The following is a 72089-nucleotide window of genomic DNA, read 5'->3' as shown; positions in this document are numbered from 1 at the left end:
TGTGTACTGTATATTTGTAAAAAATGATTACAGCAAAATACATAGGCTACTGTAAATTTAATTGTTTGCATAATTGTTTCAATATTAATTATTGTAATATGAAAGCGATGTTGGAACAGCTAGTACGAATATATGTATCCCAAATAAAATGTACATGTAGTTACAGACACATTACTGTATATAATACTGAAATAGTCCAGCACTCCCTAAATGGAAAAATGTAAATCACTAGTATGCAACCAATAAGTACATTTTAATGAAAAACACAAATGAATCAAAAAACATGCAGCGTCACAAATATAGAACATAAACATATAGGTAGGTAGGTACTGTATATAATTTGCTTAATAGTGACTAAGAAAACGTGTCCATGCATCAGCACTACTCCGTTCTAGCATACATGATGTACATATTAACGTTACATTAATAAGTGTATGAAATATAAACTTGTCACTGTTTAGATAATTGACATTATTAATGAGTACACTTAATTTGCTGATTTATGTTCTTACCTGCCAATGACGCATAGAGTTTAGGAAAAGACGCAATAACACCTTCCACAAGGATCTCATTCTCTGTGTGTAAAACGTGGGTTGCATATCCCTTCAACAAGATGCATGGAAGTTGTAGGCTCACATCGTCATCGTCATCGTCATCATTATCATCCTGCTCTGCCTCTGTGCTTGGATGCTGGACACTGTCCCTCTCTCCCTGTCCACTACTCCTCCTTCCCTCCCCCACCTGCACTCCCGCACATGCACTATTAGCACGGGACGTACCTGCACTACCAGCACGGACGTACCTGCACTACCAGCACGGACATACCTGCATTGCCAGCACGGACGTACCTGCACTGCCAGCACGGGACATACCTGCACTGCCAGCACGGACGTACCTGCACTGCCAGCACGGACGTACCTGCACTGCCAGCACGGACATACCTGCACTGCCAGCACGGGACATACCTGCACTGCCAGCACGGACGTACCTGCACTGCCAGCACGGACGTACCTGCACTACCAGCACGGACGTACCTGCATTGCCAGCACGGACGTACCTGCACTGCCAGCACGGGACATACCTGCACTGCCAGCACGGACGTACCTGCACTGCCAGCACGGACATACCTGCACTGTCAGCACGGGACATACCTGCACTGCCAGCACGGGACATACCTGCACTGCCAGCACGGACGTACCTGCACTGCCAGCACGGACGTACCTGCACTGCCAGCACGGACATACCTGCACTGCCAGCACGGGACATACCTGCACTGCCAGCACGGACGTACCTGCACTGCCAGCACGGACGTACCTGCACTGCAAGCACGGGACATACCTGCACTGCCAGCACGGGACATACCTGCACTGCCAGCACGGACGTACCTGCACTACCAGCACGGACGTACCTGCATTGCCAGCACGGACGTACCTGCACTGCCAGCACGGGACATACCTGCACTGCCAGCACGGACGTACCTGCACTGCCAGCACGGACGTACCTGCACTACCAGCACGGACGTACCTGCATTGCCAGCACGGACGTACCTGCACTGCCAGCACGGGACATACCTGCACTGCCAGCACGGACGTACCTGCACTGCCAGCACGGACGTACCTGCACAGCCAGCACGGACGTACCTGCACTGCCAGCACGGGACATACCTGCACTGCCAGCACGGACGTACCTGCACTGCAAGCACGGGACATACCTGCACTGCCAGCACGGGACATACCTGCACTGCCAGCACGGACGTACCTGCACTGCCAGCACGGACGTACCTGCACTGCCAGCACGGACGTACCTGCACTGCCAGCACGGACGTACCTGCACTGCAAGCACGGGACATACCTGCACTGCCAGCACGGGACATACCTGCACTGCCAGCACGGACGTACCTGCACTACCAGCACGGACGTACCTGCATTGCCAGCACGGACGTACCTGCACTGCCAGCACGGGACATACCTGCACTGCCAGCACGAACGTACCTGCACTGCCAGCACGGACGTACCTGCACTGCCAGCACGGACGTACCTGCACTGCCAGCACGGACGTACCTGCACTGCCAGCACGGACGTACCTGCACTGCCAGCATGGGACATACCTGCACTGCCAGCACGGATGTACCTGCACTGCAAGCACGGACATACCTGCACTGCAAGCACGGGACATACCTGCACTGCCAGCACGGGACATACCTGCACTGCCAGCACGGACGTACCTGCACTGCCAGCACGGGACATACCTGCACTGCCAGCACGGACGTACCTGCACTGCCAGCACGGGACATACCTGCACTGCCAGCACGGACATACCTGCACTGCCAGCACGGGACATACCTGCACTGCCAGCACGGACATACCTGCACTGCCAGCACGGACGTACCTGCACTGCCAGCACGGGACATACCTGCACTGCCAGCACGGGACATACCTGCACTGCCAGCACGGACGTACCTGCACTGCCAGCACGGGACATACCTGCACTGCCAGCACGGACATACCTGCACTGCCAGCGCGGGACATACCTGCACTGCCAGCACGGACATACCTGCACTGCAAGCACGGGACATACCTGCACTGCCAGCACGGGACATACCTGCACTGCCAGCATGGACGTACCTGCACTGCAAGCACGGGACATACCTGCACTGCAAGCACGGAACATACCTGCACTGCCAGCACGGGACATACCTGCACTGCCAGCACGGGACATACCTGCACTGCCAGCACGGACGTAACAGCACTGCCAGCACGGACGTAACAGCACTGCCAGCACGGGACATACCTGCACTGAAAGCATGGGACGTATCTGCACTGTCAGCACGGCATGAACCTGCACGTGCCACTCCTCTCACACGCTCCTCCACTCCTCCAGCCACGGCCACCACTCCTCCAGCCAACACCACCACTCCAGCCACTGCCACCACTCCTCCAGCCACTGCCACCACTCCTCCAGCCACTGCCACCACTCTTCCAGCCACTGCCACCACTCCTCCAGCCACCGCCACCACTCCTCCAGCAACAGCCAAAACTCCACCAGCTTCCTTCACTGCACCACTCCCGCGCTCCTCCACTCCACCACTCCCACGCTCCTCCACTCCACCACTCCCACGTCCACTCATCCTCTCCATGTCACACAGTCACACAGTCACACAGTCACACAGTCACACAGTAAACAAAATCACACAGTAAACAAAAACGACACACTAACAAAGTACTTTCACACTAACAAGACAATAAAGTATCAAAAAAATTAGAATAACAAAAGACAACTCACTCAGAAATCAGAAACAAGTAACTCACGATTCTCTCCCACTACCACAAAGTCCGGTCTATCTCACACTCACTCCCAACATCACCGACATAGAAGTAATAAAATAGGCGGTTTATATAGGGTGTATTAGAAATATTCCCGCCAAAGTGTGATTCTAATTTCTCACGTGCTTTCCTCATTTAATCAGTTCATCAGTTCATCATTTCACCAGGTCAACAGTTCAGCACTTAACCCATACAGTACCATAGCTATGCTGTTAACTAAAAGATATATAAATGAAGTATAAACAAAAATATAGTGAAGGGGTTGAGTCCTTCCATAGACTGTCACACAGATACCCCCAGGAAAAAAAAGGGACATACACGAACCTCTCGATACACTATTGTAAGAACTTATTTAGCTTTGTGTGACAGAGTGAAGTCAACTCCTATCAGTTACGCCTGGGAGACATATGTCTGAGTGCTTCATCAAGCACTCATAAGGGTTAACTCAGGTGGAAGTTAGGAAATCAGAACTCTTTAGCAGACACCTGAGAGCCAGCAAGGTAGAAAAAGGATCATGTGACTGGCAGTAGCTGCCTTATAGAGGAGCACACTGCTGCGTGAACCCTTAGCCAGAGGGATTTCACCAAAGACTACTTCAACCAAAGTAAGGATTATTCATTTGTTTACTGACTGCTTAAAGTACCCTTATGGTTTGGTTCTGGTTTAGCCAGCCAGCCTGCTAGATAGGTCTGCTGTGTTATTTGTCAGTTTTTCTCCTAAAGTGGAGCAGGATTTATTTTGTTAAAGGGACAGTGTACCCGCATGTTATGTTACTGTGGAGAAATAAAGCCACTTAACGTTTTCATTTATCCTGAAACTATACGTGTGGACTGTTCCCTGACTTCGGCTACAGGCCGTCCTGCCACAGGTGGTGTCAGAAGTGGGATGTCGGACGGCCCCTGTATCTGAAGGGCCACATAGAAAGAAAAAAAAAATGGAGAAATTTTTTTCTCAGTTCCTTGAGCAACAGCTCCAGCTAGCAGAGAAACAAGCTGAGCAACAGGCCCAGCAAATACAATGGCAGGCCAAGCAAGCAGAACATCAAGCCCAGCAAGCTGAGGGACAAGCCCAGCAAGCTGAGCGACAAGCCCAGCGAGATGAGCAACAGGCCCGGCGAGAGGAAAAACTTCTCCAACTGCTGGTCGAAGGCCCAACCACAGGCAGACCAGGGATTCCAAATAACCCACCGGTGATGCTGCCTAAGATGAAGCCAAACTAAGACCCAGAGGCATTTCTCCTCACTTTTGAAAGGGTAGCCACGGCCCACGGCTGGACAGTTGATCGCTGGGTAACGACTCTGGCTCCACTCCTCATAGGGGAAGCTCAGGCAGCCTACCAGGCTCTTCCAGCAGACGAGGCCATGGACTATCAGCAACTAAAGGCTGCTATTCTGGATCGCCTAGGCCTCACTCCAGAGACCTACCGACAGCGGTTCCGGACAGTCAAATATACAAACAGAGACAGACCCCGGGTCGTAGCCCACCGCTTAGTAGACTTATGTACCAGGTGGATACAACTGGAAAAACATGACAAGGCAGAGATCTTTGAACAGTTTGTGCTCGAGCAGTTCATACAGATACTGCCCCCCTCCTCCCGCTCCTGGGTAAAAAGACACGCGGAAGGACGAGGCGCTCCGAGTCGCGGCCACGAAGCGGGGATTCATGCCAAATCCAGCCTCCTCCTGCATCACCCCGGCATCCTCCCATGAGAGCGGACGGCACATTGTATGCTGCATGTAGGGACTGACGGCATGTGAGTGCACTGTTGTTTATAGTAATAAATGTTTGGTATCACACTATTGGTGCCCTATCTTTCCTTCACATACGGTCTGTGGTGTTGCGGACGTGAATCTGGAGAGAGGTTTTCGTCGCCTGCCACAACGCTTAATTGGAGCCAGCCGTGAAGCAAGCAAAGATACCTTTTGAGGCCCATCTTATCCACTTTTAAGTAAGTAGCTGGCAACGGTGGGGGAGAGCAGGACTGACCAGAGGGTACTGCGCAATGGTTGTTCTGTTTTTATGTTTCCAGATCTGTCTCTAATTCAAAGGAACTAAGTGCTTTGGACTGTGGACATAACATCTCCATCATCAAGGCTATGGGACTTCATCTATTTTGCCAGGTTTAATATCTGACAGTGCGCCAAGGAATAATTGTTTTGTCTATTATCTGTTTTTTTGTTATGTGTATTTTTTCTGCTATTGTCATACATGCCTTGTGGATAGGTTTGTTTATTCATTCCTGAGGCAGCCATCCCCCAGTCTGCCAAGCAAGCCTGTGGGGAATCACATATTGGGTTTTCCTTAAAAGGGGATTCTCTCTTATTTTTTAGAGCACTTATTCATTTTCAAAGTAGTTTATAAGTTAGGTTAATAGGTTGAGCGCTAAGTATATGTTTAGTTTAATTTTTTTCACTGTCACCTGACGTGTGAGCTTTACAAGTTCAGGGGATACCGGCACCCCATAACAGGGCCTGTAACTCCTGAAGTAGGGGGGCCCCGAGGCTGAAACCAATGTGGTTCAGCTCAGGAGACCCCCTGCTAATCTACACTATTATTAAAAACCATATTTGTACAGCACGATCGCCTGTAAGAGCCGTGCATTGAGACGTCTCCATGCAGTTGTTTCAGGTTGCTTTTTTTATATCAGTTATCGTGCTTACTAACTTTAGCACGATAGCAGTGGGAAAGAAGGTGCTCACGCAATATAGCACTTTTTGGAAAGGCAGGCCGAAAATGCGCCGAGCAGCCTTAGTGACGATCGCATTTGGCTTCACCCTTTTGTGCCCAAGCTAATTTTTCCCATTTCAGCGCAAATAATCGGAGCTTAGTGAATCACCCTCATAGTCTTTTAGATTTCTTTTTGGTCTTTCTGGGGTGAGGTACTATTTTTAGAGCTCCTTGTATGCATTCTCTTTTATATTAGTACTAGCTTATATACCCGGCGTTGCCCGGGATTTAATGTTCCCGCTCCCCCTCTGTCTCCTCTCCCCCCTCTCTCTCCGCTCCCCCTCTCTCTCTCTCCCACCCTCTCTCTCCCCGTTTCCCCTCTTCACATCAATCCAGTCCCCGCTTCACATGAATGCGCCTCCTCCCCCCGTTCACAGCTCCGATCCCCCCCTTCACAGTTCTGTACCCCCCCTTCACAGCTCCGATTCCCCCCGTTCACAGCTCCGTTCCCCCCGTTCACAGCTCCATTCCCTCCCTGTTAAAAGCTCTGTCCCCATCCCCCCCATTAACAGCTCCGATTGCCCCCCAGTTGACAGCTCCTGTCCCCCCTGAGTACCATGGAGCACCCCTCAGTCCCGCTCCGGTGTGACCGCTCACGGCTGTTTTGGTAACCAGATCCGTCGCTCCGGTGTGAGGCTCATGTGAGAAGCCACCCTGTGAAGCCCTGCCCGTGACGTAACCTGGACCCACCCTGGTGTTACCACTCACAGCTGTGTGGGTAGCCTGTTCCATCGCAGACGTTTCCGTAAGTAACACTCAGGCCCCGTGGCTGCGGGGTGCGGTGGCTGTGGGTGGGCCTATGGCTGCGGAGGGGGCGGTGGGCCGGTGGCTTAGGCTGAGTCCCCGCTGGCTGCTGACAGCGCTCATGCTTGGAGAGCGGTGACATCCCCAATTCTCCAAGCGTAAGCGCCAACCGGCCTTTTAATTTCGGGGGGCATTGCAGTGAAACTGAGCGCGGTTGAAAGTTAGATTTTACTGTTTACGCAAGCGCCAAGCGTGGGTGAGCATGCGTGTCCGCACACGTACCGTGTGAGCGGGGACTTGCCCATATACATTTATGTAACTAAAAGCAGCAAGCACCGCACGCTCAGCGCCAGTGTGAACTCAGCCTTAGGGAGGGCCGGTGGCTGTGAAGGGGGGTTGTTGCTACGGGGGTTGTGGCTGCTGGATGGGCGGTGGGCCGATAGCTTAGAGAGGGCCAGTAGGCCGGTGGCTGCTACTGGGGGCGCCGGTGACGGTGGCTGCGACAGGGGTGAGCAGTTGCTGCGGGAGGGCCGGTGGCTGCGAAGGGGGTGCCGTTGAAACGGGGACGGGAGTGTTAGGCCGGTGACTGCAGGATGCCTGGGGGGGGGGGGCTAGGGTTGTCAGGTGGCATGTCAAAATACTGGACACAATGCTAAAATATACCCCAACCTCCCCAATACATATATAAAATACCCCAACCCCCCAATATATATAAAATACGCCAACCCCCCCAAACATATATAAAATACCCCAACCCCAATACATATATAAAATACCCCAACCCCCAATACATATATAAAATACCCCATTCCCCCAATACATCTATAAAATACCCCAACCCCCCTAATATATCTATAAAATACCCCATCCCCCCAATACATATATAAAATACCCCAACCCCCCTATTACATATATAAAATACCCAAAACCCCTAATACATGTATAAAATACCTCACCCCCCCAATACATATATAAAATACCCCAACCCATATATAAAATACCCCACACCCCCAATACATATATAAAATACCCCAACCCATATATAAAATACCCCAACCTCCCAATACATATATAAAAAAAACCTTGGCAGGGCTGCAGGGGGCCCGGCGGCTGGTCACAGCATTTGCTGCCGGCTCCGCTGCAGGCACTTTTATCACCATGCTGCTCCCGTTCTCCCATGTGCACCGGGCCTCCTGTGCCGCTGCGCCAGGAACTTAGCCCAGATGATTTCTGCCGCTGCTAACAAGGAGACCTGGCGCCGGTTGCATCATTTTTTTTTAATTAACTGGCCGGCCAGGCCCACCTGACTCACAGGGCCTGGGGCGCCACTACCTTCCCGCAGTCAGCCAATGACAGCGAGAGGTGTGGCTGTCCGGAAACCAATGAGAGCGCCCACAAACCTACAGACAAACAGATTTTGCATTTTATATATATAGATTAATAGAGACAGAAGACAAAGTCCCCCAGATGTCCTCCAATTTAGATGGGCCTTGGTGTTTTCCCAAGTCTGCCACCCAATGTCTTATGTATTTCAGGTCATTTTCTGTGCATTCTGGTACAACATAGAGATCAGCCCCTTGCACAGCGGATCAGAGAGGCAGGTTTCCTCGTGTACTGTAGTAACAGCTGGCTTATTTTTAGTTAGCTGTTGGTAAAATGTCTTTGGATATATCTGAAAGTTAATGAGTGGGGAATCTGGAGAGATTCTTGGAGTTGCGCTTGGGTTTTAATTTTCCCCTCAATAATAGGTCTTTGATGCTGTGGATTCCTTGTTTTACCCACCAGTTATATTTTTGTGGATCACAATCTGGTTCACAGTGCGTTGGGAAACAGTGGTGTCATGATAGAGTCCGCTGTGCGTCAGGCCATGTTATATCCCTATTCTATCCCATAATTGCAATGAGTGTTTAATAGTAGGGAGAATGTTGTCTATAGGAATATCCTTCAGACAGAGGCATCCTCAATCTCGAGCCACCTTATTTGGGGTCTACATGCCATCTACGCTTTCAGATAATAGGAGTTAATATGGGGCACTGCCAGGCCTCCCTCAAGCTTTGGCCTGGATAGAACTTTGAAATTTATGCAGGTTTTTTTTGTTATTCCAGATAAACCTATTAATATTGTTTTGTAGATTTGTGATGTCCTGCACTCTAAAGGGGACTGGCAGAGTCCTATACAAGTACAAGATTCTAGGCAGTAGGGTCATTTTTACCGCCGTTATCTTTCCAAATCATGATATCAAGTATTTTTAAAACCCTTCTAGGTCTTTTTTAAACTTTGTGTACATATAAGGGATGTTAGCTTGATAAAAGTATTATATGACCTGGTTATTTTAATACAGAAAACACAAAAGAAAATGCTTTGGCGCTACAAACCCTTAAAAATAGAGATACAGCAAATAATAAAACTAAATAAAAATTATAACAGAACACAATGTATACAATGCAGCCAGGAACACTAGCAGAACAACACCAGAGAAAGCACAGAAAACATATACAGACCAGCGCCCAAAAGAGTCCAATAAGTCTCAAATAAAGTCCAACAAATGAAGGGGGAGAGAATCCAGATGGTCCAATTACTAGAAGATCTCCAATCCAGGGGTCCATAGCATAGGGACAAAGACAAAAAAGAAAATCATAGTGTAACTCGTAATATTAAAATTGGACAAACAACACAGAGCACATAACAAGAGACATAACACTTATCAAACAAGATGAAAATAAAATAACTATTTATTAAAACAAAGGAGCCTGCTGCAGCGGGTCATCAAGGGGTTAAAACCCAAAACCCTACTTACAGCAGGACTGGAGTATTAGCGCATGTGTAACCAAATATAAGCAGATGCCGGTAGCAGTGAGGGTCCTTGTGGGTTCACCGATGTGCAGTATGCGTCCTGTTTCCCTCTGGCTTCGGAGGACTCTCCAAGATGGATCCAGGGGAAGGGGAAAGCACACACAACTGCACACGTCCAATGCAGCCTCTCTCACGATAGCACGATGATGCTGTATCCTGCTTCACTGGTCTCACACATTCTCACAACAAGCTCTTTCTCCAAGGCGCCGTGACCTCTGAGGAAGTGACGTCAATCATGAAACGCGTAGGGTCAGAGGTCACTTCAATTTTGATATTACGAGTTACACTATGATTTTCTTTTTTGTCTTTGTCCCTATGCTACGGACACCTGGATTGGAGATCTTCTAGTGATTGGACCATCTGGATACTCTCCCCCTTCATTTGTTGGACTTTATTTGGGACTTATTGGACTCTTTTGGACGCTGGTCTGTATATGTTCTCTGGTTATTTTAATGTCAAGATAGGGCATTTTTCCAATCAAAATCAAAATTAAGGAATAATAATTTCACCAGATTATGGGGTAAATTGATATTTAAAGGTTCCAATTTATTATTATTTATTTTTAGGCTTTAAATTGACTCTAATTTGTTGAGGTTATTGAACAGATTTAGGGCCTCATTCACTAAACTCCGATAAAATAAATCGCCATGGTTTGTAAATATCCATTTTTGATACAGCAAAGGCTTTGCCAAAAAGCTCTCTTATCGCCGACTTATCGGGCCTTACTGAATAGAAGTAGGCTTTTTTGGCGATATGGTTGCTATAAGTGGCTTATCGGTGCTTTGTACATAGGCCCCATAATGTTTCAGGCTTTGGTTCTTGGCTGAGAGATTACTTTTCCTGGTTTCACACACATGCGCATGCTGATAAGTCCTGCATCGTGATTTGCCTAGAATCACTTCACTGCCATTGTGAATTTCGAAATTGTGAATTGTGAAATTCCGAAATAAAAAAAAAGTAATATTTTTTTTCATTTCTTTTTTCTCGACAAGGGCTGAATAATTGTGGGATTTTAAGAAAACATTATGTAATGCATGTGTTTTATATTTTCTTCTTTTGCATGTGCTGTGACCATCATCCATAAAAATATCACATTTTGAGTGGCCAGGACATTCTAGAGTGGCGACACCCTTTATTCTAACTTGGCTAGCTCCGCAAATTTCAGATTATCTCAGTTATGTGCGGTTTTGTGTCGTTTTTGCCCGGAGTGAATTGCGTTATTTTCGCGCCCGTGATTTAAGCATTTTATTCTCGCTGTCTGCAATACTGCAATGCCGTGTAAAAACTCATGGGGGCGTTTGCGAGCTGTTGTCTAATACCTTCTGCTCATTCTGACTTAGTTTGAATGAGTTTGAAACGGCTTTCATGGGGGTGTTTGCGAGCTGTTGTCTAATACCTTCTGCTCATTCTGACTTAGTTTGAATGAGTTTGAAACGGCTTTCTCCGCCATTACGGTCAATGATAGGACCCTCCTCGCCGGCGTTACCCTTTCTCGTCGCCATTACTAGTCGGACCCTGTTGGGGTCAAGTGAGAGGGTTCCTAACATCTATGGGAAAAATTAATTTTATTTCTAGGTGCCCTAGAACAGAAGTTCCCACGCCAATTGGCCATGAACTTGACCGAGGCCCTAGTTCCCACGCCAATTGCGTGATTACCCTGACTCCGTTCTGTTGCCACGAGAGGGTTGCTATTTGCCATGCAATCCTGCCTGAACTAGGACTACATGGTGACCGAATCTGAGCCCTCTAGGTTGAACAGAACCGGAGTTATGGGTTCCAGGTTTCTGCTCATTCTGACTTAGCCGTTTCAAAGTAGCGCGGCTTTCTCCGCCATTACAGTCAATGATAGGACCCTCCTCGCCGGCGTGACCCTTTCTCGTCGCCATTACTGGTCGGACCCTGTTGGGGTCAAGTGAGGGGGTTCCTAACATCTATAGGCAAAATTAATTTTATTTGTAGGTGCCCTAGAACAGAAGTTCCCACGCCAACTGCCCTAGTTCCCACGCCAATTGTGCGATCATTGCTCTTTTTTGACAATGTTGCCGATCTTGCGGCTTTGCGGTCTGGCAGTAAAAAAACAGTGCAGTAAGCCTCGACATTTGTTACACTGTCAAAGGAGCAAATGGAAACAATGTAAGACAAATCAACATGTTCTTTTATTGGTGGAGTCTGTACAAAAACATTTATTTACAAATACTGTACAATGTTGAAACATTTTAAGTGCACAGCAATTCAAAACATCAACAGGTGTATGGTTTACTGCTACAGTACATGTGTGAAAACATTTGTCAGTCAGTATGGTTTACAGTCACATGTTTTAAATACAATACAGTACAGAAGTTCCAGTCAGGAACGAAACACGTGTCGGGTGAGACGTCCTGTGTGACGTCATCAGCGCGACCCACTAGTTAGTAGTGTGGTCAGTCCGGTTCACAGAGTGGAGTGCAATTAGCTAAAAATTATGTGGGCCAGTTGTGGATCCCACTAGCTAGGTCTGCTTTCCTGTTCATCCCACTAGAAATCCCTGCACTCAGCGATTCAGGCACTCCCCTGACATATACTCTGCAGTGTGTGGGCAGAATCACTCGCAGCGTCTGACTCAAGCAAGCTGCCACACACATGATCATTACTGCCTGTCCGGTATTTATGGCCAAGTAGGTTAACTGCTTAACTCCTGGCACTTTTTGATACACACTCTGGGCTATGGGGAGTAAATGAATCATTGCCTCTGACTCCAGAAGGCTGCTTAAGCGATTACTATAGTTTGTTTAACATCCATGACCAAGTGGGACAATTGGTTAACCCCTTCATACCCACATGCAGCAGAACATAAAGCCGTTTTATGAGCAAACATTTGTTATTACCTGCTTAGCAACACCATGACTGCAGTGTAATAAGGGATAATAATAGATGAACATTGTGCTTGGTGTTTGATATTCATGGCCAAATGGTACAGGTGTTTAACCCATGGCACTACCTGTTATGTACCATGAGTTATGGGGAGTGAATGACTCACTACCTCTGACTTTAGAAGGCTGATAAACGACCACTGCTGTTTGTCTGTTTAAACACTCATGGTTAAACTGGGACAATCGTTTTACCCGGCTATACCCACATGCAGCAGAACAGAGCACCCTTCTATGAGCAGACACTTGGCGCTATCTGCACAGCAACACTGCAATGTAATTAGGGTTAGCAGTACATGAACATTGTGCTTGGGGCATTCACCCCATATATGACCTTATGTTACTGTGACTACATATATAGACTACCAACTTGTCACCTTCGATACTATCATTACCACCACCAGGCTATGAACGAACCACTAGTCCTTATCCTGGATCACTCATACAGTGTTTATACCCAGGCATAGACTTATATCAAGCATTCCACACTCCGCTGTGCCTAACATGCGCTACGATATCAGGTTTTAATTAGATTGATTTTCTTGTTATCATTAATAAAATTTATTTATTTTGAGCTCTACCCCCAGTGAGTGCATCTTGTGGGATTCTTTCCTTGTTTTCCAGTACATATCTTTATCCCTGATAGCACCATTTCCAGCCCCTACTCTCATACCCTAGTGGCTGAGCGGAGTCACTCCACCTCTTCCACCCCCCTCACATATTACTAAAGAAAAAATCTGTGCCATACTTACCTGTATCATACTGTACTTACAATACCACAGTACTACTTTCCTGATGCTTTTCCATTACGCGTGATGACAATGGGCAACACAGTGGCAATATGGTCTATATATTTATTGCAGCGTTCCACGGTGAGTACAGGCATACCCCGGTTTAAGGACACTCACTTTAAGTACACTCGCGAGTAAGTACATCTCGCTCAATAGGCAAACGTCAGTTCACGCATGCGCCTGTCAACACTTCCTGAACAGCAATACCGGTTCCCTACCTGTACCGAAGCTCTGAGCAAGCGGGGAGACTATAGAGCCTGTTACACATATGTTATTTACATCAGTTATGCAGGTATATGACGATTGCAGTACAGAACATGCATCGATAAGTGGGAAAAAGGTAGTGCTTCACTTTAAGTACATTTTCGCTTTACATACATGCTCCGGTCCCATTGCGTACGTTAATGCGGGGTATGCCTGTACATCGTTCCAAAAACTCATTATGCCTTTCAACAACTCATCCTTTTTGGAGGGTTTCGCCACTTTCCGGATATGGTCCTTCAACTGATGCCAGACCATTTCGATCGGATTGAAGTCTGGCGATCTGTCGTTGGAAAAAAAAGGACAATTGGTTTAAGAGCTAAAAACAGTGGGGAACAAAAATGGGACACGGTCTACTGTACTTACACCGCTGGCGTCTTCACCCAGTTGATGCCGCGCTCAAGGATATGCGCCGTTGACGCGGTGTGCTTGGGATCGTTGTCCTGGTAGAAGCGGTGACCATTGGGGAAGTCGCGTGTGATGTATTGCACTTTCTCGGGCACAATATTGTCTTGGAAGAAAGCTTTATTCATGATTCCTATAGCAAGAAAAGAAAAGTGCTCAAAAAACTGCACAATAGTACAGTACAGTGCATACAGTAAGGCAACACTAGTAAAGTACAGTGCATTAGGCGACATTATATTTGATAAATTTTACCTTCAAAGATGACAATGCAACCCGTCCACGCCTAGAAATGGCACCCCACACATGCAGCTTCACAGGGTGTTTTGGCCGCGGCTTCAAAGATATGCGGCCTTTTTTGTGGAATGCAAAGCTTGCAAATCTCTCCAGCGACACAATAGACTCATCAGTGAAGATGCAAATCCTGGAAAGTCTCCCCACTGTCGATCCATGCCTGGGCCTGGACCACTCTTTTGATTTTGTTTGCGTCCCGTATCATGGGGTGCGCTCTGTAATGACAAGGAATAAAAAAAATTTAGCGGCACAGTACAGTACAGTTTTCTAAACAACACTTTTACCTCCTGTACTGTCCAGTACTAACCTCACACGTCCATATTTCCATCCAATGCTGCGTCTCATCTTCTTTATGCTGCTCTCGGATACAATCAGATTCTGCTTTTCCTGCAGAGTGTTTTTAACCCTTAATGCACTCCTCTCATCATTCTCCTCACTTATTTTGTCCACCAGAAGAGTTGTCTCCCTACAATGTAAAGAAAATATATTGTTTTATTAATATGCAGCAATATAAAATGTACTGTATATAAATATAATATTGTAATATAAATATAAATATACCAAGAATATATACTGTTGTAATATAAATATAAATATACAACCTATATATACCGTTGTACGATAAATAGAAATATACAAAGAATGTATACTGTTGTACTATAAATATAAATATACAAAATATATATACTGTTGTACTATAAATATAAATATACAAAATATATATACTGTTGTAATATAAATATAAATATACACCCTATATATACCGTTGTACAATAAATAGAAATATACAAAAAATGTATACTGTTGTACTATAAATATAAATATACAAAATATATATACTGTTGTACTATAAATATAAATATACAAAATATATATACTGTTGTAATATAAATATAAATATACACCCTATATATACCGTTGTACAATAAATAGAAATATACAAAAAATGTATACTGTTGTACTATAAATATAAATATACAAACTATGTTGTAATATAAATAAACAGAAATAACAGTATTACAGTAGATACAGAACTGTACTCTAGATGTACTGTACTGTATGAACAGTACAGTACGTACAGTTTTATATATTTTTTTGTTAAGTTTTATAAATATACTTACGCGTTAGTTACCCTTGGTGCCCTTTTGCGGTCTCTGTTTTTTCCGTATGCATGATAGCACACGGTGGTTGATGGCACAACGAGGTCAGAAGTTGGACAATCTATGGTTGTATTCACTATACTTACATGTTATTGGTGCTATCAATCATATGCTGTACCTATCAGGTGCCTTTACAGCATTTTTTATTCTTTTGCATAGTTTCTATATCTGACCTGGGTAGTCAGATTACCTATTGGGCAGCCTTATACTGTATCACTCATTGTGAATTAAAATTGTATTGTTGTACGTAATTACACATTCACATCTTTATTGTAATATACCTTTATATACCACATTAGGAGTAGCACTAGACCATTTCTCTTTTTTCACATTTAATATTGCAAAACAGATATTTAAAAGAAAACACACATGTAAGATATTGCATGAATTGCTCCTTTATGAAGTGTGCAATGAGACTAATTTAAATATACTTTTTTAGCTATTAGTGTATCTCTCATTTGTGCTCCTTTTTTAGCAAAGCTATTTCTACCTAATTTATTTTGAGGGAGGTTTGATATAACCTACCCAATATTTCCTCGGACCAATCTCAGTGCCGTCTGACATGCTCCACGCGTGATTCACTGAATCATTGTCCCATGAAGTCTGGCAATTGCACATTTGTTTAGCTGTATATGATTACCCAGCTTACATGGATTCTCATTTGTGTGGTTGCAGTTCAGCGCGTATCCACCAGATGGCAAAAGTGAATGTCTTTGCATATACAGTTCAGTGTGTAGGCAATGTCCAGGTGTCATTATAACAGATTAAACGAGTGTGAATTTCACTGCTCCATTGTGAAAATGACCTTGGTCACTGACACAATAAAACACAATAACTCGCGATCACCCACTTGAGTTTCTGGCCAGTATTGCAGACAACACTAAATTTCAATTTCTGTATTCTTTCAAAACACTAATAAACTTGCGGATAAACGCTTTGCTGAAATCTCATGCCTAGGCTAGGCTAGCTTAGTATATCTTCCCGAGAATGGTCGAATCTTGGTGGCTGATCTGTACAAATGGATATGCTACTACATTGGAACTCCTCCTCCTCCCACTCAGATTTTTTGTACCCAATCCACAGACAGATTTTGGGATTGGATTCGGTTTAAAAAACCTGGAAAGCGGATATGGACCAGTTTGTCCATCTCTACACAACATACTGTATGCTGTTAAAGCTGAGAATATCACAGGTGTTCCAGTGGATTCAGTGGCATGACTAGAGTACAATGTCACAACAGAGCCATCCAACGGAACAATGAAGCCAATGTTCTGCACATACGAACAGAATACGTCCTCAATAAAGACAGTGCAGATATTAGAAAAAGGCAAAACAAGACTTCTTTTAGTATTTGATTTTCCAATTACAAAAAGTGCAATAAAATCATGAACAAATCAGTTTGGATAGGTGAGATCATTATTGGAGACTAGGAATTTCACAGCCCTCAGACACAGCTCAGTGCCTCTGGTAAGTATTCTGGGATATGTTGTGTTATCACATTTGGGGCAACAGCCGCATGTTTAAAATGTTATTAATTTCACTATTTATTAAATGCTATTGTTATCTTAACGCAATGCATGGTTTGGCGGTGTTGCTAGATTACACAAATGCTCTGCACCCGATGTGGATTTATTACTAAACTGCACTTTTTCTAAACACAGCGGTATGGTTAAATAAGGTGATAAATTAACCCTTTCCCTGGGTAATGTTTCTATGCTTCCACAGTAGAGAAAAGCTTAATCCTTGCAATCTCAATAACAATAAAGAAAACAAGTCACCTATTTATCCTACAGGAATTTCTTCCATTCTAATAACATTTAACAATATCTGCTTCTCTCCAAGAAGAATTTGCTTACTAGGCAGTCAAAATGTTTGCGATTAGCAAAACCATCATTTTAGTCTTGTCCTTTAAAGGATGCTCTTAATCATGGGTTGCTCTTGGAAGGTATGTAATTATAATAATTTCTAGAGCTACCGGTCTACACTATTATTTATATATACAGTACATGCACTCTTAACATTCTTCTCTGTTCAGGAAAGCTGGGCTTATATAAAGGCACTGGAAACCATCCGCTTTCAGTAGTGCTTTAAGCTGTGCAGGTATTGTGTATGTATTATACTATACTGTAGGACAGGTTACAGAAGCTTACTAAGTATACAGTATTAACAGTAGGGATGCACATTACTAAGAAGTTAACTAAACTGAGTCTGATTGTTTAGATTAAGGTGTAATCTGTATATTATTCAAGATTTAGCCAATTTAAGGTATTTCTAGTGATAATCCTGACTAATTATATGGAGTAAGATCATGAAGGATTCTGCTCCTCTTTGCAGGGTAAGTAGCTATTTACAGTGTTGACTTAAACAAGGGATAAATTGTTTGACAGTATGGAAATGAAAACAAATTACGTTGGAAAATGTGTATAACTGATTACATTATGTTTAAAATAATATGGTACCTGTACAAACAAGATATTTATACATATGATACAATGTTCAAAATACATTAAGGTAATAGTACATAAAATATTTTCTATGCTTGCTATCCAAATATGTACTTATTTATCACTAACAAGAAAATTAATTGAATGCTGATAGTACAATTAAAAGTGGATCAATTATGTATTTCATGGAAGAAGCGTTATTCGTGACTTAAAGGTTGGCTGAGGGAAAGGACAATTATAAGAACTGATTATATTCATTTCTTGAAATAATTTCAAGGTTTTCCTGATATGGTGGGATCAAAAACATAACCTATTTGATGAATGGGAGGTCTCCAGGAGGTAAGAAGATTGGGCCAATTGTTTTTATCTTACAGTACTTGCATTAAACTGGACAGCAGATCAGTGATAGGGATACAGAAGGAACAATCTGACTCCAAGATTCTACCTATGAAACATTTGGGTAATCGGCGTGCTGATAAAAACAAAACATTGATTGATGATAAACTTCTTATTCCAGAACAAGATGCGGCTGCCTGCATGCTACCTCCCATTTTGCCTTCTGCGTGACTTCTTGCTGCTGCTGTGGTGCTGTGACAGTGTCTGTGGAACATTAGTGAAAGGATGCAAACTTTCTAATGCAGACATTGCTGGCTACTCTTCTGCTGGAGACATCACGCTGGGGGGACTCTTTTCTGTCCACCTGAATGTACAATACCCCAAAATAACATTCAGAGAACAGCCAAAGCCTTTTCAATGCCGCACGTGAGTTGTTCTGTTTGGACCCCTTATTTACTGCAGTACTCTGAGACAAAGTGTCTGAGTTTGAATTGGGGGAACCTGGTTCAAATCAAATCCCACTGTCAGCTCCTTGTAACCTTGGGCAAGTCCCGTTATCTCTGTGCCTCAATTACTTAGATTGTTAGCTCATCAGCAAAGGAAGTGTCTGTAAAATTCCTATCCGCTGCCTAGTGTGCACTATATTGTAATTGCGAAGCGCTTTGAGTCCCATTTGGAGAAAAGCAACATATGAAATAAAGTTATTATTAATACTGTACTTTGCTTATTAACACAAACATGTAACTGTATAATAAACTATAATGCCTGAAACTTAGACGGGTTTGATTTCCGCTGGCGACTTCCTTTCATGTGATGTCACTGCATGTTCAACATGAGTTTGCACAGGCAAACCCCCTCCCATCCTCTCTTTTATACGTTATATATATTCTGATAAGCAGAATGTGGGATACGAGTAGGAGTAGAGGAAACAATTCACAGCCAAACACTGTCCCTTTAAGAAATGGATTTTGTGCTTAATTTCTAAATGAACAAATGCAGCTATATCTGAGCATTAATCAGAGTTACGTGTGTTTCAGGAAGGCAATTAGATTGTTTACATTTTTTATAAAATGTTGTTTTTTGGTCTGCTACCTGCGCTTGAACGTTTAAGTGAATAACGATTTTAGGTTCTTAATGCAATGCCCCTTTCAATTTAGTATTATTCACTCCTCATATTCCTGCCCATTTAAATCGCCCAATTATTCGTGACAGCTTAAAGTACAAAAAATGGTGCCAGTGAGAAGTATTACAGGAATGTACCTTATCCCACCTGTAAAATCCATGGTTCTGCTGTGCATAGCTGGAGCTGTGGGATAGATAAGGGATGGATGGAGTGAAAATTAGAAACAGATGGAGGGAGATGTACTATTTTTCTCTAACTTTCCAAAATATTTGAAAAACCACAAAAAACATTTTTTGAAATGTGAAATGAAGAAAGACTTTTTTTATTAGACAACCAAAACATTCATATATACAATACAGTGCATGTGAACACATTTGAGATACAGAAATTTGCTGGTTTTGATGATTTGCATATTCAAATGTATTCATTTACCAGATATCTCGGATGTGCTCATAGGTACAGTACATCTCCTTGTGATGTTTAAGTGTTTTGTGGGGTACTGATATATGAGTGTGTGTATATATATATATAAAAAAAATATATATATATATACAGTATGTGTGTGTGTGTGTGATAAGCTTCAGCACACATCAGCTCTCAATCAAATGAATGCTAAAGCTTTTTGTGCATTTGGACCTCCGTTTCTCTCTGAAACCTCATATTCCAGGCGTTGTACTGTATATCTTTGCTTGTGAACTTATAACACTTTAACTTTTTACAAATTAGCAAAATTGCAACATTTTGTATGGTCGGGAACTTGAAAATAGAATTAGTTAAAATAAATAGTATTACAAATAGTGTCCAAATAAAAATAGCAGGAAACAGACAGATATAACTACAGTACGGGGCGATACACAGAGCAGGTGGAAAAAATTACACTGACATTTTTAGTAGGTAATATTGCTTTAACTTTTAGGATGGTAAGGAAAGAAAGGGGGAGGAAGCGAGGGGAAAGAGGGCAAATCAGTTAGAGAAGGAATGAAGGAGCGAGAAAATATTCACCCCATGGAAATTAAACCTGACACTGATTAGCGTATCTTTATACTGCACACTTTGAAACCTCCCTAGGAAAGCAGAGAATCACACATTATACAGTAGTCTGCGTAACACACTTATAACCGAGCAGGGGAGTAACAGCTTTAGTATTAGATTGTTCAGTCCCGAAATGGTACAATGTAAGATGTGACAACAATGGGTGGGATTGAATGTTACAGAAAAAAGTTATACTAATGTGGTCACAGGGTCTATGGCAGATGTAAGGGTCATAATTGGAGAAACAAGTAAGCAACGTAATAATATTAGTAACACTAATGAAATTAAAATGTTGTGGCTGGATAGAAGTCTACAGATAAAGCGGTGATAAATATACACTGTAGGTGTAGTAGGTCTGTGATTTCTCATGTCTTTCGTGTGGCTTCTACAGTATGCTCACAATGCTCAATTAAGTAAACACGTGTGTCTGAAACAAATAAACAAAAAAGTATTCCTTTATTTCCATTTGTGCTTCTTGTGGTCCAAAGGCTTAGAGGGAGAGAGTCAGTGTTTATTGTTAATGGTTGCTTTTCCGTGCCTGATGACCCAACACATCACAAGGACCTCAAGAAGCACAAATGAAATAGCGTTATACATATTTTTCTATTCGCTTGTTTTAGACACACATACGTTTTTCAAATTGAGCTTTGTGAGAAGGACCCAAGCTGAATACATGATACACACATTCCTGCAGTATATCTGTGATGTATGTGTCAGCACAGTATATATATATATATATATATATATATATATATATATATATATATATATGCAAATACAACTGTATGCTCATATATATATCGCCAATAAAGAGTATCACTTGTATATATATATATATATATATACAGTGTTCGACAAACCTATACATTTGCTCGCCCCGGGCGAGTGGATTTAACCCCCGGGCGAGTAAATATTGGCCCAAGCAGCACACGTTTGGTACTAGGTGGCGAGTAGATTTTTTTGTGTGGCGAGTAGATTTTTTGGTGATTTGTCAACCACTGTATATATATATAGATATATATATATATATATATATATATATATATATATATCTATATATATATATCTATATATATCTATATAAAATATATATATATATTTATATTATATATATATATTTATATTATATATATATATATATATATATATATATATATATATATATATATATATATATATATATATATATATATATATATATATATATATATATCCAATAAAGAATATCACATGTGAGCACATTCAAAATCCAATATGTATTTTTTACACTAATCAGTTATGTAGCATTAGAGAATACTTTTTTGGTTATTTACATTTTATTTATTTATTTCTAAAATATTTTACCAGGAAGAATACATTGAGAATTACCTCTCGTTTTCAAGTATGTCCTGGGCATAGAGTTAAGATAAATAATACATAGTTACAAATACAGTTACATAAGTGAACAGGGTATACATTATATACAAGACATTGCATGCACAGTTAAAGAACATATATATTATAAGCGCATGTAACAGTTACAGACCAGATAAAAATGTGAGTCAGCCTTAGATTTGAAAGAACTTATACTGGTGGTGGATGTGAGAGTCTCCGGTAGGTTGTTCCAGTTTTTGGATGCACGGTAAGAGAAGGAGGAGCGGTCGGATACTTTGTTGAGCCTTGGGACCATGAACAGTCTTTTGGAATCAGATCTTAGATGATAAGTGCTGCATGTGGTAGGTTTGAGGAGCTTGTTCAGATACTGTAGATGGGTAGCTTTCCCATAAAGTATTGGTAGGCAAGACAGGAAAGTGACAGGAAAAGTGATGACCGATCTAGTTCTTTGAGCATTTTGCAGAGATGTGTGTTGTAGTTGCATTGGAGAACAAAACGGCATATTGAATTGTATAGGGTGTCAAGTTTGCTAAGGTGGGTTTGGTGTGCCGAGCCGTATACTATGTCTCCACAGTCGATAATTGGCATTAGCATCTTCTGGGCGATACGCTTTCTGACCAGCAGACTTAGGGAGGATTTGTTCCTGTAAAGTATACCTATTTTGGCATACTGTAAGTTTTGGATATCAGGGTATCAATGTGCATCCCGAATTTTAAGTAGGAGTCAAACCATATGCCCAGGTATTTAAAATTAGTAACAGGAGTTAGGGTGGTGTAAGCGTTGGTTCTGATCTGGTGCTCAGTCACTGGAAGCTTTAAAAATGTAGTCTTGGTCTCGAATACCATTGTTACAGTCTTGTCGGTGTTTAAAAACAGTTTGTTTTGGGAAATCAAAATTTCAAGTCTCAAAAAGTCAGACTGAAGTATGTGTTGAAGGTCGGAGTGGCTATGGCTGTGTGCATATAGGATTGTATCATCTGCATAACTGTAAATGTGTATTGAAGCTTCCTTACAAGCTGTGGGACGATCATTAATGAACATTGAGAAGAGTAGGGGCTCCAGAAGAGAAAACAAAGGAGGAAGGGTAGGGAGTGATCAACTAAACCATACTAATTGTGATATGAAAAAATAGTAACTTGCAATCGATAATTGTAAATGAGAGTAGGTGCAACTGTGAACTGAAGTGAATCAGAAAAAGGTGAGGAGTACACAATGATTGTACTCCAAAAGAAAATTCACTTAAATGCACACTCCATTTATTAAAATATAACTTTTAATACTATATACTTAAAACATATATTACCGAAGAACTGGTGTAATAAACAGTATAAATGAATTAAAAAATGTAACGTATGCACCAAAAATCACCTCGCATCTATAAATATTCCAGTATATAATTAAAACTGAAGTTTTAGAGGCTAGAAAAGGTCCAAACAGCCATGTTGAGCAGAAAAGCCCGCCACTTAACTAACTAGCCCAATAGATGAATTAACAAAGTTAGCAGCAGGGGTGGAACACTGAATAACCATAGATAAGTGGTGTATCCAGGTATTGGTAACAATATATCTGATGAACCATTCCCTCACTTCTACACTGTTTATATATATGTATGACTAGGCTAGGAAGTAGGCTGACAAACACTGTGTTAAAACAGCCCCATAACGGGGGTTGATGACATAATCACGCGCCCAACGCACGTTTCCCTCCTATTACGGAGCTTCATCAGGGACAATTTAGGTTCTCCAGAAGAGAGCCTTGCGGGACACTACAGGTTATTTCCAGGGGGTTGGAGTTAGAGCCTGAGATGGGCACATGTTGGGATCTACCTGATAGGTAGGACTGGAACCAGTTTAAAACATGCTTGCCTATTCCAGAGCTCTGGAGTTTGTTAAGCAGGGTAGCATGATCAACAGTATCAAAAGCCTTTGCAAAATATAGAAATAGTGCAGCAGTGAGTTGTCCCCGTTCCATTCCACACTGGATTTCATTGCAAACTTTTAGCAGGGTAGTTATGGTGGAGTGCTTGGGGCTAAAGCCAGATTGAAATTGGCTAGGGAAATTTGTCTTGGTATAGTAATCGCTTAATTAGGAGTGGACACATTTTTCCATGACTTTCAATAGTATTGGGAGAAGAGAGATTGGCCTGTAGTTTGAGACCATGTTTCTGTCCCTACTTTTGAAGATTGAGACAACTCTGGCAGTTTTGCAGGTCTTAGGGATATGGCCTGCAGACAGGATAGAGCTGACTGTGGAAGCAATTGGTTTGGCAATGGCTGGGGTACCAAGTCTTAGGAACTTAGATTGTAGTAAGTCAGGTCCACATTGGTTGCTTAGTTTTAATTTGAGGAGCGCTTGTGTAATCTTCTCTTCGGATACTGGCCAAATTGAAAATTGTGGGCAGTGTTGGGAGGGGGTGATGCTATATGGGTACTCCCAGGATGAGATTCAAGTTTGTGGTTTGGATTGCATTTCGCTAATAAGTTAGTAGCACACCCCACAATGTAATCATTGAATGCATTTGCAATGTCAGTCACTCTTTATACCCTTTTTAATGTGTTTTGTAATGTATTATGCTTCCTTGGGTTGCTACAACAACTATTTAGGAAGCTACTGTACACCACTTCCTCTTTTGAAATAGGCGGCAATATTTCATGCCTTGGAAGTAATATCTTCACTGATCGATCAAAGGAGAACAGATCAATCATCAGCTTAGATAATTACATGTTTTTAATGGCAAGGAACTGCAGCATTTAATAAAAACACACAAATTGAGCAAGAGGAAACGTTCCTCTAGGTCAAGACCCCTCTAAGTTAACTAGGACTAAGAAATGTATTCATTAAACGGTTATATTACTGATAGTTGCCCCAATCGCAGCATAACAGTTTAATGAATAACTCCATATGTGTCTTCAAGAAGAATAAATTATTATTTACTGTATGAGAATATGACCTTCCACTGTGGACAGGAGTGTGCAAAGTACTAGTTGAAATCTGTGCACAATCAATGTAAATAGTACCTTTGTCATACAAGATGGTGCTGGCAGAGCCAGAGGAAAACCTGTAATACCCCTCCATGTATTTACCTAAAATACAACTATAATGCACACATTAAGACAGGAGCTCAAGAGCCCTAGGATATACCCTGTAAAGAACAGCTATTCACAGAGACTAAAGCTTCAATTTACAACATTTTGGACGTGTTGTCTCCATGGGAAAAGAAGAATAAGATGAATAGGTTACAAGGTTATGGGATGAACTTGTTTCAGTATTTAGAGGAGTTGAAGGACAGAAGAAGCTGTGAAATTGAAAAGAGAAGCAGGAACAGTGATGCAGAAGGGGAGCATGTACAGACTGAAGGCCAAGATAAAGAAACAACAATAATTCATTTTGGAGTTAAAATTCTGTAAACCTTTTTCCATTTTCAGATTTCATATCCGGTATTACCGCTTCCTCCTATCGATGGTTTACGCCACCATGGAGATTAACAACATGCCGGATTTCCTGCCCAATGTCACACTGGGTTTCAAAATCTATGATTCCTGTTACAATGAAGTGAGGTCATTAATGGGGACAATGTGGATTTTATCAGGAAAGAAGGACTTTGTGCCAAACTTTAATTGCTATGGGAAATTTATGCCATCTGCTATAGTTGGAGACATGCCTTCAAAGGCCTCAGTGCCTGTAGCCCAAATCTTGGGCCTCTATAGGTATCCTCAGGTAAGCAAGAAATAACTCATCACTTTGAACACTCTGCTGTAGACACTGTGTAAGTCCGAATGCTGGCAGATACAGCTAAACCCCGTTATAATGCGCCTAGTTAAACCGCGATTCGGTTATAACGCGGTTTTCCCGTGGCTCCCGTTTAAAAAAAAAAAAAAAAAAAAATTAAAAAAAAAAAAAAAAAATTTACATTTTTTTTTTGCACACTGCACACACTGCACACACTGCACACACTCACTGCACACACACTGCTCAATGCTCACACTGCCACACTGCACACACACTGCACACTGCACACACACTGCTCATTGCTCACACTGACACACTGCACACACTCACACACACTCACACACACTCACACACACTCACACACACTTACAGACACTCACACACACTCACACACACTCACACACACTTACAGACACTCACAGACACTCACACACACTTACGCACACTCACGCACACTCACACACACTCACACACACCCACACACACTCTCACACACACTTACAGACACTCACACACACTCACACACACACACACACACACACACACACACACACACACACACACACACACACACTTACACACACTCACACACACTCACACACACTCACACACACTTACACACACTCACACACACTTACAGACACTCACAGACACTCACACACACTCACACACACTCACACACACCCACGCACACTTACGCACACTCACGCACACTCACGCACACTCACGCACACTCACAGACACTCACACACATTTACACACACTTAGACACACTTAGACACTCACAGACACTCACACACACTTACACACACTTACACACACACTCAGACACTTACACACACTCACAGACACTTACACACACTCACACCCACATACACACACCCATATACACACACACACTTTCTCTCCCATATATACATACACACACACACTCTCTCACTCTACACAGACGGGGGGTGGGGTCGGAGCAGAGGAAAGGCCGCAGCCAGCACCACCACCCGCTCCCCCCCCCTCCTCCCGCGCAGGCAGCGGGAGCACCGGGGACAGCGGTGGGGAGAAGAAACCCCCCGCTACCACCTCCATGCAGGCAGCGGGATATGAGGTAAGCGGCGACCTGAGGGACATCCCCGCTCCCATCTCCTGCCCCGCGGGCTGTCACGCGGTGACAGGGGGTAGCGGGGACAGGAGGGACATCCCTGCTCCCATCTCCTGCCCCGCGGCCTGTCCCGCGGTGACAGGGGGAAGCGGGGACAGGAGGGACATCCCCGCTCCCATCTCCTGCCCCGCGGCCTGTCCCGCGGTGACAGGGGGAAGCGGGGACAGGAGGGACATCCCCGCTCCCATCTCCTGCCCCGCGGCCTGTCCCGCGGTGACAGGGGGAAGCGGGGACAGGAGGGACATCCCCGCTTCCATCTCCTGCCCCGCGGGCTGTCCCGCGGTGACAGGGGGAAGCGGGGAGCGGAGGGACATGCCCGCTCCCATCTCCTGTCCCGCGGGATGAATATGCGCTAAAGCGCGGCGGCCATTTTTTTTTCGCGACCCCGTTATTAACGCGGTGGTCTCGGGGTGGACCCCGAGACCCGCGTTATAACGGGGTTTAGCTGTACTATGATACTGGAGGAATCTTTGTGTACAAATGAAACTGCTGGTTCTGTCCCTCTTGCATTGTGGGTCCCGCATGGCATCCTCTCCATAGTCGCAAGATTCCAGCAGCCAGACCCATCGGATTCACAGCTGGGTCCCTGCGTTTTAATGGGACTCGCGTTATGAATCCTACCAGTCTCATCCTGTCTGAAAGAGACACACTAAGAGACTGAATCAGTCACTCTACCAGCGCGCTTCTAACAAGGGATTGCAGAGCTACAATTTTTTTTAAATAACACCGTATTGTAGCAAGGGGTTTCTGGAGCTGAATCGCATTGATTTCAGGACCGGGGACCCCCTGCTTCCCAAGTTACAGGCCTGTTATCAGGTGCCAGTATCCCAGCACCCCTGTTTAAATTCTCCAGGCTCACGGCCCCCGTAATCATGAGATTTAACAAAGCAGAGGGATACCAGCACCCCATGACGGGGCCTGTAACTCGGGATTTTGTTTTGCGAATTGGTCTAAAAGAAAATATGCGGAACGGATTCAAACCAGTCCGCCATCTCTTATTATGGGGTTCTAAATTATATAACAGTGTTGATTCATTCTTCCTGTTATGCCATAATATACTGTATATATACAGTATATATCGTATTAAATGGAACTTTAGGTACTACGTCAAGTAAGTCAATGAAGTGGGTGCAAATCCTATATGGTAAAATAGGCAATACGATACCGTGATGAGATAAAATTGAAGGCAGCACTCCAAGTGGTAGTCAAAAAATATATTGTGGTTTAACCTTAGGTATGGTGTCTTGTTAAACCACAATATATTTTTTGACTACCATTTGGAGTGCTGTCTTTGATTTTGTCTCACAACGGTATCATATTTTATATATATATATATATATATATATATATATATATATATATACATACAGTATAAAACCTCTTTATAGCTTCAAAAATATTTAACACATTGAGAGGTTAATGAAACCATTAATATTTTGTCTATTATCTTGTCTATCAGGTCAGCTATGGCTCAGTTCTCCCCTTTCTCAGTGATAAAATACAGTTCCCATCCTTCCTCCGGACAGTCTTTAATGACAACAATGCAGTTTTTGCCTTTGCTCAGTTGATGATGTACTTCAACTGGACATGGGTGGGTATCATCACCACTGATAATGACCTGGGAAAGTTAGGTAGTCAGCTGCTTATCAAAGAGATTGAAAAGAACGGTGGCTGCATTGCATTCCTAGAGACTCTTCCTACCTACAGCTCGAAGGAATCTGTCTCCAGAATTGTAGATGTTGTTAAAAAATCAAGAGCCACAGTGATTGTTCTGTATTCCACCATGGAGAACATCATCCCCTTAATAGAAGAGGCTTCCTTTCATAATATTACTGACAAAGTGTGGGTTGGCCGTGGCAGCTTGTCCATGTCTTCAGATTTTCTCAGAAAAGACATTTTAAAAACTTTAAATGGAAGTCTGGGGTTCACTGTTCAGACCGGGAAGATTCCAGGCTTCAAGGAATTTCTTTACAGCATTCATCCTTCCAAGTTTTTAGATGACATCTTGATGAAGACATTTTGGGAGAATGCTTTTGGCTGTATTTGGCCAGCTGAGAACTCCAACAATTATACATCTACAAAACCATCTGTGGAAGGAACCCCTCCGTGCACTGGCAAGGAGAGACTGGACAGTATTGATCCATCTGTGTATGATGTCGACAACTTCAGATTCACATACACAATTCACAACGCAGTTTTTGCATTGGCTCATGCTTTGCACCAGATGAGTTCCTGTGTGCCAGGTCAAGGACCATTCAAAAATGGATCTTGTGCAGATATTTACAATCATCAACCTTGGCAGGTACAACCTAGCACATAAATACAGATGTGCAGTTGCATGCTTTTTGTTTTCTCCTGATATATGTTGGGATATTGTATATTATGATAGTGTGCATCCACAATGTCATTGAACCCTATAGACTAGCTATGATTGTTTGGGATATACTAGAATATGTTGTGTTATCTGGGAGAAAACCAAAATGAAAACCCATTTCAAAATAGAAAAAATAATTACATATTACAATCTCAAACACTATTTCACCTTAGTTGTTAAATTCCTTGTAAAATTGTTTTTTAAAGTATATTCTCAGGGTTGTTGGGGCAAAAAAGATGATCCTTATTGCCAAAAGCATACATGCACTGTTATTAGTAGATGGATTTAGAATAAATATAGAGTGCTGTATGTTTGTTTTTGAAAATCTGGAGAGGGGTCACCTTTTCCCTTTGAAAAGAATCAGTAAAAACCACTTGTGCTTTGCATGCCAGATATGGTGATTTTACAGACGTTTTATGACTGAGGAACTACTTTTCTACCCCTGAGGAAGGAAGCCCAGTCTTCCGAAATGCGTAGTGTGGTCTATGCGTGCACAGCTGTTATTACAGCATCCAACACACTTGTTATACCATCCCCACGGACATATCCTGGCCACTGTTCCTGTTTACGGCGGCTGCTGCACCGAACAGGACATTGATGACACCGCTGGGCTGCTGCTGTCGGCGTTAATCCTGCGCTGTGGTTGCACACGTGATGACGCCTTCTATTGCGACACGCGGCCCGGTACGTCTGCCCTGCGGAGTTCTGTGGTGTGAAAGGCAGGCAGGGTCCCCCTCCGAAGCTCCTGCTGATCTTATGAGACGCTTGGACACTGATTTTCACCATCACGAGAGGGGATACTCTCAGATTTATCCACTGCCTTCTACTCTTTAGTGTTTGGTAAGCGGCCAGTCCAACTCCTGTTGGAGTGCACGTGTGACCCTTTGTTTTAGTGATATTATTTATTTTAATTAGCTATTGTATTAAATGTATATTTCTATATATCAGTCATTTGTTTTGTCTCAGCAAGTGTTTGTCTATTATCTGTGAGCGTGTTTGTTAAGTTACTGTATTACACTATGTTTGTTTATATTTCTTTTACATGATTTATCGTCTTCATGAGGAGAGTTCAAGTGGATACCACCTTTCATCTGGTTGTATAAATAATCTTTTTACATTTATATTCTTACATTGGCTAAGCGCCATAGATATAACGTTTTTTCTTCTCTAGATATTAAGATATGTATTATCTGGTGGGTCTGGTATGCCTAAGCCCGGGAAAACCAGAGGCCATATGGTATGTTAATGCTCAGGGGGGAGACAAGTGGTCTACAATATGCCCCCTGATCAAAGGCTCCCCCACCTTGCTTGTGTATGCTAGCACAAAGGAAAGCAGGACGTGTGTACTTGTGATAAGTGTTGTGTTTCACACCTTGGGACAAAAGTTTTCCTGTCCCAAGCAGACTGGGCGACGCCAGTCTTGTGGGAGGGGGGCTAGGGAAATGAGCCCCTGATTCGAATAATGCACACCCAGTGGGCAGGTATTACTTTGCCTCTCAAGTGAGGTGGCAAGGAGGGATTGGGTGCAGATAATTGTCATCCAATTCCTTGCACCTCATGTTAGGGTATGGGGCTGAAACTCCATATAAATGAGTGTAAGCTCTATGCCCAGTGTATTTCGTGATGTTTTCATTTGTATCCTGTATTGCTGAATGAATTGCCAATCCTGTACCTGATTGCTTCATTGTCCAACCCCTAAGTAAGTGCTATATCTTGTCTGTTATTTGTACCATCTTGTGTGTTCACCTTCTTTAAGGAATAAACTATCTTTATTATATCTAAGTCGTGTTCAATTCAACCCAGATATTTGGTGTATATTATAACCTATCACAAGCTACCGTGACAAACAGGACCGGCGGGGAGTGATGCGCTCTCGGCTCTGCCCCATGACCTCCATGACACGCGCGGGTCGACACGCGATTGATCCCGCCCCCTCTTGCCCTAAGGTCACTCAGAATCAGCGTGAGAGTGACGCAAGCTCCAGGCTCTGCCCCCCAACCTCCGTGACGTGCGAAGCAGTTTCACCCCAATCCCTGATTAGGCTGCATCATAGGGCCCACCTTTGTACACCAGCAGACTATCGGTGCTTACTGTACTTCCTGGTTCCGCCCTTGCTGACTATTGGAGGCTCTGCCTTTATATACCTTCAGTCTACATGCAGTCTTTGCTGAGCATTGTCAAGTGTGACGCCGTGCCTTGCTGCATTCTTGTTCCTTTTACCTTGCCTGTCTATTAACCTCTTGTTGCTTGAAACCTGCCTAGTAACTTGGACTCCGCTTCTCTCCACTCCTGATCCGGCTTGTACGACCATTCTCCTGTCTCCTGTCCTGACCTTGGCTAAGTACTCCAACGATCCGATATTCTCCTATCCTGAACCTGGCTACGTACCCCGACAATCTGCTACTTTCCTATCCTGAACCTGGCTACATACCCTGACTATCCGCTACTCTCCAATCCTGAACCTGGCTACGCACTCCGACGATCCGCAACTCTCTTGAGGATCAGCAAAAACCCATTTTACCACCCTTATGTATTCTCTCGGCCACATCATTTGGAGTGCGCAAGGACATTGTACGTCAACAAAACCATATCCCTCCTGGCATCTCGCCTCCATAGGACCGTCTCTTCACTTTCAGGACCTGTGGAAAAAGATTCAGGTCAACATCAGGCAAGCAGTCAATAGGCAAAAGAATCAGGTAGATCGCCACCGCAGACCTGCTCTGGACCTTAAACCTAGTGACAAGGTCTGGTTGTCATCCAGGAACATCAGGCTGAAAGTACCCTCTAAGAAGTTCGCACCTAGATTTCTTGGACCCTTTGCGATTTCCGAAAGGATCAATCTGGTAGCATACCATCTCGCTCTCCCACCTTCCATGAAGATCTCCTCTGTATTTCACGTTTCTCTTCTCAAACTGGTGGTCCAGAATGCCTTTTCAGTTCCGGTGGCCCCCACCTCTCCCCTCTTGTTTCAAGGACAACCTGAATACGAGATCGAATCTATCCTTGACTCTAAGATCTCCAGAAGTTCGCTACACTATCTGGTGCATTGGAAAGATTTCGGCCCGGAGGAGAGATCCTGGATTCCGAGTCACCGGGTTCACGCAGCAAAACTGGTCCATATGTTCCACGCCAAATTTCCAGAGAAGCATCGTGGAGTCACCCGGTGGTCGCTCCTAAAGGGGGGTGTAATAGGGTCTTATCTAATCCAGCAGTGTGCTGGTTGATTGCACACCTGCAATTAACCACTCCACCTGTCTAATCACAGCTCTGTGAAAAAGCCTGTTTCCCCAAAACAGGGGGGAGATTTTCCTCAGTACACAAGGGTGCTGACAAGGATAAAGAGGTCTTGAGCAGAAAGGCTCTGCTGAGATCAAGACACCCAAAGACCTATATTCCTGGACACAGGGGACCCAGGAACCTACCAGAGACTGACATGAAGGGACACATGCTTTAAGGTATCTCTTGAGACTTTGGGAAATAGGGTTGTAATTGAATTATCCTTCCAGCCCTGGAGAAAAGGACTAGGGAAGTAAGTTAGCCCTTAAACAGGGATAGGCGTTTGTTGTTTTCACATGTTTTTCTGTGTTAAAAGGGACAGGCGCAATAAAGCCTTATTTTAATTTCACCTTAAAAACGGTCTCCATTGCATACCTCTGCACACATCTCTTACATATGGTGTCAGAAGTGGGATGAGAGGTAGCCCTTGAAGTTCAAAGGGGTCCCAAAGATTGCCTGTGAAAATGTTTGCGCTTTTGCCTGCATAGTTCCTGCAAACAGTCTGAGCAACAAAACCAAAGAAACACATCCAGGCAGCAAAACTGCACTGCCTGTGAAAAATGCTGTGCTTATTTTTCTGCATATAGTTCCTGCAAACAGCCTGAGCAACAAAGCAAAGAATCACATGCAGCAGAGACCAGAATTAAAGGGATACACATCCAGGCAGGAAATCTACACTGCACTGAAGAAAGCCAAAATACCACAGATGGACTATTTTCCTCAATCCCAAGAAGAGAGAGAGAGAGACTGCTGAAGCAGGTAAACCTTACTTGCCTTTCACAATAATGTGTAATATGGTTGTTGAAAAAGGGGCTTTGCCTTCCAGCCATAGTCAGGGTTCAAGAAGTGAATTAACGCTCCAGAGGAGCTAGGCTTTGTTTACTGTTTTCTTTTTTTTTTAAATTGCACTGAAGCAGTGAATACAGACAGTGACCCATGAGCGGTACTGATTCTGGAAGTAAAGGCTGCCATACCGCATAGGACTATCAGCTGTGAATGGAGTATATGCAGAAAAGTGTGGAAATTGATGCAAGACTGTGCTGAAGTAGGGAAACTTTTACAGACAGTGACCGATGCAAGGTACTGATTCTGGGAATTTAAAATGGCCGCCCAGCTGAAGTCAAATACAGACTCTGCAAAAATGAGGAAGAAAATGTGTTCCTGGTGTAAAGAACCTCACCACATGGAGCAATGTCCCTCAGGCCTTATTCATACGATGAGTGTGTATATATGCACAGTACCGCTAATATTGTAAAACTTACCCAAAGGGAAGAAAAAGTCTACAGAGATGCCTGTGAGAGCTGCGACCTCTGCGAGGAAAATAGGCCCACCTGTAGGACTACCACAATTTGGGGTTCTAGCAAATACAGTGATAACAATTGCAATAGCGCCTCCTGAGGTCTGGAAGAAAAATAAACCTGGTCGCCCCAAAATGGAGGACAAGATGCGACGTTCCTTTAATGAACCCTACCCGATGGAAGAGTGGCCCTTCCGGTACGATAGGGAGGAAGACATCTCTTACGGGGAACCCGAACCAAATCACACCCACAGAACACCCCAAGAATGGTGGGGGTGCCTTAACTCCGTACGAACCGAAAAGACCGCTCTCTATGATGACGAATGTGATCGGCAGGAAGAAGAGCGAGAACAGCAGATCGCTGAGTATTTATGCCACCTAACGCAACTGCAAGGAAAACATGGCGGATACAGTGAAGCTGCTGAAATTTCAAATAAAGATGGAGACCCCAGTATCCCTGATGGGACTGAGTCGTCAAAAACAAAAATGCGGAAAAAGAAAAAGAAAAAAGGGTCTTCACTTACCGTGGATGGAACAGGCACATCTGCAGATCCCGCGGAGGAAAACAGGGTCCGAGATGCCCTGCAGCCTAGAGAAAATGGAGAATTCAGCCCGCGGATGACCGAATATCCAGAGGGCCCAAGGCAGAAGTCGTGTACCCCAAAGAAGTGTCTCTCCGGTGCTAATAGTGAGAAACCCTCAACCAACCATACGGGGAAGCGGAGCCGGAACAAATGAGTGACGATCCCTTGACCAGCCCTGAAGATGCCCTGAAAATTGCCAGGCGTGACTGTGATCAGCTCAGGGAGCAATTGAAACTGGAGAGTGAAGATAAGGCTTAGCTACAGAAGAATGTTCTCGCAATTTACTCTGAATCGGAACCGACTTGGAGGATCTAAGGGCAGATCTAGATACAGCAAACGCTACTATTACGCCATGGATGAAAAACAGAGCAAATCTGATAGACTGATTGCTAATCTGAAGCAGAAATTTGAGGAGGCAGTGTCTTTACTCGATGAGCCACTCCTTCTCCCTTATATAATCACAGATTACATTTTTTTTTTGCTGTTATACTAATCAGCTATTCTTACTGACTTTTTTTTATTTTATTTATTTTTTTAATATAAGGCCTTAATTAAAAGAGATTACAGTCTTTCAGCAAGAGGTTCGCAAGTGCCATAGAGAGGTGGAAGTCTCTCAGAATGAGGTTCACACTCTTCGCATAGAACTGAATGCCTCACACCAGGAGGTCAACAGTGTCCGGACAGAGGTGGACATATCCCAGAAAGAGGTTCATACACTCCGCACAGCACTGGATGCCTCACACCACGAGATCGGCAGCTGCTGCACAAAACTGGAAATCTCCAAAAAGGAACTTCACAGTCTCACTGAGGAGCTGGACAATTGTAAAAAAACTATTGTCAATCTTAATATAGATCTCAAAGTCTCTCAGAAGGAGCTTCAGAGCCTAAACCTAGAGATGGAAGTCCGCTGAAAAGTGAAGCCAGAGACTCAATTCACTAAGGAGTTCAGAGCATTTGGGATCGGCCGTGCTCAAATCTGACTGATCATGCATGCTTTTTTTTCCCCCTCTGCTATCACGCTTAAAGTTCAAGTGTGATAGCTGATAAAAAAAAAAGCCTCCTGTAACATTTGCATGGAGATTCTGCATCTCAATGCATGGCGGTTACAGGCGATCTTGCATTAAGAATATACATTTTAATAATAGTGTACATGAGCAGGGGGTTTCCAGAGCTGAACCGCGTTGGTTTCAAGTCCGGGGACCCCCTACTTCATGAGATACAGGCCCCGTTATGCGGTGCCGGTATCCCCTGCACTTTTAAAACTTCCGTGTCACGTGACCGGGACATTTAAATTCTACAGGGTTTACCGGCAACCCATAACGGGGCCTGTATCTCCTGAAGTAGGGGGTCTCCGAGAGCCCCCTACACATGTACACTACTGTCAAAACACACACAACAATAAACAATAATTCATTACCGTAGCTGATAGCCACTATGGTATTGAAGCTGCATTAACGTACATTTTAATAATAGTGTGCGGGAGCAGGGGGTCCTCTGAGCTAAACCGCATTAAATTCTCGCTCGGAGACCCCCTGCTTCCTGAGTTACAGGCCCCGGTATGGGGTATCGGATGCCAGTGTCGCCACCATCTTTATAGCGTCCATGACGCGACGTGGACGCTATAAAGATTGCAGCAACACTGGCAGCGATGCCCCATACCAGGGCCAGTAACTCAGGAAGCAGGGGGTCCCTGAGCCAGAAATCAATGCGGTTCAGCTCAGGAGACCCCCTGCTCCCGCACACTATTAATAAAATACATTAAAGCAGCTTCATTACCTTTATTGGTGCATGTATATCCATAACCATTTATTTGTATATTGGTTAATCATATATATACAGGGTTGCAGACCTGTCTAAGACATGCAAATGAACATACAGTAATATTTACAGTTGCTATATATATATATATATATATATATATTTGCATGATGAAGCCACTGTACAAATGAATGGGTGAAAGAAGGTGGGTATCGGGGCATGGTGCCTAAACCTCTTAATTACCTTTGCGGTAATTGACACCAGAATGTATTTGCACTGTATTTTTTTAGCAACGGAGGACAGAGGGAACTTGCAGGTGGATGGGGATTCATATTGCTGAGGTAAGTAGAACTCTATTTATTTTATTATGCTAGTTAATGTGTTTAATAATGGACAAATAATCTATAATCCATATCTGGATAATAGTTATTTTGCCCATTACTGTACTGTATGTGTGTTTGGTGCTGGGGGGTATTTATTTATTTAAATGTATAGGACAGGTTTATGTTTTTTACATACAGTACAAGGTTGATTTGGTTCCTCAGTTCTGCGGGGACCTCTGGAGACAACCTGAGGACTCCCCGGATGCCCACGGGTACCAGGCTGCAGACCCACGGGGGACAACTGCGGGTTAGAACTGGGGCCCCCACAGCTATGGGGGCCCTGCGGACCTGTAGGGACCACCCGAGGGCCCCAGATCCCCTTAGAAACACCCAAGGACCCTCAGACACCTGTGGGGCTGACCCAGGGACACCCAGACACCAACGGGCCCACCCGTTGAGACCCCATTTGGGGCCCACGGTGACCCTTGGGGACTACCTGGATGCCCACGGCACCTGGCGGTTGCCACCCGTAGGCCTCCAGACCCTGGAGTACTGGTACACTGTGGGGCCTTAGGATACCCACCAGGACTACCGGGGACTCCCGTGGGCCTGGGGTATTAACCCTGTATGTAAAGAATAAATCATGTATTTAACGGGGGGCACAGGGGGTGGGATATGTATTGTTTATTAAATATAGTGATGTTTATTGTGGGTAGCGGGGGTGGGGGAAGGGGGTGTTGTCCCCAAGCCAGGGTGGGTAGGCCTCCCGGTGGGTAGTGGGTGAGGATGTTTAGGCCTCCCAAGTAGTGGGTGAGGGTGGGTTATCCCCTTAATGACTATAGTGGTTAATTACCGCTAAGGTGATTAAGGGGTTAGGGGAAATTACATAGGCTTTTTTTATTCTTTTGTATGTTTTGTAGCACCCGAGGGGGACATGGGCAGGATGAGGATGAAGACGGCCTTCATCGTGGGTGCCTGGAAAAGGTAAGTGCAATATGTATTTACTGTATTTATTGTGATTCATGTATTTTAAATGAGCAAATGCATTATTATCCATATGTGGATAATAGTAAGTTTGCCCATTACTGTATTGTGTGTGTTAAGGGACAGGGGGGGGGGGGGGGATGTGTGTTTTATATTGCAATGTTTATTGGGGAAGTGAAAACAAAGAAAAACCTGGCACCAAAAGTTCATTGGATAATCCTGTACTCCTCAGGGGATCAGCACACTTGCTTGACAGGCCATATAGGGGAAAAAACACAAACAGACACAGATCATAGTGCAACACTGTAGGGTTAAAACAGGTCTACACTAATACACACACTGCACATATAACATAGAGACTCCTAGTGACTATAAAAACTATTTATTAAATAAAAAGAACTATGCCATAAAATGGTTTGGACAAATGAGAACAGCCGAGACAGCCTGTGTAACCGGAGGAGGAAGTGAGGAGAGCAGCCTCACGTGGAGGAGAGCTGTGAGCCCCACAAGCAGGCCTCCAACACTGCCACTGTTCCTGTTAACCCCTGGTGGGAGAGTCAGCACGAGAGTCACGGTGCAGCAGGAATCACATCTCTGCAAAGACATCAGCAGCAGCCGGAAGACTCTTTGTTGCATTACCTGTATTTGCCTTGCTGCTTGTAAGTAGGGCTCTGATTTTTCACATCTGGATGACCAGCGGTGTTCTCATTTGTCCAAACCATTTTATGAACCGAATTCTGTGAGTTAAAAATGGGCAGTAGAGAGTGTTTTGCGAGTCTCTCACACTCGTGGTAGAAAACGCCGATTTCCAGTCCTCCTCACACCGGCGGGTGCTTCCGCATCAGGTGGTCTGGCCCAGCACGGCTCTCGCGAAATTTTGCCTCTGTAGTTTTCAGGAATGCACTGCCGATGCTCCGTTCAGCTCTTTCTCAGAACAGTCTCTCAGCGTGACTCTCTCTGCTCCAATAACGCTGGCCCTACGCGTTTCTCCACTCGGGCTTCGTCAGGGGCTGCTATGGTTACCTTATCCCTCCCTGGGTATTTAAACGTACCTGCATTGACTGATTGGCTAGTATATGAATGGCTGGTACATAATTATTTAATTGTCCAGCACGCAGGCATATTTAGACCATATAAACACATCATCAAATTAAAGAGCAGTTAATCTGTTTTAATAACAGTACAAGGGTGAGTCTTGCAATGTATAGAATGCAGGTATATTTGTTAGTTAATCAGATGTAGTCGCGACTGTTGTGGCTGGCGGTTTTACTACTCACCACCAGTACACACTCAAGTGTACCGTTCCTGCTTATTTCCGATCGTTTCTATGCTATCAAAAACGGACAGGCATCCTAAGGACACCTATTGAAGGCCCCGGTTCCTGCACATGCACGCTACACTCCGCACCACGCTACCACACGTGGAGGACAGGAGAGTGAACAGAGACAGCCCCAGCGCGCGGGTCTGATCTCTCAGAACTGAGATTACCCTTCATACTTCCTATGTGATGCCCTACTCCTGTGATAGACACCAGAATCGGGGATTTTTAAAGAAATTTTATATGTAAGTTACTAATTTTATTATTTGTTGCTAATACAATATCTATCTCTCATCTTGGTGCGCTTTTGTGTTTTTTCTTGTTTTGCTGTTATTGGTATCACCATCGGGGTTCCGGTGGAGACCACATTTGGAGGTGGGGGAGACACCTCATAAACACAGAAGCAGCAAGAGAACTGAGAGGGACCAACACTCCAAGTTTAAAGAGCCAGAGCGCGGACTGAACTTTTCATCACTCCAGGAGACTCACTTTAGCTCGCGCAATAACCCGAAATTCCTCGATTCTAACTTCCGAAAGTTTTTCCTAGCATCAGGGGAGGAGAAAAAGAAAGGTGTAGCTATTTTGTTTCAGAATAACACCCCCTTCCAGGTTGAAAAGGTTAAAAGGGACCCTAAGGGGAGGTATCTAGTACTGATCGGGCTCCTTAAGCAGGTCAGAATGACATTAGCGTGTATCTATGCGCCTAATGAAGGTCAACCAGACTTCTATAACGCATTTTTTCAGAAGCTTCAGGTATGGGCCGAGGGACAAATAGTTCTGGGGGGCGACTTTAACACAGTCATGAACGCAAGTGTAGATAGATCCACGTCCCAGAAAACCACTAAGAGAGAGGGGAATATCCCACTACTGAAAGGACTCAAACAGATTAGCCTGGTGGATATCTGGAGAGAGCAGCACCAGGGGGACCGCAGTTATTCTTTTTACTCCCACCCACATGACAGCTACAGTAGGATTGACCACTTCTTTGTGTCGAGCAGAATGGTCCCACAAATTTCCGATACAAGCATACATGATATTACTTGGTCGGACCATGCATCGGTAGAGCTGAGATGCAACCAATTTGGTAGTGCCAGCCCAGGAGCAAACTGGAAGCTAAATGAATCAATAATTAAAATCCCGGATATACAGAAAAAGGTGCAGTCTGAAATATCAGAGTATTTCAGGATAAATAGTGGCAGTGTGGAGTCCCAATCACTGTTATGGGAGGCTCATAAAGCCACGATTCGGGGGGTACTAAACGGTATAGCTGCATATAGGAAAAACAAAAAGGAAGCCAAATTATCCCAGCTTTATCACAGGTTACATGAGCTCTCTATTCTACATAGCCGGACAGGTAGAGATGATACTCTGAAGGAGTTGAAGGATGTTAGGATTGAGCTAAACCTCCTCCTTACCTCCCGGGCGGAGAAAGACATGAGTTGGACACAGAGGAAGTTCTATGAGAAAGCTAATAAACCGGACACTATGCTAGCCACCAGACTCCGTAATCGGAAACCAAATTTTAACATTCAATCTATTAAGACAGTAGGAGGCCAGAGTTCCTCAAACCCTAAAGTCATAGTAGGGGAGTTCGCGAAATTCTACGCACAGCTATATAATGGAGAGAAGGTAGTTCACAATGCTAGGACAAGTAGTAATCTACAGAAATTCCTAGCGGACGCAGCCTTGCCACAAGTGAACAGAAGGGAGCGAGAGGCTCTTCAACGAGACTTCACAAGGCAAGAATTAGAGGCGGTAGTAAAAAACTTAAAAGCATCAAAAGCCCCAGGCCCGGATGGGTTCTCCAATCTGTACTATAAAAAAATTATCGGAGTTTTAGCTCCGCACATGCTCCAGCTGTTTAATGGAGTACTAGCGGGGGAGCCCTTCCCGGGACAGATGCTCCAGGCGTCGATTTCAGTAATCCATAAAGTGGACAAAGATCCCACTAGCTGCCAAAGTTACCGGCCAATATCATTAATTAACACAGATGTAAAAATCTACTCTAAATTACTGGCCAATAGATTAAATGTAATCCTGCCGAGGCTCATCCACCCGGATCAAGTTGGCTTCATTAGAGGTAGACAAGCGGCCGACAACACTAGGAGAATTGTGGATATAATAGACTTTATAGGAGCCAACGAGACTCGGAGTATAGCCCTAAGCTTAGATGCGGAAAAGGCCTTTGACAGGATTGATTGGCCATACTTGGAGTCCACGCTTGGCGCATTTGGGTTTGGAGGCATATTCCAACAGGCTGTCAAGGCATTATACACGGCACCATCAGCCAAGGTGGTTCACCAGGGATTCCCTTTGGAACTATTCCCAATTAAAAGTGGTACGAGACAGGGATGTCCACTTTCGCCCCTGCTATTCGCCTTATGCATCGAACCACTCGCAGCACAAATTCGGAGTAACGCTAATATCTCTGGAGTACAGATCCATTCGCAGGAGCACAAAGTGGCTCTGTACGTGGACGATATTATTCTAACCCTTACCAAGCCGCTCATCTCGTTGCCCAATCTGTTCGAACTTCTAGAGCGTTTTGCCCAGATCTCTGGCTTCAAAATAAATCAATCTAAATCAGAGGCTCTAAGCTTATACATGCCAAGAGAAATGGAGAAGTTGATAGAACTCAACTTTGAGTTTCGATGGCGCCCCTCCTCCATGAAATACCTAGGAGTGCAGATCACAAAAAAGACAAGCTCCTTATATTCGGCAAACTATCCCAAACTGTTGAGGACTCTCAAAAAGGAGCTACAGGATTGGAAGGCATATGGCATTTCTTGGTTGGGGAGGATCTATAGCGTCAAGATGAACATCCTTCCCCGAATTCTATATCTGTTCTAAACTCTCCCGATTGCCATGGATAGAGTAGAAATTGCAGGGCTCCAAAAAGCTATTTCTCAATTTATTTGGAATGGTAAAAAACCACGGATTAAAGTAAAAATTATGCAGAAAGCTAAGGAAGCTGGTGGCCTGGCAGTTCCGAGCGTTATATCCTACTACAAAGCGGCACAATTGTGCCAAATCACGCAGTGGCATAGTGATCCGGGGCTCAGGAGGTGGGTGGCATTAGAGAAGGCGGTGTTCGCCCCGCTTGAGCTCATGGACCTGATCTGGTACCCGAGGACACGGGTGAAGGATGTACTCATTCCTCTGACCTCTGTGCTCAACTCACTCTCGGTCTGGGAGGCTTCTAAAGGTAGCTGCTCGTTTACCTCCAAACACACACTGATGGCTCCTTTATATGGCAACCCGGACTTTGCTCCTGGGCTGGCAGAAAAATGTTTCCCGCGCTGGCGGCAATTGGGGATTAGTCGACTGAAGGACATGGAGGATAAAGGCAAGATCAAATCCTTTGAACTATTACAGTCGGAAACGGACTTACCTAACACTGATTTTATGAGGTACCTCCAGGTCCGGGCATTCTATAACGCACACCCGGTGAGACCACCGTTGACTAAATTCGAACAGCTCTGCGTGCGCGGAGCAGACACGCGGGGACTGATCTCTGCCTTATACAGAGAAGTGGTGAATACTGACTCAGACAAGACAGTCAAACCCCGTTTCGTGGCACAATGGGAAGAGGATCTCCAGGCTCAACTAGAGGACGAGGACTGGGCCGCGGTGTTCAAAGCTGCGGCCTCGAGCTCCATATGCACGACATTGAAGGAGAACTCATATAAGGTATTACTACGGTGGTATCTCACCCCAATCAGATTAGCTAAATTCGTCCGGGGCGCTTCCCCGCTCTGCCCCAGGCAGTGCGGGGAACAAGGGGATCTGGTGCACATGCTGTGGTCTTGCCCGAAAATAGTGCCGGTCTGGACCCAGATCCGGGATTGGCTGCAGAGGATCTTTTTAGGGCTCAAAATACAGCTGGACCCGTGGCTATTTTTATCAGGTAAACCTACAAACGAGGTATCTAGATCGGGTAACAAGCTGATAGCACATTTTGCTACCGCTATGAGGTGTGAGACCGCAGCACTGTGGAATCAGAATGCGATTCCTTCTATTGATAAAATCAGAAACAGAATTTGGTTCATTTGCAGAATGGAGAAGTTAACGAGTTTAGTTAACGACTCAGCCGATAAATTCGAAAAAGTATGGTCATTATGGCTTGCTCAGACTGATATTCAGGGGATGAATGAGGCCACAATATGGCTTTGATAGAGTTAGGTGAGTTCTCCTTGGATGTTGGGCTGGGAGCTGGACTGGACGATCTGACAGTAGGGCTCCCCCTGAGGTATAGCAGTGGTCTGAGTCAATGATCAGCGAAAATCGGAGGTGAACCGGGAATAGGCGCCCCTGAGAGGTGGACTGGAGCAGAGCAACGGCAGTGGTGGTGCAGGACTCCTGAGAAACGACTGAACAGCGATTCTCCCAAGCCGCTCCCCCATCCCTACCCCCCCCTCCCCGCCATCCTCCCCCTTTTTGCCCTGTCCCTATATGTTGTCGGTCTGTCTTTGTCCTGTCCTGTGGTCCCCCCAATGTTCGTCCGTTCCTCGTAAATTGTTTCTGTAAGTTTGGCGTATACCTGAAACACTTGACAATATTCTGTACTCTATGATGTGTATGCACAAAAAACTAATAAAAACAAAGTTGAAAAAAAAAAAAACTGCTTTGTCTTCAGAACTTTCAAGCAGTCATTTAGGTTTAGCTGATGGAAAACTGATGTTGAAAAAAAGCATTTATTTGTTAATTGTGATGCCTTATTGCATCAACATAGCACAATGGATCATCTCCTTCTCTCCCTGTACAACATGATTTATAAAAAGGCTTTTAATAAACCAGTTACAGGGATCAAAACTTGGTATACATTTATTTTTCTCTGTGTATAGTACAAGTTATTTAACATGACAATCATTTGCAAAACACAGAACTAGTTCAGTTTAAAAATAGAAGTACAATCTCTCAGAAAAAAATTCCTGCTTTAATGATGTTTTGCCTTTCAGCTGCTTCATTACGTCAAAAAAGTAAAGTTCAACAACACTGCTGGGGAGGCGATATTTTTTGATGAGAATGGTGATGTTCCCATGTATATAGATATCTTGAACTGGCAGCTCTTCCCTAACTTGAGCACTCAGTACGTCCACATTGGCAGCTATGATGCCCGCGCTCCGAAAGGCCACGAACTGCAGATTGACCAAAGCAGAATCTTATGGAATGGAGGACGGAGTCATGTAATTATTATTATACAGCTCTCATTATAAGGTGTTAACTGTGTTTTAAGGAACTTTTAGCTGCTTCCTGATGCAAGTACAGGGCTCTATTTATACTGTAAATTCACAAATAAACTCATTGTTAGTTTTTGTACCCGGCTTTGCCCGGGGAATGTATCTCCCCCCCCCCCATTGGTACAGGGCTCTATTTATACTATAAATTCACAAATAAACTCATTGTTAGTTTTTGTACCCGGCTTCGCCCGGGGAATGTATCTCCCCCCCCCATTGGTACATCTCCCCCCGCTGCTGGCACATCTACACCCCCCTCCTCCCTGCTGCTGGAACATCTCCCCGCCCCTAGCTGCTGCCAGCACATCACCCCGCGCTTCTACCGCATCTCCCCTTGCTGCTGGCACATCTCCCCGCCCCCTCTCCCCCCCCACTCCCGGCTCATCTTCCCGCCCCACCTCCCCCCTGCTGCCGGCACATCTCCCCTCCCCCTCTACCCCCCCCCCCCCCCCGCTGCCGGCACATCTCTCCACGCTGCTTTAGGCTCTGGCCTCGCTGCTGCTGAGCTCACTCATGCTTGAGAGCGGTGACATCACCAGCTCTTCAAGCATGAGCGATCGGTGTCCTGCAATTTTTTTTAGAGCAGGAGCGGGGGTGTGGCTATTAGGGATGGGAGCTTTCTCTGTGTCTGTCTGTGTCTGTCTGTCTCTGTGTGTGTCTGTGTGTGTATGTGTGTGTGTGTGTCTCTCTGTCTCCATTTCCCCTCTACAACCTTCCATCCCCTCTCTCCCCCCATTGCTCTCTCTCTCCCCCACATTGCTCTCTCCTGCCCCCCCTCTCTCCTGGCCCCCTCTCTCTCCCCGTTCCGCTCTCTCCTTTCTCTCCCTTATCCTCTCTCTCTATCCCCCTTCTCTCCTTTCTCCCCCCTCCCACTCTGTGTTCCCCCACCCACTCTGTTCCCCCCCCTCACTCCATTTTCCCCCCCCTCCCTCCCTCACTCTGTTTTCTCACTCACTCTGTTTTCTTGCCCCTCCCTCACTTAGTCCATTTTCTCCCCTCCCTCACTCAATCCATTTTCTCTGCCCCTCACTCTCTCCGTTCCCCCCCCCCACTCACTCCATGTTCTCCCCCCCACTCACTCCGTTTTCTCCCTTCCTCACTTACACTGTTTTCTACCCACTCCCTCACTCAGAGTTTTCTCCACCTCACTCACTCAATTTTCTACCCCCCTTTACTCACTCCATTTCTCTCCCCCTCACTCTCTCCATTTTCTTTTCCCCCTCACTCCGTGTTCTCCCCTTCACTCACTCTGTTTTCTCCCCTTCCCTCACTCACTCCGTTTTCTCCCCCTCCCTCACTCACAACATGTTCTCCCCTCGCACACTCTGTTTCCTCCCCCCTCATGCACTCTGTTTTCTCCCCTTCCCTCACTCACTCCGTTTTCTCCCCCTCCCTCACTCACAACATGTTCTCCCCTCGCACACTCTGTTTCCTCCCCCCTCACGCACTCTGTTTTCTCCCCCTCACTCACTCCATTTTCTCCCCCTTACTCACTCTGTTTTCTCTCCCCCTCCCTCCCTCCCTCTGTTTTCTTCCACCCTCACTCACTCTGTTTTCTCCCCCCACTCACTCCATTTTCTCCCCCCCTCAATCACTCTGTTTTCTCCCCCCCTCACACTCTATTTTCTCCCCCCTCCGTTTTCTTCCACCCTCACTCACTCTGTTTTCTCCCCCCACTCACTCCATTTTCTCCCCCCCTCAATCACTCTGTTTTCCCCCCCTCACATTCTATTTTCTTCCCCCCTCCCTCACTCACTCCGTTTTTTCTCCCCCTCCCTCCCTCCCTCCGTTTTCTTCCCCCCACCCTCCCTCCCTCCATTTTCTTCCCCCCACCCTCCCTCCATCTGTTTTCTTCCCCCTCCCCCCTCCCTCTGTTTTTTACCCCCCTCACTCACTCTGTTTTCTCCCCCCTCACTCACTCCTTTTTCTCCCCACCTCAATCACTCCGTTCCCCCATTACTTACTCTGTTTTCTCCTCCTTCACTCACTCCATTTTCTTCCCCCCCCACTCACTCCATTTACTCTCCTCCCTCCCTCGCTCTTTTTTCTCCCCCTCACTTACTCTGTTTTCTCCCCCCCCCCACTCACTCCATTTCCCCCCCCACACTCACTCTGTTTTCTCCCCCCCCTTTCCCAGCACATCTCCCCTGCCACATCTCCCCTGCACATCTCACATCAGACATACAGCACCGAAGCATGCAAGGACACGCCCCCTCCCTTAGTAGCCATGCCCCCGCCCCTCCTCTAACATTGCTGGAAAGCCAGGGAAACTTAGAATGTCCATAACTTGGGAGGTGAGTCACATACAATAGGAAGCTCAAATAGTTGCATTGACCTACAAATCTGCAGCAGAATGTCCAGTGAAAGTTTTGTGGTGCTACGTAGTGCCGTTTGTGAGATATTGATGCTTCTGACATACTAACAAATGGAAAACTTAGAATTATAGTATAGATAAGTTGTACTACTGTAAATACAGTAATTGCATGTATTGTACACAAGCCTAAAAAAAATTACCTGCAGAAAACCTACTGCTATCTTTGTCCCTTCTTCACCCACTTAGTATGTCCAAAATAGTATTGAAAAGCAGAGAAACCTGTTTCTGATACAATTTAACGAAGTATTGTATTGTATTGTATGTCTTTATTTATATAGCGCCATAAATGTACATAGCGCTTCACAGTAGTAATACATATCATATAAATAACAAATAATATAAATAACAGATCATGGGAATAAGTGCTTCAGACATACTGTAAAAGTAACATTAAGGAAGGAGTCCCTGCTCCGAGGAGCTTACAATCTAATTGGTAGGTAGGGAGAACGTACAGAGACAGTAGGAGGGAATTCTAGTAAGTGCGTCTGCAGGGGACCAAGCTTTATGTATCATGTGTCCATGATTATCCAGTGCTATTCATATGCTTCTTTAAGCTTTATGTGTCTTAAGGTGAGTCTTAAAGGTGGATAGCGAGGGCGCTAGTCGGGTTTTGAGGGGAAGGGCATTCCAGAGGTGTGGGGCAGAAAGTGAGAAAGTATTAAGGCGGGAGAGAGATTTAGATACAAAGGGGTAGAAAGAAGACATCCTTGAGAAGAACGCAAGAGTCGGGATGGGGCATAGCGAGAAATTAGGGCTGAGATGTAAGGAGGGGCAGAAGAATGTAAAGCTTTAAAAGTGAGCAGGAGAATTGAGTGTGAGATACGGGATTTAATCGGAAGCCAGGAGAGGGATTTCAGGAGGGGAGATGAGGAGACAGATTTAGGAAAGAGTAGAGTGATTCTGGCAGCAGCGTTTAGGATAGATTGTAGGGGAGACAGGTGAGGGACAGGAAGGCCGGACAGCAGGAGTTTGCAGTAATCGAGACGTGAGAGAATGAGGGCCTGAGTCAGAGTTTTAGCAGTTGACTAACAGAGGAAAGGGCGTATCTTTGTGATATTGCGGAGGAAAAAGCGACAAGTTTTAGAAACGTTTTGAATATGAAAGGAGAATGAGAGAGAGGAATCAAGTGTAACCCCTAGGCAGCGTGCTTGGGCTACTGGGTGAATGATCGTATTTCCAATAGCAATATGGAAGGAGGTAGTAGGGCCAGGTTTGGGAGGAAGTATAAGGAGCTCTGTTTTTGCCATGTTAAGTTTCAGTCGGCGGATGGCCATCCAGGATGATATTCCAGAGAGGCATTCAGAAACTTTGTTCTGTATAGCAGGTGTAAAGTCAGGGGTTGAAAGGTAAATTTGTGTGTCGTCAGCATAGAGGTGATATTTAAACCCAAAAGATGTGATTAGGTCACCTAGAGAGAGTGTGTAAAGAGAAAAAAGAAGGGGTCCCAGGACAGAGCAATGGGGTACTCCCACAGAGAGATCAATAGTGGTGGAGGAGGTGCTGGCAAAAGAGACACTGAAAGTACGATGGGAGAGGTAAGAGGAGATCCAGGATAAAGCTTTATTCCGAATACCAAGAGTATGGAGAATGTGAAGGAGAAGAGGGTGATCCACGGTGTCGAATGCTGCGGAGAGGTCGAGTAATATGAGCAGAGTGTAATGACCTCTGTCTTTGGCAGCATGGAGGTCGTCAGTTATTTTAGTGAGGGCTGTTTCAGTAGAGTGAGCAGTGCGGAAGCCAGATTGTAGAGGGTCTAGAAGAGAATAGGTGTTGAGAAAGTGTTGCAATCGAGAGAATACAAAACGTTCAAGGAGTTTGGAGACAAAAGGCAGGAGGGAGACAGGTCGATAGTTAGAAGGACAGGTAGGGTCAAGCTTGCTGTTTTTGAGTAATGGTATAACGGTTGCATGCTTGAAGGAGGATGGAAAGGTACCAGAGTAGAGGGAAGAGTTAAAGATCTGTGTGAGCATAGGGATTATAGAAGGAGCAAGAGGTTTTATTAGATGGGAGGGAATGGGATCAAGAGGGAAAGAGGTAGAGGGATAAGAGGAGATCAGCAGTGACACATCCCCCTCCGAGATAGCGGAAAAAGAGTCAAGAAAGGCAGGAGGAGAGTTGGGAAGCATTGTGGGATGGAAGGAGGCAACAGATGGGATGTTCTGCCATATGGATTCCACCTTTTCCTTAAAAAAGTGTGCAAAGTCCTGAGGTGAGATGGAGGAAGAAGAGGAGGCAGCTGAGGGTGGTCTGAGTAGAGAGTCAAAGACATAAAAGAGATGGCGTGGGTTAGAATTGTGTGTGTTGATTAGTGATGAAAAGTAGGTTTGTTTAGCCTGAGAGAGGGCAGAGTTGAAACAGGATAGCATAAATTTGTAGTGTAGGAAGTCTGCGAGCGTATGAGATTTCCTCCAGAGACGTTCAGAGGAACGAGTGGAGGAACGCAGCATGCGTGTGTGGGAGTTTAGCCAGGGTCTGGGGTTAGAAGGGCGAGGACGGCAGAGAGAAAGTGGGGCATGAAGATCAAGAGAGGAAGATAAGGCAGAGTTGTAGTTCCTGACCAGGTTGTCAGGGTCTGAAGCAGAACTGAGAGAGGAGAGGGAGGAGCGTAAAGTGGAATCAAGAGCTGGTAGGTTAATAGAGCGCAGGTTTCTGCAAAATTGAGGGTGAGGTGGAGATGGAGATGGAGAGAAGCGAGAGAGCGAAAATGAGATGAGGTGATGGTCAGAGAGAGGAAAAGGGGAAATGGAGAAATCGGAGAGAGAGAAGTTTTTAGTGAAAACCAGGTCTAGGTAGTGTCCATCCTTGTGGGTGTTGGCTTCAGTTCACTGTTGAAGGCCAAAAGAAGAGGTTAGAGAAAGAAAGCGGGAAGCCCAAGGGAGAGAGGGGTCATCAATGTGGCAATTGAAGTCCCCAAGGAGAAGAACAGGGGAGTCTGAGGAGAGAAAGAAAGAGAGCCAGGATTCAAAGTGAGAGAGAAAGGCAGAAGGGGGATGAGTAGAGGAAGGTGGGCGATAGATGACCACCACATGGACCGGGAGAGGAGAGAAGATCTGGACTGTGTGAACCTCAAAGGAGGGAAAAGCAAGAGGGAGGAATAGGAACGGTTCGGTAGCAGCAGAGAGAGGAGAGCAGGAGCCCCACGCCTCCACCCTTGCCATCAGGGCGCGGAATGTGGGAGAAGGAAAGGCCACCATAAGAGAGGGCAGCTTCCAGAGCAGAGTCAGACTGAGTGAGCCAGGTCTCTGTTATGGCAAATAGGAGCAGAGAGTGAGAGAGAAAGAAGTCATGCACAGAGAGGAACTTGTTAGAGAGGGAGCGAGCATTCCAAAGGGCACAGGAGAAATGGAGACAGGAGGGAGGGTGGCAGGGGATGGGTATGAGGTTGGAGGGGTTTACACCAGAAGGAGTAGAAGTTGCATGTGGAAGGCGAGGACGAGAGCATGTAGAAATAAGGCAGGGACCAGGATTGGGAGAGATATCCCCAGAAGCGAGGAGGAGAAGCATGGACAGAAAGAGAATGTGTGAGGATGATTTGTAGGGGTGTGTTTTAGTGCAGGATGTATAGCTGTATGGTGACAGAGGGCACAGGTAAGAGAGGAGTTCATGTGAACTGAGAAGTGGTGAAGTAAGGAGAGATGGCGAAATATGAATAGAGTTAGAGACATGATGAGGCTGGTGGAAGGAAGTGCATAATTTGAAAATAAGTGAGGTTACAGCAAATATAAAAAGTAAAGGCGGAATCACAGCAATAGTAATGTGTTGAGATGTGCAGTCTGGGATGATATACTCCTTTCCAGCGTACACTGGCGACACACTTTATTCGAGCTTGGCTAGTCCCACGAATTCGGGTATACCCGGGTGTATTGAGGTTTGTGACTGTTTTCTGCCCGAGTGCATTGAGTTATTTTCCAGGCAGGGATTGAAGCATTTTATTCCCGCTGGCTGCAATACTGCACAGTATATATATATATACTGCATTACAATTCATGAATTTATGCCATCTGGCAGACACGCGAAGCATTGCAGCCTATTAAATCCTAATCATTATCATTTAACAGATCAGCCGCCCATCAGCCAGGCATGAACCCAGGCTGGGAAGGCAAATGCAACGGGGCTTGTCAGAGGTGAGGAGCGGCGCATTCCAGGTATCTGCCAGGTACATACCGGGTATTTGCTCTAATAAAGTGTGTCGGTGCAGTAGTTCAAATGCAGGAATCAGAAGCAGAGGATGGTGTCCACTTTTCCCACTTCTTTTTGAGCTTCCTTTTTTAAACTTCCACACTACTTTAAAGATTTCTACTTAAAAGAATTTCAATATGTAGTATTCTATAAAAGTCAAACGAAAAACATATAAGGCAAGATTCGCTAAGCTCTGGTAAGGAGTATCCAAGCTAGATCCTTCGTTAAAGTCAATGCAGTTGATGTGGGATGGAGCTCCCTTATCGGAGCTCAGTGATTTCCAACTTTAGCCATCCTTTATATATAAGGATATATAATCAGAGACTGTGCATGAGATCAGTCTGAGATCCAAGACTGGAACATTCACTAATCATGTATAGTTTTAGGATTAAATAGCTATGCAAATCTCCACCCTCCCCCCAAAGATAAAAGCACATGAATTGTGCACATGGTTTTATCTGCTAATATAACTCAACCGGTCAACCCCATTGGTAATGCGATATTAGGGCTATAGAAATTCCAGTTTGCACAGGTAACCCCAAAAATTGAGTAAAACGTTTGAGATGGAAGTTTAGTGGTCTTTTTTATATCTGGGTAAATAAAAGCGGCAGCAGGGATAAGATTTTGGAACTAGAATATACATCATGCACTATACCATAATGGCTATGTACTCTGAACTATAATACCACCAACCCAACACTTCCTAACTGATTCACTGCAACCACTTATATTTCCATGCTTATATCATGGCAATAGAGAACAGACCTTGTGCTTGTGTTGATGCTATTGATCTTGATATATAGACTCAATAGACGCACGCAATTGTATTGTAAAATGGACATAACATAATTCTTCTCAGCTCACTTTCTTTCAGGCTCCTTTATCAGTCTGCAGTGCCCCATGCCCAAAAGGCCAACGAAGAGCCACACGCCAAGGGCAAAAGATCTGCTGTTTTGATTGTATACCATGCTCCGAAGGGGAGATCCTCAACCCTGCTGGTGTGTAATACTTACCCTTACAATTACTGTACTTTCAATATGTTTACTAATTTAGTTACTGAAAAATATTAGCAATTCATTACCCTGAAATCTATGGTTAGTCCTTCATATACCTGATGGCTGGATTGTGTAATCCACAGGGTGTATTAGTAATCATAATAATAAATCCACAAAAACGCGAATCGCCCTTTTTTAGATTGATCTGCTGAAATCTGTGGACCACAGGAACCGGCCGATATGCTGTGGATCCAAATTCGCCAAACAAATTTGCCCATCTCAACGTATCACTTTATTTTGCAACATAGAATAGGGTGCAGGGGTCTGCCCCTAATTACAAATTCTCAAAAAATCAATATACTGTAGACATACTATAAATAATAGTTTGATGTGCATGAAGAGATTGCAAAACAATGGATTAGGAAACCATATTGAAATCCTTATGTGAATTTGGACAACTCTTTCTTGGAACCTATTAACTTTAAAGGAGAAGTACGCTGGTGCACTTGTAGAAAAGAGAAATCTCTTAGTGGTGCACTACACCTTGTAGAAATGATTTAATTCAAACTTCAAACTTTAATAGACATGGTTTTAAAACAAAGGTGAATATATAACAGAAAAAAACAACCAAACAGTGTTGATAATATATACAGGGGAAGTATGATGGCATACAATGCCTCAGGTTTCATTCATTTATGAAGATCTCTACACCTTGCTCAGTGATGGTTGAGGATGCTACGGTTTGTTTATTGAGACTACTGAGAATCTCTCATGATATAACGTAGTTTGGTAGCAAATATTCTAGTTAGTATCAAATAGTGACCGTTCTCTCCTTTGAACATTGATCTGAAATATGGCGGCTTGCCAGAAATCTCTGTGTAGCAGATGTACAGTATCTTATATAGTATAGTATCGTATAGTTTTGCTACAAGTATCTATTCTGATAATAACCCCTGAGTTGTTATGTTTCACTATCAGTTGTATTGGCCACATACTCTAAGAGGTGATCTTTGTAAGAAATCCACACCTCAGTTTACTGACTACCTTGCCTTGCAGACCTGTGCAGTCCTGGAACACTCCCCCTGGTATCTACAGCAGCTGTGCAAGCTATGACTGTAGCCCCAGCCTGGGCTCAGTCATTAGAGCAATGCTGTCACACGCACCTTCTGCTATTGGTTCGCTGACCTTTAAATACTGCATTCCCCACAATGCTTCTCTGCTGAGCATAATCCTTCTTGGATATTACCTGTGTTTCCACAAGCCTCCTTGCTTGTTATCTCTCATTACTTATCTCTGTTGTTATTGTTCTAGTTCCTTGTACTCGTTCTAGTTTCCTCCAAGCCTGCTGCTGCTACGCTGAGGCCTGAGTTCCTGGTTCCTGGAGGCCTGCTGTTTCTTTCTTCAGAAGCCTGTGTTCTGCCTGCCAGGATTCTACTACCTGCTGCATTCACCCACAGCAGAGGTATTGTTTGGATGCCGTGGCCTGCTGCTCTCTCCCTTCGCAGATGCCTGCTTGAACTTTGCGCTGAAGCACTGGTTTACCAGTGCTGCCTGGTGGTTTCCCCACTCCGGTCAGCCTTCCCTCTCCTAGACCGGCGCCATGGGACGTGGACACCACACGTGCAATCCCTGTTCCCGACCTGCAGCGATTACGCTGAATCAGGAGGACCTGCTTGATTTCCTGTTGCTGACTCCCTGCTTTGACTACGACAACCCAGATATCTCCTATCCCGACTCTGGCTCGTCCAATGATTACGCTGTTCTCTCCAATCCTGAACCCGGCCTGTTTGACTATGAACTTCGCACTCCAGACCAGTCTGCGTAGCCTAAGGTCGGTGATTTCATAACCCAGCCATGCGGTCCGGCCCCAGTTTGTGGCGAGCACAACCGTAACAGTATGCTAAGCCCCACAAAACCAGACTGCGCCATGGCGGGGGTTTGTAAATGTTTAACTGAACCTATGTCCCAGTCTGCGGAACGGTCCCTGTTTGAAGAACAGTATCTGTTTGAAAGACTGCCTCCGCCTAATCTTGCTTGTATGTATGAAGGTTTAACCCCTGCAGAAAGACACGTAAAGAAATCCTTACCAAATCTCAGGAATGCAGAGAGGTAAAGAAGATGTTACAAGCCCAGTACTCCCAACTGATCCTTCTTATGTCCACTACGGGTCTGGAAACTGCATATTTTGGGGTACTGGCTCAGGCCATAGACAACACCCTTAAATTATTCCTAGAATTTGACAGGAACATAAGTGAGCGTGAACATCTCCTCGCCGCCTACGCACGGACGATTCACAAACCCTTTTTTGTTAGTCCTGTTGCTAAACCTGTGGGGGTTCCTCCCTCTCCTAAAAATGGCCAAGCCACCCCACTATCACTGCCCTCTAAGGTAGAAGCTGCCACGATTTCTAGCCCTAATTTCACCTACTATTGCTTAGACCCCAAGGATATGTCTGCGTTAACCCCTGCCAGTCATGCTTGTGAGGTTCCCGTGGAGTATACTTGTATTTCCCAAGCCAAAGCAATGGCCCTAGTGTCTTAGAATGAACCCCTTCTACCATCACTTTCTAACTCAGAATCCCTGACTCCTGCCCTTGAGGTTTTTCCGGTTTTAACCCCTGCAAGGCAGCTCTGCGTGCTCCCCACGCCAGAGAAGGAACCCCTTCTGCTTCCACTTTCTAAGTTAGAATCCTTAAGCTCTGTTCCCAAGGTTTTTCCTGTATTAACCCCTGCGGGACAGCTCTATGAGTCTCCTTTGGTAATTCCCTGTTCGCTAGCCAAGGTCATGTCCTTGGCTCCAGAGGAGGAACTCCTTGTGTCCCCTATTTCAGAGGCAAATCTCCCTCTTTTTGACTCTCATGTACCATCTGCGTTAACCCATGTAAATTCTTGCTGCTCCCAGGCTAATGTGTCCTTTCTAACAGCAGAGATTGCACTGAATGAATCCCCTAAGGTTGCGGAGTCCTTGGATATTCATTGTTATAATCCCCCTGGTTAAGCTAAAGTTTCCGCTGCCGCGATCCCTGAATGTTCTGTTAAAATACTGGTTCCAGTTAAAAGTATTCAGGAACCTTTTTTTTCCCTAAGCCTGTTCACAGAATTCCCACTCCAGGTATTTCGCTGAAGTTCTCGGTCACTCAGAGAGCTGGAATCCCCTTGTCAGGGACTCTGTTGTCCTTTCTGATTTCCCAAACACTCCTTCCCTTGCTAAACCTCAGTTCTTTGGCACTGCATCTAAATGTGCTCCAGCAACCGTTGGATTATTCAGGCCTAAGATTAAAACTCCTGTGTTATAGGGTACCTTCTCATACATGTCCAGCAGACCTAGAATTTCCATGATTGATTCTAAGTCACTTACCACTGTATCTGATTTTCTCACTAGTGAAACCAAGACACCAACATCACTGAATGGCAGTTTCGTTATCAGAATTTTCGCACTAGTAAACATAACTATTTCTTATTTTGTCATGACAAGTACCCCTTTTGTTAGAGCCCTTGCAGTTTTGGATAAGATTCTTTTTTCTTCTAAGGTTTCTGCTATTAAGAGTTTCCCCGGTTCCAACTTACCACTTATTGACTCTCTAACTTCCCCAGTACCCATCACTGATTCCGAGGCACCAGCTCCTGATGCTAGTTCTCCTCCTACCAATGTCCCTGCAGTGCCAGATGTCCCTGTTACAGATTCTGAGCCTCCAGCTCCAGACATTAGCTCCCCTCCCTCCGCTGCCCCTGCACTGCCTGATTCTCAAGTTCCAGATATTAAAGCTTCAGAGCCTATTCCTACTCCCACTCTTATGACAAATATGATGACCTTGGAGTTCATTGCAGCACGTAGTCCACCCCATGTGCTTGTTCTAATCTCTGCAAAGACCAGCATACCTTCCCCGGACTCTGGTGCCATATCTGAAGTAAACCTTGCCGCACTCCAAATCTCCAGTGCAGGAGGGCAGTTTCTTTTCACTGGCCATTTGGTGGCCCCTGAAGTACCCCAGAATGACTTTAAGTATGGGGTTTCTCTCCCTATTGTCACTAGAACTTTACACGCTGCCTTGGACTTTGTGACCCCCACTCCCCAGACAATACTATCTCTCACTGAGGGTTCTACAGTATTTGGGAGCTCCACTGCTGATTGCTTCTCTGCTGCTGCAAACTCATGGTTGTCTCTCTCGAAACCTTCTGCAGTACCTATTGTTTCCCCTGTGTTGGAAATCCCCAGTTCGTACCCCAAGATTTCGGTCACTAACCTGGTTTACCACTCGCCTTATCATCTATCATACCTATACCTGGCACTACCCAGAAAATCGTTGGAGGAAAGGATCCTCTCAAAATCCTACATGCAAATTTCAGCAAAAACTTTGCCTGTCCGGAGGGTCTTCCTGTTATACCCGATCAATTATTGGTGCCTCTTGGCCCGCACTCTGGTACGATTACTAGGGACCAGGCACTCAGCTGGGGCCCTTCTGCCCTTAATGTTCTGGAAACTCCTGTTTCAACTCCGCTCTGGATGCCCAAGTCATTTCTCGTGGCGAGCCACGCACCAGGTATTTCGGTGCTACCACTCTCATATACCAAAAAGGTACTCGCCAGTGTACTGCTGGTTTACGGATCCCCTTCCCGCCTAAAGCACTTTAGGAACAACTCCATGTCCCCGAGACCTATTAATGGCCCTGTCTGGCCGCAGTTCTCACCGGGAGGGGGGATACGCAAGGGAGTGCTCACGAGTCTCTGGACCACAACTCTACTCTCCATCCTAGAAAATTCCAGAACAATTACAGGTCCCCAAACTCTAGGAGTGGTTATGTTCGCCTCACCTGAAGGGGGGGGGGGTACTGTAAGAAATTCACACCTCATTTTACTGATTACCTTGCCTTGCAGACCTGTGCAGTCCTGGAACACTCCCCCTGGTATCTACAGCAGCTGTGCAAGCTATGACTGCAGCCCCAGGCTGGGCTTAGTCATTAGAGCAATGCTGTCACACACCCCTTCTGCTATTTGTTCGCTGACCTTTTAAATAGTGCATTCCCACAATGCTTCTCTGCTGAGCATAATCCTTCTTGGATGTTACCTGTGTTTTGCCACAAGCCTCCTTGCTTGTTATCTCTCGTTACTTATCTCTGTTGTTATTGTTCTAGTTCGTTATACTCGTTCCAGTTTCCTCCAAGCCTGCTGCTGCTACGCTGAGGCCTGAGTTCCTGGTTCCTGGAGGCCTGCTGTTAACTTTGTAACATGAAAGGCAGAAAGTCTATTGTCGTGGGAAGTGGGTCAATTGACGTGAGAAGTGCGGGAACCTCGCTTCCCCTGACCCAGCTTTTCAATTACAAAGGCTAACTCGGGAACGAGAGCACCCAGCACCCTGATTTTTGGGAGCAAATATGATTAAACACTACATGCACCTACATATAGAAATTACAGTTGTAGCACAAGCAGAACATGATGTTTGAATAAAATGTGTAAAAACTGTAGATTTAAAATGTAAAGGCAGGGTCTGTTCTTTAAGCCCGGGAAAGAATTCCTCGGACATACAAATGTGATATGGGTGAATGAGCTGGGAGTATTTTCATAACTGCACTTCAAAGGGGTCTCGCTGAGTTGGCGACACCCAGTCTAACGAAGTGTCACGGATGAAAAGGCCCAGAGACCCACAATGTATACACGGCCGGCATTCTGATGTATAACAAAGGCCGGGTCATTGACACCTCTGGGCCAAATCTCAGACTCCGAGGCACCAAGGTATGGGTGTATCCCAGGTATGCTAAGTGGCATGGGTGTCAAACTGACCCATGCGCTTTGCACACCGGAAAGCCTTTTGCCCGGTCTTATGAACTGTGGGCAACACGACCATTGGTGGGTTAAATTTTTCCCACGAGGGGATTGGGTCCACATGTTAGAGATAGCCTTGGCCAGTCTATTACTGCAGCTCCCGAGGTATCCCCGGGGTGTTCGTGATTTTTGATCCATGATGTGAATACGCAAGACTTTGTTCCAGCACAGCGGCAACCGGTCCCAGAGAGAAGGGGTTAATAACACTGTAACTAAGGATTTGCCCCAAACGTCGGAATTCGTTAGCCCTGGTGACTCAAACGAATTCTAACGAATCTCTACGTAATTCTTTGAGGTGACTGAGTTATTAGACCGGCAACTTGCGATCTGGCCACGTGACCTTAAAATCAAGACTGCATTTCTTGCGCTTGCAGGCAAAGGACAATTTATTTTGTTCCCTTATCCCAGTAAGTCTTGTTTTAAGTGTATTCTGCAGATATTGTGTGTTTGTCTATTAAGGAAATAAATCACAATTTATTTTGCAACTTGTTCTGTTCAATCGAGTACCCAGAAATATAAATGTGTTGATAAAGTTGGTGTCCATCGTGACACAAGGCATTTAAATTAATGCCGGGGGATCGCGTGAAGCCTCTACAACTTCACTTACCTTCTCTTCGGCTACACATCGCCATGGCAACGTGGAGTCAAATGACGCCGTTGGGTCATGTGACATCATGTTGGCATGGCAATGTGACGTCACATGACCCTGCAGTGTCATTTGAAGCTGGGCAGGAGGTAAGGGAGAGGGGGCACGAGCAGGGAGGGAAGCAGGAAGGGGGGCACACACTGGAAAGTTTGTGCACCACTGCTCTAGGATACCAGGAACCCCAAAAGCCCCTAAACAGGTCAGGTTTTTGCTATACTTTAGTACAGGTTTTTGCTATACTTCCATAGTCCACACCGTCCTTATGTACAGACAGGTACCCGCAAATTATACACTATTTGTGTGTAACATAACAGTTCTACCGGCTACTCCGGTCAGTAATACATACAGTTTTTTTTAACCCTACTTGCACCCCAATATCCACCCTTAATCTCCTGCTCCCAATGTCCCTGTCTTACAGCTATTTCCTAACAGGGATCCCAACTATACATAGCATCCCTAGCATACATTCCTGCAGGGGACTGTAAAATGAGAAACAACAGGAAAGGGATAGGGAGTGATAACAGAACCATACTAATTGAGTAGTTATATAAATAAATAAATCAGGTAATCAAATTGTGGGTGCAAACTGTGAACTGAAAAGTGAATTAGAAAAACGGGGGAAGGGAAACACAAAATGATTGTGCCCCTAAAAATTTCACTAAACTGAATACCACTAAGTGTAAAAAATAACTTTTAATAAATTTACTTAAAACATATATTACCATCATTAGCTGGTTAATTGGGATAGCATAATCATATATACTAGATTACATACTGTAGATGCTTGATATTGCTGATTTCATTCATTTTTAATTTACGTTACACAATTCTTTGGTAATATATGTTTAAGTAAATTTATTAAAAGTTATTTTTTACACTTAGTGGTGTGCAGTTTAGTGAATTCTTTTAGCGGCACAATAATTTTGTGTTTCCCTTCCCCCCTTTTTCTGACTGTAAAATGAGAACAGAAATATGGGGAAACACATCAACGTGCCCAATTGGTCCCAAGAGCTGACACTTCAGCCCTTGGCGTACAGTTTCAGGGGTAAATGGCTGGACATGACCTTTATTAATGATGGCTGGCTACCCCCTATTGTCACACTATTAACTTTGTCATCAAGACAGGAGAAGTGATTGTGTTGTCTATGCTATATACTCTATGTAAAAACTCAGTATCCATTTTTATCTAATAATTATTTTCATAATTTTTTTCTAGATATCAGTGAATGCCTCAAGTGCCCAGAAGATAAATGGCATGATACCTTAAAAGAGGTGTGTGTGCCAAAAATCGTCCAGTTCCTCTCCTATGAAGAGTTTTTAGGAGCCTCTTTGGCTGGTATTTCAATCATTTTGTGTTTGCTCACAGTTTCTGTGCTCTGCTTGTTCATAATAAAGCGCAAGACTCCCATAGTAAAGGCCAATAACAGAGAGTTAAGCTTCCTCCTCCTCATCTCCCTCATTCTCTGCTTCCTCTGCTCCTTGGTATTCATTGGTCACCCGAGTATGACAACCTGCATGCTTCGCCAGGTGGTGTTTGGAGTCATATTCTCTGTTTGCCTTTCCGTGATACTGGCCAAAACTATTACTGTCATCATGGTGTTCAGTGCTACCAATCCGGACAGCAGGATAAGAAAGCTGGTGGGATTCAGGATTCCCAAATATATTGTTCCTTTCTGTACAATGATCCAGATAATCTTGTGCACTGTCTGGCTGGCCAGTTCTCCCCCCTTTGCAGAACTCAATATGACAGCAGAGATTGGAACCATAGTTATTGAATGCAATGAGGGATCCAACGTGTTATTTTCATGCGTCTTGGGCTATATGGGTCTCTTGGCCTTGATTAGCCTCCTAGTGGCATTTCTGGCCAGGAATCTCCCTGACACCTTTAATGAAGCCAAGTTTATCACTTTCAGCATGCTGGTTTTTGCCAGTGTTTGGGTGACATTTATCCCAGCTTATCTCAGCACCAAAGGCAAACACATGGTGGCTGTGGAAGTTTTTGCCATCTTATCTTCAAGCTCCGGGCTCCTTGTTTTCATATTTTTTCCAAAATGCTACATTATTATAATACAGCCTCAGATGAACAGTAAAAAGTATATAACAGGGAGAAGCAGCAATAAGAGAGGATTGTGAATAGGACCTAGTTCACCTCACTCACTAATCATCTCAACGTGACTATATGGCTTAGATCTGAAAGACATGGCTATGGAAACTATAGCTCAGGGTTCTAACAGTCCAGAATGACCATTGATGAATGTGAGCATAAATCAAGAAGCTAGATACTGATAATCACTGAATATTGGAGATATCAACTATCTGTGGACATCTATAATAATAAAATGATGTCAATTCACAAAGGAGCAACAATTAGGAGGTAGAAATCCAAAAGAGAGACACCAATCCAAAACTTAAAATGTAGACATTTATCCAGCATTGGTAAAAAATGGAGGCTTACAGGATTCCGAATGAAAAACAGCAAGTGTGTATACGTGTAGATTCCAGCCGAGTCGCGTTCTCGGGATCTCTGCACGGTGCTGCTTCCTCACACGGTCTCTGTCCTGCGCTGCTTCAGGGAGCCGATACGTCACTTCCGGTTTCTTCAACGCGTATAGCAGACGCCACCGGAACTCCACAGCAGACACTCTCCCTCTGGATCTCGCAAGAGGGGTTACACTCTACGCGTTTCGCCGTACGTAGCGACGGCTTCGTTAGGAGTAACGTTAACCCATGAAAGAATACTATTTATACCCTTTAATCTATGCTGACCTTTCCTCCTATTGGTCCGCAGAAATAAATTGGTAATAGACTGCATGTGTCCTCCCAAAGTTATCACAACATCGTTATACAATTAACTCTAAAATACACAACAATGTTATACACTTCAAAATAAAATATCACTTTAATAATATTATTACAAAAAATCCTATTCTAATATATAGACTTTTATTCTAATATATATAAAAAATCTATTGCCGAAGTGATCTCATATACAACTATGCTGTTTCAAAAATTGTATATAAAATATATAAAATAATAAAATACAGTAAAATCGCTCAAAATCTATCTCTAGCATATATTGAAAACGGCGATTGATGTATCTCAAAAGCAAGAACAAGGAGAAAACACAATTAGTGCAAAATATATACATTTTCTACCTTAATCACATTATTTATAGACCATTATCACAGAAAACAGCTTTTATAAGAAAGCACTCAGCTCAAAATCCACATTGAGACCTAGTGGTACAAGTGTTTGCAAGGTGAAGATCCAGAAGCTTTCTCTTTTCTTGAGAGCTGCTTGTCTGTCTCCACCTCTCCAATGTGCTAATACTTGCTCTATCACTGTAAATCTGAGGCCAGATGTATCCCCATTATGCTTTTGCAAAAAATGATTGGACAGGTAGTGTGTAGTAACACCTCTCCGTACATTTCCAATGTGCTCAAGTATGCGTGTAGTTACAGTTCTTGTGGTTTGGCCTACATATTGTAATCCACGTGGACAAGAAATAAGATATACCACATAGTTGGATTTACACGTTAAAAGTTGTTTAGTGTGAAATCTTTGCCCTGTGGTGTTGGAAACAAAACTGAATTTATCCTCAGGCCTATGTTTACACGCAGTGCATGTGGTGCAGCCAAAAAAGCCTTTGGATCTGCTTAGCCATCTATTCCCCTCACTGATTTTTTTAGGGAGGGCACTGGGGGCTAGTTTATCCTTCAAAGATTTTGCTCTTCTAAATATCACACTTGGATTCTCAGGAACAATCTCTCCTAGCACAGGGTCATTTTTTATAATGTGCCAGTGTCTCCTAATTATTTTTGTAATCTTATCTGATTGTCTGTTATAATCTGTTAGAAAAGAATACTCAAAATAATTTTTGATTTGACCTTCTTTTTGTTATACAATAAATCATTTCTATCTAAATCATTAGCTTTTTTAATGGCATCTTGTATGGTCATATCATTATAATCTTTCTCTTTAAACCTTTTTTCTAAAAAGGCAGATTGTTTTTGGAAAGTGCTAACATTGGTACAGTACAGTTTCTCTTAATGCGCCTTATCTGTCCGTATGGGACATTTTCTAGCCATTTAGGGTGGTGACAACTTGTAGTAGATATGTAATTATTTATGTCTACACCTTTGAAGAAGGTTTCTGTTTTAATTGTCCCTTCTTCAATGAAAATAGTCAAGTCCAAGAAATTAACTCTTTCTTGACTATATTCACAATTGAATTTTAGGTTAAGTAAATTGTCATTAATATAGATGATAAACTGTTTAAGGCTTTCTTCATTGCCTTTCCAAACAAACACAATATCATCTATGTACCTGCGCCATAGGCACAAATTCACACCCAGCTCTGTAATGGACCAAATATGGTCTTCCTCCCAAGCTCCCATAAGGAGGTTTGCATAGCTGGGTGCGAATTTTGTGCCCATGGCAGTACCACATTTTTGCAGGTAATAAACCCCCTCAAACAAAAAATAGTTATGTTCCAAGATGAACTTTATACCGTCTAAAATGAAGTTAGCCTGTTCATCGGGCATATCTAGATCTTTTGATAAGGCCCTATCTACAGCTTCATATCCATCTCTATGATTTATGCATGTGTAGAGCGAGGTGATGTCACAGGTTACCAAATACCACTCATTTTCCCATACTTGATTTTCTAAGGCGCGCAAGATATCCGTTGTATCCTTAAGGTAGGAAGGGAGCCTAGTGACATACTTTTGTAGATATATATCTATGTAGGCAGATAAGTGGGACGTTATAGAATCAATGCCTGCTATTATCGGCCTTCCAGGTGGATTACTAATACTCTTATGAAGTTTTGGTAGGTAATAAAATATAGGTCTTACAGGATTTTCCCTATATAGAAATTATATTCTTCATTGTTTATAACTTCTTCCATTTTGCCCTTGTCTAACAGGACTTTTAATTCTTGTAAAAAGTCTACTGTTGGATCTTTTTTCAAAGGTTGATACTGTATGTATTTACGTCTCCAAGAATCCTTTTGGATTCTACAATGTAATCGTCTCTGTCTATGATTGCTACACCACCACCTTTATCAGCTTGTTTTATAACAACGTTTGTATCTTCTTGTAGCATTTTTAAAGCCTTTCTTTCTGAGATACTTAGGTTATTTTCAAACTTTGCATCAGATTTGACTAATTTTTCAAAGTCTTTTTGTATAAATTGTGAGAATACATCTAGGTTGTTTCCTTTCACATATTTTGGATAAAATGTGGAAGGTAGTTTAAGGCCAGAATGTACTAACATTGGTCTAATAACAGGTGTTTCAGGTAGTTTTGTCACATCTGAGATACTGACAAGATTATCAGCGGTCCTTTGTTCTACATCTTTTAATCTAAAAAATCTTTTTATAGTTAGTTTTCTTAGAAACCTCTGTGCATCCACAAATAGGCCAAAGTTATTTGGACCTACTGTTGGAGCAAATTTAAGCCCCTTTGAAATGAGTGACTTCTCTGGTTCTGTCAGTGGTTTTGAACTAAGGTTAAAAATATTATTTCCTATTTCTTGCTTTTTTTGAGATATTTCTTTTTCTCTTCCTCTTCCCCGTTTTCGTCGGGTCTTGTTCTTTTCCTTTCTGATGAGGGGTCCCTCTTCGTTAAGGGGGCATAGTGATTTGCTCCCTGAAAAGAAGTGGACCCCCCTCCCCTAAAAAATCCTTTTTATTACCATTTTTAGGGACATGTTTAGTAAACAATTTCTTTTTTTGAACTTCTCTTTGTTCTTTCCTAGAGTTTGTTACTATCTCTACTTCAGAGTCAAAATCTATACTTATTGTCCTCTTAGGTGTTTTATTAACACTGATCTGGACTTTATCAGGTCTTTTTGATATGTTTGGAGACTTGTTTTTTTTATTTCTCCAATTATCTCGTTCAGGACTTTTCCTATTTTTATTTTGTATTTCTCTTGTATTCTTAGTAGATTTTCTATTATCCCTTGATTTGTCTCTTTTCTGAGAGGGTTTTTTGGGAGTTTTTTTGAGAGATTTGGCAGATAAAACCTCAGGAGTTTTGTTCTCCTTAGGATTGGTTTTCTCTTCCAGATCAGATTTTCTAGGAGGTCCGTCTTTGTAGTACTCTTCATCTCTAAGAAATGTTTTAACTTTCTTAGTGATGGTTTCCTTCCTGATCTTATCTAGTTTGTTTTGCAGATGGATATCTTTCTCCTTGAACAGAGCGGTTTGGTTAAGATTACCAATCCTTAGTTCTATTTCATTGATCTCAACATCAATCTGCAAAACATGATTTCTCTGCTGTTCAATGATTAAACCCATTAGATCCTGTGAACATTTTTCTAGCAGAATGTACCATTTCTCAATGAAAGCCTCATCTTCCAGATCTATAAATGGGTGTTTCTTGAGTCTTAATCCTCTTGGGACTCTGCCACTTATAATGTATTGTTCCAAAAAAGTGTAATCCCAAATCTTTTTAATATCTTTCATAAACAACTTTTCCAGTTTCTCGAATTCTGATTCTAAAGTATGTGACTCTTCAACTATAGTATCAGAGTCTAAATTCAGTTTCAGAATACTATCGAAGTCCACAACCCTTGTGTGTCTTCTTGAGAAAACATTGGGAAAGTTGTTATCAACTTCTATTTCTTCCCTATCGAGTGGTGCTGCCTACCTAGTGATTGAAACAAAACAAACACTATACAAAAATTACACTAGATGGCGCTCAAAACACTCTAATTAACACAAACCATGCAGTGAAATATTGTTACTATCAAAATATATCAAAATAAAAGTGCAATAAGTGATAAAACAAACACTCAAACCCTTAAGGACTGTTTCACGGTCCGCAAAGTACAAAGGAGAAGAATCAGGGGAGCGTCAGTGCCTAAAGAAAAAACATGATACTCGCATAGTGCAGTAAATTAGCATTACACATATACAGGCAGAGCACTCATAAGAGCATAAATCAAGAAGCTAGATACTGATAATCACTGAATATTGGAGATATCAACTATCTGTGGACATCTATAATAATAAAATGATGTCCCTGCACAAAGGAGCAACCAAAACTTCATAAGAGTATTAGTAATCCATCTGGTAGGCTGATAATAGCAGCATTGATTCTCTAACGTCCCACTTATCTGCCTACATAGATATATATCTACAAAAGTATGTCACTAAGCTCCCTTCCTACCTTAAGGATACAACGGATATCTTGCGCACCTTAGAAAATCAAGTATGGGAAAATGGGTGGTATTTGGTAACCTGTGACATCACCTGGCTCTACACATGCATAAATCATAGAGATGGATATGAAGCTGTAGATAGGGCCTTATCAAAAGATCTAGATATGCCCGATGAACAGGCTAACTTCATTTTAGACGGTATAAAGTTCATCTTGGAACATAACTATTTTTTGTTTGAGGGGGTTTATTACCTGCAAAAATGTGGTACTGCCATGGGCACAAAATTCGCACCCAGCTATGCAAACCTCCTTATGGGAGCTTGGGAGGAAGACCATATTTGGTCCATTACAGAGCTGGGTGTGAATTTGTGCCTATGGCGCAGGTACATAGATGATATTGTGTTTGTTTGGAAAGGCAATGAAGAAAGCCTTAAACAGTTTATCATCTATATTAATATAAGGATAAACTAGCCCCCAGTGCCCTCCCTAAAAAAATCAGTGAGGGGAATAGATGGCTAAGCAGATCCAAAGGCTTTTTTGGCTGCACCACATGCACTGCGTGTAAACATAGGCCTGAGGATAAATTCAGTTTTGTTTCCAACACCACAGGGCAAAGATTTCACACTAATCAACTTTTAACGTGTAAATCCAACTATGTGGTATATCTTATTTCTTGTCCATGTGGATTACAATATGTAGGCCAAACCACAAGAACTGTAACTACACGCATACTTGAGCACATTGGAAATGTACGGAGAGGTGTTACTACACACTACCTGTCCAATCATTTTTTGCAAAAGCATAATGGGGATACATCTGGCCTCAGATTTACAGTGATAGAGCAAGTATTAGCACATTGGAGAGGTGGAGACAGACAAGCAGCTCTCAAGAAAAGAGAAAGCTTCTGGATCTTCACCTTACAAACACTTGTACCACTAGGTCTCAATGTGGATTTTGAGCTGAGTGCTTTCTTATAAAAGCTGTTTTCTGTGATAATGGTCTATAAATAATGTGATTAAGGTTGAAAATGTATATATTTTGCACTTATTGTGTTTTCTCCTTGTTCTTGCTTTTGAGATACATCAATCGCCGTTTTCTATATATGCTAGAGATAGATTTTGAGCGATTTTACTGTATTTTATTATTTTATATATTTTATATACAATTTTTGAAACAGCATAGTTGTATATGAGATCACTTCGGCAATAGATTTTTTATATATATTAGAATAAAGGTCTATATATATTGTGTAATAATTTTATTAAAGTGATATTTTATTTTGAAGTGTATAACATTGTTGTGTATTTTAGAGTTAATTGTATAACGGTGTTGTGATAACTTTGGGAGGACACATGCAGTCTATTACCAATTTATTTCTGCGGACCAATAGGAGGAAAGGTCAGCATAGATTAAAGGGTATAAATAGTATTCTTTCATGGGTTAACGTTACTCCTAACGAAGCCGTCGCTACGTACGGCGAAACGCGTAGAGTGTAACCCCTCTTGCGAGATCCAGAGGGAGAGTGTCTGCTGTGGAGTTCCGGTGGCGTCTGCTATACGCGATGAAGAAACCGGAAGTGACGTATCGGCTCCCTGAAGCAGCGCAGGACAGAGACCGTGTGAGGAAGCAGCACCGTGCAGAGATCCCGAGAACGCGACTCGGCTGGAATCTACACGTATACACACTTGCTGTTTTTCATTCGGAATCCTGTAAGCCTCCATTTTTTACCAATGCTGGATAAATGTCTACATTTTAAGTTTTGGATTGGTGTCTCTCTTTTGGATTTCTACCTCCTAATTGTTGCTCCTTTGTGAATTGACATCATTTTATTATTATAGATGTCCACAGATAGTTGATATCTCCAATATTCAGTGATTATCAGTATCTAGCTTCTTGATTTATGCTCTTATGAGAGCTCTGCCTGTATATGTGTAATGTTAATTTACTGCACTATGCGAGTATCACGTTTTTTCTTTAGGCACTGACGCTCCCCTGATTCTTCTCCTTTGTACTTTGCGGACCGTGAAACAGTCCTTAAGGGTTTGAGTGTTTGTTTTATCACTTATTACACTTTTATTTTTATATATTTTGATATAATTAGTCACAATATTTCACTGCAAGGTTTGTATTAATTAGAGTGTTTTGAGCGCCATCTAGTGTAATTTTTGTACATTGATGAATGTGCACAGATCCAGGAACATCCAGTACATGAGAATAAAAGCATTTTAAAATGAGTCAGCGTCCTTATTAAAATGTAGTCTCACAATGATTTATAAGGTGTGCTGAGGCTTACCAGCGTTTGGTAAATTTGGGTCGTGGCACTCTACAGTAAAACACCAGATGGGAGTAAGAGGAAAAGTTTGCTATATAGCTGTTACAATCTCAATTCACTGCAACATATGATAATCTTGCATTCCCCATAGAATTCAGAAAGTCATCTTAACTTTTTCAGATTTCCTTTTGTATAGCCATATACTACTGTAGATCTACACACGCTACTGTAAACATTTTGAGGCAACATTTTACAATTTGTGTAGGCTGTCTTTACCATTGAGATTACCAAGATTAATTAAATGACAAAGATATTTATTTCACATTTTTGTCTTTTGTTTATAATCTGAAATATTAAAATATATACATTTACCGTACTGTGTTGTGTTGTCAATCAATTCAGTGCTGAGATGAGCTTTTTTACGGTTACACTAGTGTTAAGAATGGGAAAATAGGGGATATCTTGGCATGGCTTGCAACCTTAAAATGCTTTAGCCAAAGAATTTAACTAAATATTTAACTATATAATTTGTCATATTAGATGTTGCACTGAGGCTTTTTGTTTTTTGTTATTTTACTTGAGGTCACAATCTCCGTAGCAATCCTTTTTGACACAAATATATATGGTGTGGTGGGTTTGTGTTCTGAGCTCACAGGGGCTGTGTGTGTGTTGGTAAAATTTCTATTGGTAAACAATTTGGAGATTTGTGACCCTTCCTCCCTGGTTTCAAACTTGCTCATCCCAACTTTTAAATGGCATCTCTTTTATGCGTCTGTGAATGGCCAGTCGGTAAAGACAGCTCTCCCTGAATTAAAGAGTTTGAGAACCTTTTGCGGGTGCAGTAGTGTTAGGACTTGCAAAATAGATAATACTTTGGAGTGATTTGCAGGCTTAAAATGCTTTGGCCAAATAATTCAACTAAATTACACTCACTTATTAAAAAAATGCATACATATTTAACTGTATAATTTGTCATATTGGTTCTAGAACTGAGGCTTTTGGTCCTTTGTTATAGTAAATTAGGTCACAATCTCAGTAGCACTCCTTTTGGACAGTAATGTATATGATGCGGTGAGTTTGGGTTTGCAGGGGCTGGTGTCAATTTATGCAGGCATATGCAGAATTAAAATGTTCTTCAAAATCCAGAAGCATAGAAGTTCAACCAAAATAAACATAAAACAATTCTACGTGCAGATGTATTTAAATTCGTGAAGTCAATAAGGAGACTTGGCTCCTATGTGTTGCCTACTCACAATGTAGTAGGTTTAAAAAGGGCATATCCAATGTTCAGGCAATCTGTTCTCAAGAATGAGGGTTGAGTAGTTGGTTCCTCAGAATATAAGAAAGAGATGAACCATTCAGCAGATCAACTTGATAAAGACTTTATATATATATATAAAAATATAAGAATCACGCTTACAATATGTGCAATGTTTAAAAGCATGTAACACACATAGTGTACGACAACGTGCTCTTTCTCACAACCACCTTTCCATCAGGAAGCACACCTCCAAAAACCAGGTGAGGAATATAAACTGGGGATGTCCAAACGCTTTAATAAAAATAACCCATGTCCTATAAAGGAGAATATAGGATAAGAAAACATACAAGTAAATAGTATTTAAAAAATGGTCTAATACTACAATATATTAAAGGACCTAGGCAGCCAATGGATAAAGTGCTAAATAACACAACCACGCTGATGGCAATCTCTGAGTCTGTGGGAGAACGAGAGTCAAGTAATGTCCCAATGTCTGATAAAAATCCAAATAGACTCTGTAAAATGTCCAAATGGCTGGGTAATCACAGTGGGAAAGTACCTTGTAGCATACAGACAGATCTTGCAGTATACAGTATGGTGATCTTAGAGAAAGATCCTTCGCCACTACATTTCAGTATGCGGGACTGATATAGGAAAGCCCCATCATAGAATCAATAATAGAGAAACACAGCGAGTACTCTCCTCCAATGCATTAAAGAAACTCCCAATTGAAGAAAGAAAAGGGTCTTGCCCACTGCCTTTGCCCGATATACCACTGGCTTGAAACATATGCTAGTTTGGATGAAACAGTTTTTATTGGCGGTCAATTCCAAATCCAAGAAAATTAATTTGGTGGAACTAATAGAAAAAGTGAACTCTAAACCTAAATCATGGTGATTGGATGTGGCAAGGAAATCCCTAAACTCATCCTACTCACCCTCCCAAATGAAAATCAGATCGTCATTATAGCGATCATAGTAGACCAGACCCACCCCCCAGCCAGGTCTTGCCCAAACATGCAGCTCATCTCAAATCCCATCAAGAGATTTGCCTAGCTGGGGACGAACCTGGTTCCACAAGTCTCAAGGTAAAAAGTGTCCTCAAACAAAAAATAATTGTGACGAAGAATAAATTCTATACTAGATAAAACAAAAGGACTACAGTATATCGAAGACATGTTATATCAGTCTCCAAAAAGTGTTTGACTGCCTCAATGCATATATGTATATGTACTATACTTTTTAACTCATCTGTTGCTGCACATGCAGCCTGACTAGTCAAAAAGCTGACACTAAATTAACATTCCAGTGATAATAATCCCTATCCAGTTGAATGTTATTGGGGTCAGAGATCATTTAGAAGAATGATCCCTATCATGATTAATATTATGGGGTCAGAAATCAGATAGCCCTGTAGTACAACAGTAAAACTGTGGGGCTGGAGTCCAGTGGCTGGGACAGGCTAGCAGGTAGGTAACAATGAATGGTCAGTAAACAGGCAGAGGGTCAGGATGGGCAGCACACAGGTAGCAGTGATCAATAAAAAGGCAGAGATCAGAGCTGGAGAGAGTCAAGTGAACTGAAGTCCGAAAGGGTCTCGTACAGAGCGACAGCAACAGAGAAGAGGCAGTAAGCTTCAGTACTGGGAAGAACCTCAATAAACAGGCATATAAGCAAGAAGCAGAGTTCTTATAAAGGCTGCATGAGGATGAGAGACAGGTTTATTAGCTATCTCTAATAAATATCTGAAAAATATCCAAAATGCTATTCCAATTGCTACTCCAATTCATTTGGAAACAACAGTGCCCAAAAATCCCAAAATCGGTATTATTGGCGCCGAAAATTGGAGCAAATCTGGCGGTCCCTGATATTACGAAATATTACCTAGCCAATTAAAACAACTTAATTATTGGCATCCCCCCCAAAAAAATAAACTTAAATCGAATCCTCACTTGTCACCCCCACTTCTCTGTCCTCAGCTTTGTGGCGTGCTAAGGAGAGGGATAAACAAAGAATTCAGAAAAATTAATCCAGTGTAATCAATAAACCAATCTAAATTTCGACTGATGAAATCTTCCTCAAAGCTGGTTCCTATATTTGATAACCCCAACTTTATCCCAGGATTCCATGCAAAATCTTATGGAAACACAAAGGTATATTTGATTTTGAAAACATGACCTCTAATGGCCTGATTCTTAATTTTGAGGAATTTTGCACTAAATACTTATTACCAATCACTGAAAGATACTGTACAGGTTTCTTCATGTTCGACATTTTGTTACCTTGACCTATCCATCCACGTCCTTCACATCCTCAACAGTCTTCGAAAATCTCTACAGACACAGAAGATACTTAAAAGGGCCAGTAACTACAATGTACCAAGAACTAGTTACTTGGGAGACCTTCCTAACCATTCCTATATGGAAGGTAAGAAGTGGAACAAGCCCAATGATGAAGATGACACAATCCACAGCACTGTGGTCACACTGATAGGCACATTTGAATAGAACTGCATGCAAAAGTATTAAAGCTTTATCCACATTTGTTTCAAAGTATCAGCATAAGTGCGTCCTTTAATCCATGTTACCTATGTCAGCTATTATTTAACGGACATGATCATTATAGCCGATTTTGGTTTCCGGATTTACTCCATTTGACTTTCAGGGGATTTTCAGGTGTTCAAATTTACATCTGGCCGTGTGATGACATGTGCAGAAAGGCAAAGTGTATTTTCACAACCATATACTGTATGCACATGCTATCTCCTCTTTGACAAAGTGCTGTTGTAGTGGAAAACGTGTTAGAGGGATCTCATGCGGATCTCATGCGGTCCTCTGTTCTTTCATGTGTTAAATAAATCATTTTACATACGTTTAATCTACAGCCCATCGTTCATTCATCTGTACATCACCATCAATGCTTTTCTACCTTTCCAATATGAGAAGGTGGGAGTTAGACCTGATAAATAGAAATTACAAGGGAGGATAGTGGAGATATATGGGAGGAAGCCTTGAAGACCTCAATATTCACTTTTAACAAGGTGAATATATACAAGATAATGTTTAGATGCTACCTAATATGTACAGAATAAGTCCTCAATGAAGACGTGTGTAAGAAAAAGTCAAAACAAGACTTCTTTTAGTATTTCATTTTTCAATGATAAAAAGCACAATAAAATCACTTACAAATCAGTTTGGAAAGGTGAGTTTATTATTGGGGACAATGAATTTCACAGCCACAGCATAATGCCTCTCTGGTACAGCCAGTCAGCCTGGTGTTTCGTACAGCATGACACCGCTCATAGACATGACATACATGACAGTACATCTCTTTATACAGGTTTTAAGATTTCCAGTGTTTTATTATGAGAGGTAAAGGTGGGAGGTGGCTTTTCAAAAATATTTTCCTGCACCAGTGCAATGAAACTATAGATTTAAATGTTACATTACTGTAAGTATTCTGGGATATGTTGTGTTATCACATTAGCGGCAATAACAGCAGCCGCATGTGTAAAATGGTATTCATTTCACTACTTTGTAAAATGCTTCTTTTATTTTAATGTAGCCAGGTCTCCC

At 43.3% G+C, this 72089-nt stretch overlaps 1 protein-coding gene across 1 annotated transcript; it reads left to right on the top strand.

The window, feature by feature from the left end:
• Positions 1–25227: 25227 nt before the first annotated feature.
• On the top strand, positions 25228–59950 carry LOC142498501 (extracellular calcium-sensing receptor-like). The gene is made up of 5 exons (XM_075606735.1): positions 25228–25485; positions 28113–28955; positions 43526–43753; positions 51232–51355; positions 59034–59950. The coding sequence occupies exons 1-5, from the start codon at positions 25228–25230 to the stop codon at positions 59948–59950; spliced, it is 2370 nt and encodes a 789-aa protein (XP_075462850.1).
• Positions 59951–72089: the final 12139 nt, after the last annotated feature.

This window comes from Ascaphus truei, chromosome 7, assembly GCF_040206685.1.
Source record: "Ascaphus truei isolate aAscTru1 chromosome 7, aAscTru1.hap1, whole genome shotgun sequence".
Taxonomy (NCBI): domain Eukaryota; kingdom Metazoa; phylum Chordata; class Amphibia; order Anura; family Ascaphidae; genus Ascaphus; species Ascaphus truei.
This window is presented reverse-complemented; position numbering and strand designations above follow the sequence as displayed.

Excerpts from the sequence above, each read along its gene's own strand:
- LOC142498501 (XM_075606735.1), top strand. The coding sequence starts at position 25,228 with ATGGTTTACGCCACCATGGAGATTAACAACATGCCGGATTTCCTGCCC. Across the intron at positions 28,956-43,525 it reads ACAATCATCAACCTTGGCAG|CTGCTTCATTACGTCAAAAA; the intron begins GTACAACCTAGC and ends TTTGCCTTTCAG. Across the intron at positions 43,754-51,231 it reads GGAATGGAGGACGGAGTCAT|GCTCCTTTATCAGTCTGCAG; the intron begins GTAATTATTATT and ends ACTTTCTTTCAG.